The 71643-nt window shown below is 38.0% G+C and overlaps 6 protein-coding genes and 1 long non-coding RNA gene across 7 annotated transcripts in view; all 7 read right to left on the bottom strand.

Annotated features, from left to right (window-relative positions):
• LOC103025437 (C-type mannose receptor 2-like) overlaps window positions 1-6646 on the bottom strand; it is an 8234-nt gene extending 1588 nt beyond the window's left edge. Inside the window, exons 1-4 of the mRNA XM_049482882.1 lie at window positions 6555-6646; window positions 3896-3934; window positions 3595-3809; window positions 897-1059 (exon numbers count right to left, since the gene is read on the bottom strand). Of these exons, the coding sequence (XP_049338839.1) occupies window positions 897-1059; window positions 3595-3809; window positions 3896-3932 (415 nt within the window). The 5' untranslated portion in view covers window positions 3933-3934; window positions 6555-6646. The remainder of the gene's footprint in view (window positions 1-896; window positions 1060-3594; window positions 3810-3895; window positions 3935-6554) is intronic.
• Window positions 6647-22865: 16219 nt separating this feature from the next.
• LOC103025134 (hepatic lectin-like) lies at window positions 22866-25026 on the bottom strand. The gene is made up of 3 exons (XM_049482898.1): window positions 24990-25026; window positions 24689-24903; window positions 22866-23118 (listed from the first exon to the last, which is right to left on the bottom strand). Exons 1-3 carry the CDS (start codon window positions 25024-25026, stop codon window positions 22948-22950), a joined length of 423 nt encoding a protein of 140 aa, XP_049338855.1. The 3' UTR covers window positions 22866-22947.
• Window positions 25027-30766: 5740 nt separating this feature from the next.
• Window positions 30767-36479, bottom strand: LOC111188719 (macrophage mannose receptor 1-like). The gene is made up of 4 exons (XM_022662473.2): window positions 36439-36479; window positions 36138-36352; window positions 33497-33659; window positions 30767-32268 (listed from the first exon to the last, which is right to left on the bottom strand). Exons 1-4 carry the CDS (start codon window positions 36473-36475, stop codon window positions 31907-31909), a joined length of 777 nt encoding a protein of 258 aa, XP_022518194.2. The 5' UTR covers window positions 36476-36479; the 3' UTR covers window positions 30767-31906.
• A 3448-nt stretch (window positions 36480-39927) lies between these two features.
• LOC111188718 (macrophage mannose receptor 1-like) lies at window positions 39928-48338 on the bottom strand. Its single transcript, XM_022662472.2, has 5 exons — window positions 47072-48338; window positions 46690-46728; window positions 46389-46603; window positions 42581-42746; window positions 39928-40542 (listed from the first exon to the last, which is right to left on the bottom strand). The coding sequence occupies exons 2-5, from the start codon at window positions 46724-46726 to the stop codon at window positions 40181-40183; spliced, it is 780 nt and encodes a 259-aa protein (XP_022518193.2). The 5' UTR covers window positions 46727-46728; window positions 47072-48338; the 3' UTR covers window positions 39928-40180.
• Window positions 48339-49452: 1114 nt separating this feature from the next.
• On the bottom strand, window positions 49453-52393 carry LOC107197396 (lithostathine-1-alpha-like). The gene is made up of 3 exons (XM_049482894.1): window positions 52228-52393; window positions 51672-52038; window positions 49453-49688 (listed from the first exon to the last, which is right to left on the bottom strand). Exon 2 carries the CDS (start codon window positions 52028-52030, stop codon window positions 51677-51679), a length of 354 nt encoding a protein of 117 aa, XP_049338851.1. The 5' UTR covers window positions 52031-52038; window positions 52228-52393; the 3' UTR covers window positions 49453-49688; window positions 51672-51676.
• A 15438-nt stretch (window positions 52394-67831) lies between these two features.
• Window positions 67832-68807, bottom strand: LOC125780498 (snaclec agglucetin subunit beta-1-like). Its single transcript, XM_049482769.1, has 2 exons — window positions 68783-68807; window positions 67832-68196 (listed from the first exon to the last, which is right to left on the bottom strand). The coding sequence occupies exons 1-2, from the start codon at window positions 68805-68807 to the stop codon at window positions 67832-67834; spliced, it is 390 nt and encodes a 129-aa protein (XP_049338726.1).
• Window positions 68808-68828: 21 nt separating this feature from the next.
• On the bottom strand, window positions 68829-71439 carry LOC103024815 (uncharacterized). The gene is made up of 3 exons (XR_007440543.1): window positions 70452-71439; window positions 70151-70365; window positions 68829-69102 (listed from the first exon to the last, which is right to left on the bottom strand). It is a non-coding gene; the product is annotated as an uncharacterized LOC103024815 (long non-coding RNA).
• Between the last annotated feature and the right edge of the window lie 204 nt (window positions 71440-71643).

The raw sequence follows: 71643 nt of genomic DNA, 5'->3' as shown, positions 1-71643 counted from the left end.
GAAACAGAACAAAGGAAATGCCACAAAATGGCTTGTACCAACAAAAGACAGCTTTAACTTCAAATAAACCAAACTAAAACACAACCACACTTAGAACTGGCTGAGCACCGCTCAGTCCTTTCTTTATGCTCTCTTTCAAGATATTTTCTTTTCTTTTCTTTTTTTTCTGTGTGGCTTTCTTTTAAGATCCCTTTTTCTTTCTTTTGAGATCACCTTTTATTTTATTCTCTTTTCTTTTCTTTTCTTATACCCTCTAGTACCGGTCACCCCTCAGTGAAGGTGCAACAATGAGGTCTGGTTTGACTAAGGTTTATATAGGGTAGTGCACAGGTGCAGCTGGTTGACACTAATCACCGCCGGGGATTCTGGGAGTTGGAGATTTGGGATCCCACTCTACCAGTCCCCCTGCTGGCAGCCCGCGGTGCAGCACTGCCCATCACATCATCAGGATCAGCTCACCAACCAATCAGCTCACAGTAGCAGTAATGCTAATGCTTTACAGTGTAAAACCTGTTTTCTGTAGATAAACTAAAATATACAGGCTCGCTTTCTTCGCTTTTTTAGTAAAATACATTATTCTACTTTCTAAATTAAAGAAATACTCAGAACAAATAGTTCATTATTATTTTTATTTAAAGGTTTTAGCTTTTAGCTCTATTTACCCCAGACTCACTCAAAGGCTCCCTTTTCAGTTTAACAGTCATTTACTGATACCAGGGTATTACAGGGGAAACAGAAAGTGGTCAGATTAAATTGTGTAGTGTGAACCTGGCATTTGACTGGTTTACATTTACTGTATACCCTGAGTCAGTGTAACTGCTCTAAACAAAAACATCAAAACATAATGAATTGGAGCTTTAACTGATTTACTGCATTTATCATCTCATATTACTCACCTTTATAGCAGACAAATGGACTTGGATATGTACAGCCTGCATCATTCCATCTGTATTCACTTTCACTCCATAATTCCACACAGTTGTCTTTCTCAGGGCTGTTTGGTTCTCCAGTGTTCCAGTCTGTGTATGAGGGGTTACTCTTATCTGACCAGATCCAGCTCTAGAGACACATGAGGAAACTGATCAGCTGATTTCATCACATCACACAAATACCAGTGTTGGGCATGTTACTTTGAAAAAGTAATTAGGTATAGTTACTCGTTACTTCTCCAAAAAAGTAACTACGTTACTAACTGAGTTACTCTACTATAAAAGTAACTAGTTACCAGTAAAAGTAACTATTGTGTTACTTTTGTGATACTTGCCCCCGTAACCCCCACCCCCTTACCCCCCGCCCCCCACCTTCTCAGAGCTTGTTTCATAAGCCAGATGAATAGAGTGCACGACAGCAAAGGCAAAGACTGTATAGAGGTTTTTCATTCTGGGACTCGACCTGCACATTTTTACCTTTGACCTCAGTGAGTTTAAAATAGTGTCGGTATTTCCATCTGGAAAAGTTCTCCTCACTCGCCATTTCTTGCCATGCGCTCTAAACACCCACCCACCTATTTTCTCTGATTGGCTGAATACGTAATCTTACTATACCTTAGCCAATCATTGCTTAGGTGTTTATCTCATCTTCCCCTCCCTTGTGACCCACACACACAACGCTCACACACACACTTGCGCCTTTGTCCGTATGCGCGAAGTAAAAAAAAATAAAGTTAATTGAGCGGCTGAAGTAAGGTGCAGTAACGGGGTGTTGGAAATGGTAACAGCGTTATACTGACAGACAAAGTAATTAAGTCAAGAGTCAAGTCAAGAGGCTTTTATTGTTATTACATCTGAGTACAGGTACACAGTGTGATGAAATTACGTTCCTCCGGAACCATGGTGCAACATAGAACCACAAGCAATAGACAACATAAAGTGCAGGAGTGACGACAGTGCAACATAAAATTATAAAATTATAACACTAAATAACAATAAATACAATAAATACAAAAGACGAGACAATTTAAAGACAGGACAGTGCAGTACCGATACGGTATAATATGTAAGTGTATAGTTGGGATAAGGTGCAGAGATGTGTGACATACTGTAACATATAGAACATATATAATCACAGCAGTTACTGAGGTAGAGTTTATAGTTTTTAAGAGTGCAGCAAATAAAGTCATGTCAGCCTCTGTGTGCTGACTGGGTGTGTGTGGGGGTGAAGTTCAGTTCTTTGTGAGTGTAAAGGGGGGGGGGGGTGTACAGTTTAGTTTTGTGTAAAGGGGGGGGGGGTGTACAGTTTAGTTTTGTGCGAGTGTGTTGGGTGAGTGGTGGGTGGGGTGGGGGTTCAGTTCTGTCTCTGTGCGTTGAGAAGTCTGACTGCCTGGTGGATGAAGCTGTTGCAGAGTCTAGTAGTGGAGGCTCGGATGCTCCTGTATCTTCTGCCGGACGGCATCAGAGCGAAGAGTCCGTGTGAGGGATGGGTGGGGTCGTCCACAATGCTGGTGGCTTTGCGGATGCAGCGTGTGGTGTAGATCTCGGTGATGGAGGGAAGAGAGACTCCGATGATTTTCTCAGCTGTCCGCACTATCCTCTGTAGGGTCTTGCTAATCTAATTAGTTAGATTACTTACTGAAAAAAGTAACAACATTAGTAACGCTGTTTATTTTTTTACCGCCGTTATTCCCATCACTGCCAAATACAGAGAGGAAAGTCCTTAATTGGTAAAGGTCAAAATAAAGATAACCATGGATAAACTGAAAGTCTGTTTACTTTATTTTTAACTATTTATGTTTATATCATAATCAGTTTCCATGTTTATCTTTTTTAGCATGTTTTTCGTGCATTCCTCATGTCTTCTCATGTCTCTTGCTAGGTTTAGTCTAGTCTTGTCCAGCATTTCCTTGTCCAGTTTTATCCAGTCTTGTCATGTCATATTTTGTCCAGCCCTATTTGTCATCTTCTATCGTGTCATATTGAGCCTTGTCTTATCTTGCCCATCCTTGCCTGGTCTTATCCAGCCTTGTCCTACCCAGTTTTATCTTATGTAGTCTTATCCAGTCTTGTCTTGTCTAGTCGTATTAAGCCTTGTCTTTTCCATTTTTATGATGTCTTGTCTTATCCAGTTTTATCTTGTCTAGTCTTATCTACCCTTTTTTATCCAGTCCTATCTTCTCTAGTCTTACTCAGCCTTGTCCTATCCAGTTTTATCTTGTCTAGTCTTGTCCAGACTTATTATGTCTTATTTCCTAAGACATCCAGCCTGGCCTTAATTTGTCTTCTTTTAATGTTGTCTTGTCTTCCCCTTTCCAGCCTGTTTATGTTTAGTCATTTTTGTCCTATTTCTAGCCTTGTCTTGTTCTAAGATTGTCTGTACATACACAGCTTTACTAATTTTTGTCCTGTCCAGTTTTTCTTGGTCCAATCTCATGTAGACTTGTCTTGTCCAGATTTGTCTAGTTTTCTCCTGTTCAGTCTCATTTGTCTTTTAGTCTTTTCCAGATTTGTCTTTTTCTAGATCACCTTTTGGTATTTTGGGATTCTACATTTACATTTGTGGCATTTAGCTGATGCTCTATGCCAGTGATGTTATCCACTACGCCAATTGAAATTTAATAAATAAAAATGTTATGAGCAAAAAAATGTGACATGTACTTACTCCGTCTTGCTGTTCAGGAATCTGTCTCAGTCCAATCCAGAAATGACCTGATGTCCCATTAACAGCAGCTTTTACAGCATCCATTTCCTCCTGGTTCTCAATGGTTGCCAGATCAGTGAAGTTCTCTCTGCAGTATTTCTGAGCTTCAGTCCAGTTCAGTTTGTTGTTCACCACATGAAACTGACGAGTTCCACAGAAGGAGAGAGTCCACAGAGCTGTAGGGGTTAAAATCTCTCATCAGCATGGCAGTACAGTAATGAAGCAGCAGAGAGTTTTACACATGATCATGAACTCCACTGACCTGAGAACAGCAGGAGACAATGCAGTGCTGACCTCATGACTGTGGAGAGAGAGAGAGAGAGAGAGATAGAGAGAGAGAGAGAGAGAGAGAGAGAGAGAGAGAGAGAGAGAGAGAGAGAGAGAGGGAGAGATAGAGATTACACATTTTAAGAACAGTTTTGGTGTTTTGGAATTGACCCAGTCAAAAGTCTGAAAACCCAATTCAGTGTGTTTTCTTTCTTTGTATTATTTTTTACATTGTACATTTAATATTGAAGACTATATTAAAGCTCTACAGGAACACATGCAGAATTATTCTGTAAAAAAGTGTTAAATAGACCAGAATCTGTTTTATACTTTAGATTATTCTAAGTAAGTATCACATTTATCTTTCAGGACAGATCTGCAGACTCTTGGTGAGATTTTAATCTCAGTGTCTTCATGAGGGAGAGTCACCTGGAATAGTTTTCTCAGCGTCTTGAAGGAAGGAGTTCCTGGAGGTGCTGAACAATAGTTGCTGCTTTTTTTTTCAAGCTGTGAAGCTCCAGCTCATCCCAATTAAATCACCTCAAATCACCATCTCAGTTCATCAGGGGTAGATCAGGGGATTATTGTGGAGGAATAACACTTTTTATTCCTGCACAATTTTTTTTTTAAAGTTTACTACGTAATTCTATTTGTGTCCTTTAATTGTTTTTAATTGTTTAGAAAATAAATTAAACAAAGAAATAAGGAAAAACCTTTGACTGGTACTTTATGCTGGAGAAACAGCAGTGTACCAGTCAAAGGTTTGTCCAGCCTATCTTTTTCCTCCCTGAGTGCTTTTAACTGTGTCGACTCATCTTACATCTCTAACATTGTTAGGTCCTCCAAGACTACAACATGTGCCCTTGATCCACTTCCTACCAACCTATCTAAAGCCTGCCTACCCTCACTTCTTCCCCATCTCACCCTTCTTATTAATCAGTCACTCCTCCTTGGACAGGTCCCATCTGTTTACAAAATTGCTGCAGTTAAACCCATACTTAAAAAACCTGGTCTTGAACCTTCGGACCTTAACAATTACCGTCCTATCTCCAATCTCCCCTTTCTGTCTAAGATTCTTGAGAGAACTGTAGCCAGCCAACTGAAAGAGTATCTCGAAACCAACAGTCTCTTTGAACCTTTTCAATCTGGGTTCCGACCATTTCACAGTACTGAAACAGCTTTAGTGGAGGTCGTGAATGATCTGTTGGTAGCTGCTGATGCTGGGTCTCTCAGCATCCTTTTGCTCTTGGACCTAAGTGCAGCATTTGACACAATCAACCATTCCATCCTCTTGTCACAGCTGCATGAACTTGGCATTGTTGGCACTGCGCTGGATTGGTTTTCATCCTACCTAACTAACAGAAAACAGTACATCACACTCTTTGGCTATTCCTCCTCTACCTCTGTGATTACACAAGGGGTTCCTCAAGGATCAGTCCTTGGACCTCTTCTCTTCATCATATATATTCTTCCCCTTGGACGTATATTGCGTCACTTCAACATTAATTTCCACTGCTATGCGGACGATACCCAAATTTACATCAATACCAGTTCAATCAATAATCCACCCACTGCACATATAGAAAGCTGTCTAACTGAGATCAAAAGCTGGATGAAGCAAAACTTCCTCATGCTAAATGACAATAAGACTGAACTCATACTGATTGGCACTAAGTCGGTCCTTAACCACACTCCCCCTCTCTCCCTCAAAATTGGTGACATACAGCTCTCACCATCTGCACTGGTTCGAAATTTGGGTGTCGTCCTCGACTCCACTCTTTCATTTACAGCACATGTAAGCACTGTCGTAAAAACAGCCTTCTTCCATCTGCGTAACATAGCTAAGATTAGACGGTCCCTCTCTCAATCAGCTGCTGAGCTCCTCATTCACGCATTCATCTCCAGCAGGGTAGACTACTGCAACGCCCTATTGGCTGGCATTACCTCTTCTTCTGTCCACAAACTCCAAATGATTCAAAACTCTGCTGCTCGGTTGCTCACCTACACTCGCACTCACGATCACATCACACCTGTTCTTCAAGATCTTCACTGGCTTCCTGTTAAACACCGGATTCACTTTAAGATTCTCCTACTTACCTATAAAGCCTTAAATAACCTGGCACCTCCCTATCTCTCTGACCTTCTTCATCCCTACAAACCTTCCCGTTCTCTCAGATCCTCTACTGCTGGGCTTCTAAATGTCCCGTCATCCAATCGTCGTAGTTTCGGTGATCGGGCTTTCTCCAGGATCGCTCCCCGACTATGGAATTCTCTTCCAACTGCAGTTAAGCTATCTCCCACTCTTCCCATATTTAAATCAAATCTTAAAACTCATCTATTCTCTCTTGCTTATGGTCTCTCTTCTGCTTAACATTATGTTTGATCTCACATACTATAGTACTGCTGAGTTGGAGCTCCACTGTAAATGTTGTACCTGTATTGTCTGTGTATTGTATATCTGTATCTTTGTACCAATAATTGTAAGCGTCTTTGGGTTTTAGAAAAGCGCTATATAAAAATAAAGTATTATTATTATTGTTATGCATTCTAGAGCAACTTTAATATCAACCTTGTCACATTCAACCAGATTTACCACATTTCACATGATTAGAAATAGATTTAAAGGTATAAAAGATCATAAATGAGTTTCTTACCTGTTGTGGAGATGTTGCTGTGCTGCTCTCCTGGAGGAAACTACCTGCTGGACGACTCTGTTTTTGTTTAGATAGATCTCTGTTATTCATTTACATGATGTTCCTGAGAAACTAATGCAAATAATCATACCTCCAGTAACAGAATCAATCAAACAACCCAGTGTGTCTAACCATTAACCCTTCATACACCAGCCTTTACAGCAGTGGTTGACTCAGGCATCTGCAGAATGACACGTGGCCCTGCCACCACATCACATTTAACCCACTGAAGGGGCTTCTACTCAGAAACTTCCCCCATTTATGTATATATATATATATATATATATATATATATATATATATATATATATCACCCTTTACCATTGGCCTAGGAACTGTGGGGGAATAAATATCAGAAATAGGTCGATTTGTTTCCCTCCAAAAATTAAACCGCAGAAAAAGCAAAAATTGTTTTAAAATAAAACTTTATTTTGAAAGCGCGCTGAAATCTGCACCCCCGCCATGAAAAGCGCCCCCTCTCGGGAGCGTGTTTCTAAGTAAAGGTATTTAAAGCAATTATCTCTGCTTTTATCAAGAAGATGGTGCATATATGCTGCCATGAGGGGGTGCTTTTCATGGCGGGGGTGCAGATTTAGGCACTACTATGGGGCTGAATTTAGCACCCCTGCCATTAAAAGCACCCCCTCTCCAAAAAGGCTGCAAGTGACGTTTCTTTTTCTTTATTTCTTATGAATCAATGTAGCTTAGAAGAGTATCCTGGGTATTTCCATTTTCAAGGTAAAGATAAAGCCAAAAAGACGTGGGTGCGTGCTCCTGAGAGGCGGTGCTTTTCCTGGCGGGGGTGCTGAATATGGCACAACACTGGCTTAACACATGAGGTCAGTGATGAGAGCAATGACTTGCAACACTAATTATATACTGCAGTAAATAAAGGGACACCATCCTAAGGAGTGCTTTCAGTAGACAAAATTAAAAACACAGGACACAACGCTGATGAGTTTTTTTAAAAAAGAGTGAAGAAAATGGAAGTATACAACAGAATTGACATGCCAATATACAATAATAATAATAATAATAATAATAATAATAATAATAATAATAATAACCAAATCTGTGGTTATATTAGTTTAAATATTGGGTGATAACTGATCATTTTTTGTCATATGTTTATAATTAAACAGTAAACATAATGTGAAGTAATGTGTAGGTTGTAAAGTCATCTTTGGTTGGATTTAACTAGTAATAAACAGAAATACAGATTTTTTTTGGGGGGGGGGGGGGGGGGGATTAACTGTAATTCCGCAAATGTTGTTCTTTTCTTAATATTTTTTTTATGTAAAATTTTTCCAATTTTCACCCCAATTTACACAGCCAATTACTCAACCCACTTATTAGGACTCCCCCTATCACTAGTGATGCCCCAACACACCAGGAGGGTAAAGATTAACACATGCTTCCTCCGATACATGTGAAGTCAGCTACCGCTTCTTTTCGAGCTGCTGCTGATGCAATATTGCCGAGCAGCATCCCACCGCTAACGCTCGGAGGAAAGCGCAGCAGCTCGGTTCTGATACATCAGCTCACAGACGCCCTGTGCTGCAGACATCACCCTAGGAGTTATGTGGGGAGAGAGCGCCATCTACCCACCCGGAGGGAGCAGGGCCAATTGTGCTCCTTCTAATGCTGGCAGCTTGATGGTAAAGCTGCATGAGCGGGGGTTCGAACCTGCGACCTCTCGCTCATAGTGGCAGCTCTTTAGACCGCTGGACCACCACTATAGGATGGGCTTAGATTCATTTTGTCACTTTCTTTCCAGCTGGCGAATCAAAATGTTGTAATTTAGTCATTAAGTGTCCACTTTTCCTGTTCGAGACTTGCTGTGGGTCTTAGGCCTACCAGGAATCTTTGGGTGCAGGAGAGGAATAGCCTCCTGAAAGGGCACCAGTCCATTTGGGGTCCATTTTAAAAGTGGCTAACATTACATGCAGGGCTGGGGCGACGCGTCGACATAATCAACGTCATCGATTACAAAAATACATCGGTTTGCATAACGTGCGTCGGCGCGTTGTAAACATGGCGGCGCCTGTGGAGAGCATGGACTCTGGAGAGCAATCTCCATCTACAAAAAAAACGCCAGTGGGCATCTAAAGTTTGGGAGCATTTCACGCAAAAGGGCAACAATGTGGTCCTCTGCCATATGTGTAAAATGGAGATGGCCTATCACGTAGCTATGCAGGAGCACTTGAAGCACAAACATCCAGGAGCACTATGTCAACATGGGATCAAGACAACACAGCAAGTACACATCGGTTTACATCGGTAAAAACCAAAGGTTTTAAACCTGCCACAGGCAGAAATTATACATTTTTGGTTTATATTTGTGCATGGCATTTCGCAGTTTCCATAAACAGTAGCATTATTCATAAGTTCAGGTGTTTAGCTAAGCTAGCTGCCTTAAGTTATTTTAGCTAGCGCTGTCGGCGCTGCGGTGTTACACCGTTTTCTGTCACCGTTGGAATTTTGTGACCAGTGCTCACGGTTATGAGCGTTCATTGGCAAAACGGAAGCTTTCTATACCTACACCTTACCCTCAGCCCTAAACTTAACCGTTTTGGCCAGTCGGAGTAAACATTAGAAACGAACACGTTTCGAATCGGCCAGTGCACCGGTCTGCTGAGAACTACTTGCCCGTGGTCACAAAATCTAGCGGTCACAGAAAACAGTGCAACACACGGTTGTGGTGTATGGGAGCTTATCCATTTTTAGCGTTATAGATCTGAACAACGTGCTGTACATGTGGTGACCTTTTTTTGGCCAGGCAGTGTGTTATTCAAAAGTAGAATTCCTCCTCTTTAAAACGTATAATAATAATTATTTTATATATGTTTCTCAATAAATAGATTAGTCGACTAATAAAAAAAAATAATCGTTAGAATAATCGTTTAAAAAAATAATCGTTAGGGACAGCCCTAATTACATGTAACATTGCTTTCCATACATAGTTGCTATTATGCCAAAAAAAACACTTCTACCTACAAACTGGCAACTTTTAGTAAAAGGCAGTGTAAAATTATTTAAGCAATAGAGCATTTTGTTATTGGTCCCTTCATGATGAAATTGTATTTTGATGTAAAGAAAAACTGCCAGGTTGAAACAGTAGTAAAAATATATTATTTATTGCACAAGTAGTATGCAGCAAGGGCTTCTCAAATCCATATCACCCCAATTGTGCAATTATTAGTGCATTAGTGGCAGTTGGAGGGTAACAGTAACTTGGTGGGTTTACTGGCTCAACTAAATTGGGAAATCTGATGATAGTTCATTTAAAGTGTAACCCACAATTATAAAAGCGCATATCTGAACATTGTACATAAAAAAATATGATCTTTATTTTTTTTTTGCTCAGAAAAGCGATTATTTCTAAGAATATATACTATAGTTAGTTGCACATATTGGATCATATAAAGAGCTGAAGGGGATTTACAGGTTTGGAAGAACAGGTACTCTCCCAGCCCTACTGGCACCATGTATCCAGCATGTTCATAATAATGTCCTTTCAGACTCTGCCTGCCTGATTTGCATTGTGTGATATCTGATCAAACATTAACAGTATTGTTTATTTAATTATCAAACCAAACCAGCTAAACAAAATCTAACCAAATGTGTTTCATCCGTATTGAGAGATTAGAATCTCGTGATGCTGCAGGATCAGGTTCAGCAGAATTCAACACACTAACAATATGATCAACCTCCTACCTTTATTATGGAAGATCACCCACTGCTATGGGCTGGGGTGGGTTGGTGGTTGTGTGGCGCAGTGGATAACACCACTACCTGCCCTGCCTGTGAGCTAACTACCCCTGAATGCTGTGCTTTACCAAGGAGAGTCCTTGGGCAAGACTCAAAACACTGCATTGGCCTTCTTCTGTAATAGGATTAACCGTGTTAGTCACTCTAGATAAAAACATCAGATAAATGTCATAAAAATGTAAAATTAATCTGCTGTCATCCAGAGAAATCACACATACACTTATTTTAGTAAATAAGATTTAGGGCCTTATCTTACACCCACCTGTTGCAATGTCATTGCTATCGCCCAATATCAAAAATGATACCTTGAAAAAAAAAGCAGAAAATGTTTTAAAATAAATTTTATTTTGAAAGTGTGCCAAAATCTGCACCTTCGTCATGAAAAACACTTCCTCTCGGGAGTGCATTTGTAATTAAAGTTAGCTAAAGCAATTATCTCTTTTATTATATCGCTTTTATCTGGAAGATGGTGCACACACGCTACTGAGAGAGGGTGCTTTTTATGGCGGGGGTGCAGATTTAGGCACTAATATGGTGCAGAATTCAGCTCCCCCGCCAGGAAAAGCAACCCCTCTCCAGAAAGGCTGCAGGTGACGTCAGCTTAGCTTAGAACAGTATCTTGGGTATTTCCATTTTCTACGCAAAGTCAAAGCTAAGAAGACGTGGGTACATATTCCTGAGAGGGGGGGCTTTTCCTGGCGGGGGTGCTGAATTCGGATGAGAAAAATGAATCGCAACAATAACAATATACTGCAATAAAAACGACTTTTGGGTAATGTCTTGTTCTGCCAACAGACTAGAAGGGTTTGGGTTAACTAACGTTTATATTAAAAATCTCTATGTAAAGTTACATTCATACATAAAAGGACACCATCGTAAGAAGTGCTTTTAGTAGACAAAAACAGGACACAACGCTACTGAGGTTTTTAATAAGAGTGGAGAAAATGCATGCATGCATCATTGTTTCTAATAACAGTAAATGTAATGTGGAGTAACACGTTTAGGTAGTAAAGTGACCTTTGGTTGGAATCACTAAAGGATGGGCTTTAATATATTTTAGCAAGTCGTCTTGTCGTCTTCAAGTTGAGAAATTCGTATTTGTTTATTTAAAGCAGATTCTCTTTGAATATCAAGGCATTTCAAGACATTTAAGGAAATCAGTTCCACCACAGTAAGAAACAAACAAGGAAGATTTCTCAAAGAACCACTTTGTTTATACAGGAGATCTGTGGGTGTGGAGGATGTCTTAAAGGGTTAAAAATGTGAAAAACTGTATTTCTCTTCTTTGTTTAAAGTGAAACAAAGCAGATTTGCATGGCGAACAGTTTTACCCTAAAATACATTAAAATAACTCAGTTTTTACAGTAAAAACTGAAATGACAGAACTCTGTAGTGCAATTTTACTAGTAGAAACTCTCATTTCAGAAATCAAATGTAAAATTCAATTATTATTAGTAATAATATCAGATCTACAGATTTATAAATCTATTCTGACTAGATATATTACCCAGACCACATATCCTTGAAGTAATTCCAACTAATTATATGTTAACAATGATTTACATGGAATTTTATATTACTACTAGTGTAAACTCGTAAACTAGATGCAGATACCTTCGATTATTTTTTATTAGTAAAATTGTACTTTCAGATATTTGCCCTATAATTCATACTAGTAAAAATCCAGGTCCCGACTTCTATAAATTAATTCCGACAAGAACAAATTCTAGTGTAAAATGTAATGTAATGTAAAAAGTGTATAATACAAGATAACTAGGGTTTGGGTTTTGAATAATAATACTAATCAACCAATCAGTCAACCTTGATTTTAATTCAGAAATACATTGAGAGTAATGTTCATTTTCAATGCAGTCGAGCATTTACAACTTAAATGGACCAAAAATAAAATATTTAATCAGGATAAGCTGAAGTAAATTCATAAACAGAACAATACCAATTACATTTCAGAAACATTCAAAAATAAACAAGCGAGCAATTAAAATGTAATCAAAATAAAAGGATAAGTGGAGCGGCTAATATTTAAATCAGTCAAATAAAGAGATAAATAATTAGAATAATAAAAAATAACAGACACAAAGTATAAAGTAAGAAGACAAAAAAGTGACTAAAAATAACATTTAAATAAAATAGTAAAACAGGAAATAAAAGCAATAAAAGGATGAAATAAATAAAATAGGTAAAAGAAAAACTATATATACAATAAAAATATATATATATATATATATATATATAATATATATATATAAATTGTCAGGTGAGGGTGCAGGGAGGACGAGGAGGCGGACGCAAGCGCAAACTATACAAAAATTTATTAACAAAAATAAACACAAAATAAACATGGAATAAACTTAACAAGGAAACCAGGACTGAGCATAACAGAAAACACAATGACCTCTAACAGACGTAAAAACGTACAAGGATCGACACGAGAGAAGGGAACACGGACTATAAATAGTGGTGGACACACACGGGAAACAGGAAACACCTGGGACTAAGGGGCGGAGCTACAAATGAACACAGGTAAGTGGAAAATCACTGGGGAAGAAACACAGAGGAGCACGGGTCACGTGGGAGACACAGACACGAGGAACAGGTAAATATCAGAGAAACATGACAACAGACAAGGACGTGACATAAATCCTAAACTCTGTGGTCATTTTATTTCCTGCAAACCTTTTGTTTCATCACAGTTGTCTATTTATATGTTTATTTTTTATTTAAGAATTTGGGTTTATTCCAGTTACTGATAGTAGAGAGTGAACAGGCAGCTTATCCAGGTTTCCTGTGTGAGTCTTCCCTAAAGCCATGAAAGTTTTCAAAAGGTAAAAAACTTTTTTTACTGCAGAGAAAGGGGGTTTTGTGTAACCTGCACTTGGGCAAAGGCCTGTTAAGGGGTTAATCAATGTAGAAAACCAGGTTAATTCATTGGGTTTCAGGTTTACTAACATACTCATTTTCTCTCAACTCTATAAAGAGTTCTAAAAGGTTATAAACTATTTTCCAGTTTTCTGAAATTAGCAAAATTATGTATTTATAATGTATTTATAAGTCCGTGTTTGTTTAAGTGGGCTCGTCAGACCTTATCTACACAAATAAAATTGAGGGTCTGGGTCTCCAGCAGACTGATCCACTGCTTACTTTTAGACTGAACCGCTCCTGATCTGTCGACCCCACTACAGTCTTCCTCACCTGTTCCGTTCCCTGGAGCCCAGTTCTGGTAGCATATGGAGTTTCCACTCACCCAGAACCAGAAGCTCAGACTGCAGGTGTGACGGAGACCCACCCACACATTATCAGTGGAGGCTACTTTAATTACAGCCTCTACCCGGCGCTGGATCTCCTCAGTGTGAACAGAGACCAGGTCCACATGATTCTCTCTGCAGTAACTCAGAGCTTCTCTCCACGTCTTCTTCGCGGTAATCAGGACGAGTGGAACCAGATCTGAAAGGAGAAGACCAGGATATAACCAGGTATTCTAAGGTTTGCTTTTGTATTTCGATTTAAGTTTGTATTTGATTTAGTTTAAGCCCTGGCAGCTCTTGTCTGCAAAGCTTAAGCCAGTATTTTCTTATTTGAACTGTGTGGGTTTTAGCCTCTGATTCTGTCCTCCGCCTTATGCCCAGTTGCATTTCCACACCCCGGATTGCCAACTATAGAACACAAAAGGACACAAACAGTGTGTTGCAGCCAGGAAAATGGGCAATCTGGCTAATTTTCTCCTGAACAGTTAATCACTGAGCCTCAGTCCAGTTGCTTACCATAGCTGGGTAATTTAATATCGCCACTTGCATAGTGTTGGACATTGCAATTATATATACTCACTGATCAGCTACAGACAGGGTTCCTGCAGGTCCTTAAAAGTCTTAAAAGTTTTCAATTAAAATCTGGGTAATTAAGGTCTTAAATTGTCCTGAATTTAGTGTTAATTTGCTGTAAGTATTGAAATTTCAGACGGTGTGTTTAATGCCAGTGGAAAGTGCACATGCTTACTTTAGCGATAGTGGTGAGCTAGCTAACATACAAACATTAGTGGCAAGCTAGCTAACATAATAACATTAGCGGTAAGTTAGCTATGTTACAGAGGAGATAACTAAGGTTAGCGGAGTGCTAGCTAACATTAGCAGCAAGTTAGCTTCGTTAGGTTTTGATCTCCAATACAGCAAATTATTTTCTACCAGTAACATCATTCTGATATGAAAAAAATATGCTAGCATATGGGCTAACACTCTCAAAGCCTACTGTTGAGTTAAGCTGTTAGCTAGCGTTGAGCCACTAGCTACATTTCTGTGTTCTGAGGTCAATAACTAAAGACTTGAGTGAACTATAGCCATAATCCACATAACATATCAAACCCCAGAACTTATTAATCCAACAAGCACAGTGCCATCTGTCTGTTATTAAACATCAGCCATTAATTCACCTCAGAAAACAGTTAGCATCACCGTTATGGCTAATCTGCCATTACGGGATGCATAATAAAAGTCCCCATGCCAGTCGGAATTGAAGAAAATATGAATACTAAAGTAAGTGTTCCAAAAACAGACAATAAAAGTGAATAAACTAGTGCTATATCTCAATCAATACTAAATTAATCACACTTCACTACTCACCTTTATAGCAGATAAACAGGTTCTGTATACTGCAGTCTGCATTATGCCATTTGTACTCGTCTACACTTCTTAACATCACACATTTTTCACTGTTAAGGCTGTCTGGTTGTCCCGGGGTCCAGTTGTTGTATGAGTCATCAATCCCATCTGACCAGATCCAGCTCTAGAGACACATTAATGCCTGATCAGTAAACTGTAGAATGTGTAGAGTGATGTACTTTCAGTATAAACTACCACACTTGATGTTATAGCTGATCATTGTATGTAAAGAAGGTTATTTTTCAATACATTTAATTTTTATTTATTTTTTAATTTAATTTGTTTTAAGAATACACTAAATGTATACATTTACTTACATCAGTGTTGTCAACCTTCTGCTTCAGTCCGATCCAGAAATTTCCCGCTGCCCCGTTCAAAGCGACTTTCAAATTGTCCATTTCTTCCTGACTGTCAATGGTTGCCAGATCAGTGAATACTGTGCTGCAGTATTGTTGAGCATCATCCCATTCCTTTTTTACATTTACCACATGAAACTGACGAGTTCCACAGAAGGAGAGAGTCCACAGAGCTGTAGGGGTTAAAATCTCTCATCAGCATGGCAGTACAGTAATGAAGCAGCAGAGAGTTTTACACATGATCATGAACTCCACTGACCTGAGAACAGCAGGAGACAATGCAGTGCTGACCTCATGACTGTGGACAACCAGAGAAAGAGAGTTAAATGTATTGAAAACCAGTAGCAGAATAATGTAGTCAGACCCAATGACATATGAATTACATAAGCTGTGTTTGTAAATGTTAGCAATGCAAAAAAAAAAAGGTGTGTCCCAATCCCCCGAAATGCTCCAAAACAACTAACTTTACATGACCCTCCATGCAGTGCAGGTATGTAAAGATATGTAAAGCTGGTGACGTTAATTTTGTTGTGTGTCTAAATAAACACAGACATGTAACAAACACACATTAAACATGTGCACAGTGTTTTAATTCCTAAAATGTATTAATTCAGTTAATGCATATCCTAAAACAGCGCTAAACAAATGAAAACAATTACCCTGGGTTGCCAGGTATAGAACACAACAGCCGGCAAACACAGAATGCTGCAGCCTTAGCCGTTTAAAAAGCTCCATTAGCAGAGATAAAGTAAATCACCAGTAAATACGTATTGCAATATCCAATGCATTTGATAGAAAGAGATGCTTAGATCCCAGAAGGACTACAAGACAGGTGCTGAGCTGTCTAATTTTATTGGGAACAATTAGCACTGAGCTTCACCTATAGGTTAGCTTAACATTAGCAAGGTAAAGTATAATAAACACTAGTAGGAATAATGTGAATTACAGCAGTAAATGTAATTAAAAGAGGAAAAAAAATATTATATGTCTTTAGTAACTGAAGTTGCAACACTTGTGTATTTATATTAGTGGTATTGCTGTTAGCCATTTAAAGTAATTACCTTGCTGATACATGGGTTATTAATGTGTAATTACATAGTTATTAGTGACACTTGCTATAATTGGACCAAACTGTAGCCTTTCCTGCTATGACTAGGAGTATTTTTGTATTGTAGCTTATTAAATGTATTTTTCACATGTAAAATATCATTAAAAAGAATTTTAATCGAAATTTAATCGTAACAGGATACATAAGTAATTTCTCAATAATTATTTGATATATAATTTTATATTACATACATATTAAATTATTTTACTTTAATATTTGTAATTGTATTTTCTTATGAAAGCGTTTATCAATTAGGTATTATCCACAGCAGTGGAAATATGTGGGAAAATTCACAGTGTAGGAGCAAATTAAAGTGAATCATTTTACAATGATTCACAAAACATCTTAAAGTACTTTCATTGAATGCAATATAAAATAATATTAATTAAAACAGTATTAATTAAACAGTACAAAACAGTTAAATAATAAAATGTATTAAAATATGTTTGTGTAAATATTTAGAACAAATATACTCAAATACTCTAATTAAGAGATTAAATTAAAAGTGCATAAAAGTAATTTCTTACCTGTTATTTTTTTAGAAACGTCTCTGTTTGTCCGTGTCTTCTGCAGTGTGTGTTGGGTGTAATAACAGAAGAAACTCCACAACTCTTTAGCTGTTTTGTATGTCTTTGTGTGTTTTTTGATAATCATTTGCATGTTGAGCGATGCAAATGCACAAACACAGAGAAACACAACAGCTGCACAAAGAAAACATTTAGTATTTTTATAATTACAGTATAAAGGGTGAGAAAACCCTATTTAACAAAACTGTTTTCCCACAATGGTTCACTTAACCGTAGAAAAGATCACACAGCTGTTAAACACACAATAGCTTAGCTTTATTAAAGCAGCACTAGGTAGGATTTCCTTGATTTTTTCTCTTTTTAAAGAAGTAAAATTACAGCTTGAAACTCACTGCAGCACTGCATTAAGGTGTAATAGGAGGAATAGCGGTGCTCTCGTGTCTGTACTGGAGCTCCTCTGAGCTCAAACCAGACTCTGTAAGTTTTCCGTGGCGGCCGCGACCAACGCTCACGAGAACTGCGACCTGCTTTCCGACCTTTAGTTCTAACAGTTCTACAAGAACCACTGGTTCATTCTTTACAAACTAACATACAGACACTCTGGCAGAAGCTGGAAAGAGACCGAATATGTCTGTGAAAGCCAGAAAACGAGAAAGAGAAACTAATCGGCCTGAAACATTTATTACACTCTACAACTGTAGGGGGAGCCCACGAGTACAAAATCTCAATCCTACCTAGTGGAGCATTAAAGGAGCATTCAGTAGGATATGAGTGTGAGCGTGTGAAATAGCTACACATTCCAGTGCAATAACTTCTATCTAAAATCACAAATGTTAATATAACACTTTCTCCAAGACTAATGGTTTTAGGTGACACCTCTGTATGTAAACTTGGCAAAGTAGAAGCTAAAATAATTTTATCCTCTGCATTAATAGACAAGAAAACAATTTTACTTTCATAGAAAGGGCCATAGCCGCCCTCTTTAGCTGTATGGAAAAACAAGTCCCCTATTCTTTTAACCCAGAATATAAATTCTTCTATTAAAATATTTGGGACAAGGCAGTATAATATTTAAATCTTGCTGACTTATAGCTGTGTAATATTTCTTATACTTCTGTTTTTACTGCTTTATTTATTTTATAGAGTCTTTGTGCTTACAACACTGATGCTTATTATCTTTTGTGTGCTACCAACACGTTTTTTTTGTTTGTTTGTTTGTTGAGATTGATTAATGTGCTATTTTCCTGTATATTGCAATTACTTTAAAACCAATAAAACATTAAATAAAAAAAAAAGATCAGTAACTCCTACCATGGCAAGCAACGACGAGTCATACTCTGTAAGTTAATCAGTCAATGATTACTTTTGGAGAGATTTTGATGTTTGCTGTATTGGCAACCTTGTGGGTGGAGTTAGTGTAAAGGAATGAGCAGTAGGTGATGCACCTGTGATGCACTACGTACATAGCCCTAATAAGAAAATACTGGCTGAAGCCGTGCTGACAAGAGCTTCCAGTGCTGTAACTCAACCTTATCTCTTAATATCTGATGATACATCCTGATCATTTTATCATTTACTACTGAAAATATAGTCCTTAATGGTCCTTTAAAAAAGATTAGAAAGAAAATCAATTTAAGAGAATATGGCACACATCATCTGGCAGGATCTACTAAAAACTACTGTACGTGCCTTAAATAATCAGTGCTCTAAAAAAAACATCTGTAAAACAGGTGTTTTCTCAAAAGCATGTAAAAAAAGATGAAAGTAAAGACCAAAAGCAACACAAAGGACAAATATGTATTTACCTGGAGAGAGGAACCGTGGAGGAACAAAGCAAAATGGGCTTTCCAACAAAATAACAAATAAACTGAAAAGGAGAAATAGAAAACGAGAAGAGGAAGGCTATAAGTAACTTTTATTTTCTTCACTTTTCTTCAATTTTTTTCCAAAATGAGAAAAGGAAAGGAACCTCAAGAAACCCAAGAAACCCAATAACTAAATAAAGAATATAATAAAGAAAATGATAGATAACAGACACTGGCTGATCTCAGACACACACAAAATCAAAGACACAGTAAATACTGGTCGGTGGGCAAGTTTGGACTACCATACTCAGTCAAAACGGTAAGATTGACTTGCTATTGCATACTTCTGAGGACAGGAGGGCGCAGGACTTTTATTCTGTAATTGGAACAGCTGCATACTTGATGATGCCACCTTCTCTATTTTTACATAACCACTTCCTTAACAAATAAACCACATGTCTGAAGTGTAAACCCCTACATTATCCCCTAAAAATAACTTTAAACCTTTTTTAAACACACAGCAATACCATTTTCAAAACATATAACTTACAGTTAGGTACTTTCTCCTCTGCCGATACTCCTGCAAGGTGCATTCTGGGATATCGGACTCTAAGAAGTCTACACAAGTCACCGTCCATGCATCCTCAATAATGGGGAAGGAGCTAGAACTCATCCATTATTAATGGAACAGAACTAGGGCTGCATCTGATGATGTTTTCCCAGAGTCCACGAGAATACAAGGACAGACAAGAAGGCAGATTGCGAAATGGCTTGTTTTTCTCCCTCATGTAAAGCCAGGGCACAGGTGCTGCTAGTTAGAAGGCTTGATTGCTTCCAGAAGCCTCCACTCATTGCCTCCCTCCGGTGGCTGGAGGCTGAATAGCTCTGGAGTCAGCTCTTACACTGAGTTTCACTGATGAAGTTTGGGATCATGTGTTGAAAATCAGTATTCAGATCAGTAGTGGATCCATCAGTGTTTCTACTGTTGCTGATGCACTTGGTGGAGGCAGAGTCCATTTATATTAATTTGCATGAATGACTACAACAAGAATTTTAAGAATAAGAATTATTTAGTGATGAAGAGGACTTAGTACTGAATTTATTTACTCTCTCTTTTTTACTCAAAAAGTCAGCAAGCAAACTATATAAGGATAAGAAATTTCCAAGATATAAAATAAAATATGCAAACTTTAAGGATCTGCTGAAATGTGTGTGAGATCCCCACAATTTCTCGCAGATATTTGGGCAAAATATGAACTATACAACAAATGTGAACAATAAAAAAGGACACTGCACTGCACTGAAACAAGATGAAGCAATTACTGGCCAAGGATCTGATGTATTTTATTGATTTACGGGACAAAAACCTGCCAATATTTTCAGAAAAGGCTGACTGACCACAGGCATTACTTTATCAATGGTCATAGATGTATTTTTCCCACCCTGAATAAAGTAAGGATGTTACCTAATATAAATTTTACTGTCTTCAGATTTTATGTGTTGATAATAGCTTATATGATAAAGTGTTGGTCAAGACATGAAAGATTAAACCAACCTTTAACCTTATTAATATTTGTAGCATTAATACAATATAATATGGTGTATTTACATGTTAAATTATGTGTAAAAAGCAGGGTAATGAAATAATGGCTATAAAACATCAGTAGCAATTATAAAAAGTATATAATATTTATTAGTATTTTTTTAAGTTTACCAATGTACTAGTACATAATCCTCAGACCGGCTCTAGTTGGTGGTACAGATGAAGTTGAGGGTCTGGTTCTCCAGCAGACTGATCCACTGCTTACTTCCAGACTGAACCGCTCCTGATCTTTCAACTTCACTACAGTCCTCCTCCCCCGTCCCGTTCCCTGGAGCCCAGTTCTGGTAGCAGATGGAGTTTCCACTCACCCAGAACCAGAAGCTCAGAGTGCAGGTGTGACGCAGACCCACCCACACATTATCAGTGGAGGCAGTTTTAGCAAGGATTTTCACCCAGCGCTGAATTGTTTCATTCTCAACAGAGACCAGGTCCACATGATTCTCTCTGCAGTATCTCAGAGCTTCTCTCCACGTCTTCTCCTCTTCAATCAGGATGAGCGGGGTGTCTGCAGAGGGGTAAGAACAAAGATTACAAAACCTACAACTTAAAGTTAGTGGAGTTTTTAGTGTGTAGTGTGTAGTGTGTGATGCTCGTTGCTATCTTACACGCCGTCAACAGTCCATTTCACACTTTGTGCCCGCATCATTAAAATAGCTTCAGAGCTTAGGAATAAATCTACACTGATGGTTTGGTGTGGTGGTCTGGAAGTGAGGTGTTTTTTAGTTAAATTTCTGGTGTGTTTCTATTTTGGCAGCGGGAAATACAGGTGCGCCACTGACTGATTAAAACCCTGACAACAGTCAACAGTCAGCCATCCAATCCTATCGTAGCCATGCAGGAGTGCTGTATGCGCTGCATTTTCTCAGCATGCTTACACCTCTCGCTCGTTAAACACACACAAAGCTCCAGCTGTTCATCAACAATCAACAGAATAAAGAATAAAATAACATTGCTATTCCTTTTAATGAGCTGCAAGTGTATCTTCACAGTGTGAACGCACAGCAGGGTTCGAATTACGGGGGTATTGGTGGATCAGACCCCCCCCAATTAAGACTTCAAAACATCAAAACATTTAAATATATTCCTTACATATAATGTTAAATACTACAAAAACAACGCAGTATCTTTGTCTGGAAGAATATTGTGATACAATTTCAAGCACCCCTAAAGTGGATCATACCATAAATAAGCATTTCTCTTGTTTACCTGCTGGCTCATTATTCGTCAGGTGGTTTGCGTCTAAGTTAATGTATGCACGCTGCACAAGCTACAGCATTACATGTAAGTAGCTTTCTATCTACCTAGCTTTTTTAAATATGTACTTTAAACACACTTTTCCTTACACAAATAACTCACATGAATTTGCTGTCCCACGTTAAATGCAGATAAATTATCATTCCGCCTTAAATGCTGCTGTTGTGGCACAGAGGCTTAGTGTTTTTAAGATGGAACAGAACATTGAAATGGGAATCACGTTCTGTTTTAAATGGACTGTGTGTGATTTCTGCACAGCCTACGCAAAACTGTGTAAAACACTTAAAACTCTATAAAAAAAGGGACCTGTGTTTTACTAAAAAAAGCAGAGCAATATTTTTGCAATCTTATCACTAAGTAATGTCAGTTTAAGATTTTTTGTAAAAATGACCAAAAATGATGGGCAAATTTTATTAAAAAATATAGTAAACCATTTTTGAAACCTTCTTACTATTTTGGCGTGAGGAGGAGGGGGAGTTGTGGGTCCGCCCCACGCCGGAGCACACAGCCATGTCTGTCCCAGCTGGTCCGTATGAGGACTGATTGAACAGCCAGCTGGGACAGGCATATAAACTAAGCCTCAGTCCTCACTCAAGGGAGCACTTCACCGGTGAGCTGAGGGCTGAGGCCGAACGGACCTTTAAATATGACTAAAAAAGTTCTTACAGACTCTAGAGCCCCATTGGGCCGAGTTATGTTCTTTTAAGTTCCTTTTGGGTGTGGTGGAGGGTTTTAAAACCAAATAAAGGTATGTTTTGAGTTCATTTAATCCACGTGTCTGTGTATCTCTGCATGCTTCCTCCTTCCGGGTCACAGTGGTCCCGCCCCTAACCCCAGGGGCCTATCACACTATGTAATGTCAGTGTACAGTTTGTAGTAAAAATGAACAAAAAGGTTTTTGTAGGTTATACTTAAAAAATAAGGTTGCCCTACATTTTAAATTAAAACATAAAATAGTACATAATCTTTTAGAGGGCTGCATTTCTCAAGGATGTTCCAAACTGAAAAAGCATATGAGTTCAGCCTCTCAGAATAATCCTGTAACGTTTGTGTGTGATGTCTACACAACTCTTCATTAGACTGTTCCATGTGTGTGACCACCAGGCTACTGAGCAGGAGTATTTATAGGACCGTCCTACAACATACTGATTGTTTCATCACATGTATTTTTGCATTGAACAGCGTTATTACCACAAATAAAAATATGAAAATTGAATTAACTAAAGATGTAACAGATTGTGCTGCATTTATTTCCTCATATTACTCACCTTCATAGCAGATGAATGGACCTGGCCAACAGCATTGTACATCATTCCACTGGAATAACAAATCACTCCATAACTGCACACAGTTATCACCCACAGAGTTGTCCGGTTGTCCGTTGTCCCAGAACTCATATGAGGAGTAGCTTCCATCTGACCAGATCCAGCTCTAGAGACACATTAATACCTGATCACTGAACTGTTAAAAACACTGCATTCATTTAGACTTAGAAAATTAGGCTCAGAAATTAGTTAACTGATCAGTTGCAATAGAAAAAAATATATATATATTTTAGAAAAACATCTTTTTCTGAAGAAATGTACAATAGATCCCAGGATTTCCTAGATAAGTGGAGGTTAAAGATGTTTCACACCGTTTTTACCCTTTGTTTGAGCAGTAATCTCACAATGTGGACCATTAAAGAAGGTTGTCTCGGTCTGGTCCCAAACAAACTTTGCTTTGTGATAGATGGATGGATGGATGGATGGATGGATGGATGGATGGATGGATGGATGGATTGTTTTTTGGATACAATCCGGGTTAGCACCCAAACATCCCTTTCAGACAGCTTCCTCTTACAGCATCCACAGTTAATCCTGTTGGATGTGGTTGGTCCTTCTTGGTGGTATGCTGACATTGCCCTGGATACCGTGGCTCTTGATGCATCACAAAGACTTGCTGTCTTGGTCACAGATGCTCCAGCAAGACGTGCACCAACAATTTGTCCTCTTTTGAACTCTGGTATGTCACCCATAATGTTGTGTGCATTGCAATATTTAGAGCAGAACTGTGCTCTTACCCTGCTAATTGAACCAACCTACACACTCCTACAATGTGCAATTAATGAAGATTGAACACCAGGCTGCTCCAATTTAGCCATGAAACCTCCCACACTAAAATGATGACAGGTGTTTCAGTTTCATTGTCCAAACCCTGCATATAATATGTGAGTTTCACATTTTGAACTGAGCTACTGAAATAAAGTTATATGATATTCTAATTTTTTGATAATGCACTAGTACATCCATAAACCAACAGACTTCAATCAGACCCTGCGGCACAAACAGCTTTTCCTTCCTGTCAAGTCAAAAGTATTTTTCTTTGAAGTAGACAGTGCTGCTTAAGAGGAAATATCCAAATTTTCCCTCTTCCAGGTGGGAGATGTTTCTGGGATCTTTATGGATTAGGGTCGAGTTACTCCTGCAACACTGATGCTGTGAAGTTTGTTAAACAGACATAGTTTTTTACATGATTTCACAAAGGTTTTATCTTGTGTTAGATCCATACATTCAAAGTAGGAAGATTAGAGAAGATGTTGAATAAGCTGTATGCAAAAAAAAAAAAAAAATTATGCAAGAAGCATACTATGGCAAATGAATCAGAATGGGCCAGTGCGTGCATGCATTACTTTAGTTGTATTGGTTTTATGAACCACTTGTTAATTAACATATGACAAATAGTTTATGATTTAAGTGTTAAGTATTATGTAGATTTTGAGAAACTCAGACCTATGAATTTCATGTGTAATTTTTACGTCTTAACTGTCACGCTAATACAGGGATAGGTCATATAAGAGAAAATACATTAAATTAAGTTATTTCTCTACCTATTATCTAATGAAAAGACCTATTAGCTACATAAAGTATAGATAACATAAAGCAACACCAACAGACAACCTTACTAACTCCATATTCTTAATAAAAATAATTATTAAATCCAATAAATATAGACTGCCTACTGTGGTGTTCTCTTCTGATTTCTGTTTCAGTCCGATCCAGAAATGACCCATTTCCCCGGCAAGAGCAGCTGCTATATAATCCATTTTCTTTTCACTTTCAATGGTGAGCAGATCGGTGTATTTCTCTCTGCAGTGTTCCTGAGCTTCAGTCCAGTTCATCGCTTCATTCACCACATATATCAGAGAAGTCCCACAGAAGGAGAGAGTCCACAGAGCTGTAGGGGTTAAAATCTCTCATCAGCATGGCAGTACAGTAATGAAGCAGCAGAGAGTTTTACACATGATCATGAACTCCACTGACCTGAGAACAGCAGGAGACAATGCAGTGCTGACCTCATGACTGTGGAGAGAGATAGAGAGAGAGAGAGAGAGAAAGATTGATCCAAGACACTTTGTAACATACAACACAATTATTTGTGGTTTAAAGGAGAACTCTGGTGTAAAATGTACTTTTGTTGTAGTAAAACATGATAAAAAGTTCTTACCTTTGATGAATAGCACACCTCCGTTCTCCCACAGCGTTCAGAGATCCAGACATTTTATCAGTTTGTCCAAACACCCTTCAGACTGGGTGACACGGGGCATAATTAATAATTTATATATACTGTAAACTCCTCATAGCGTAGTGGCCTGCGCCAAGAGTAATGGCGGCACTCAGAGCTGAAGCTAGTGTTATATGTTGTAAACAGTGTTTTTTAATAAGCTTCTTGTGCACTTTTTAAGTTATTAATGCCTCGTTTTAAATGTCAGAGCTCTCCGGATCCTAGCAAGGAGGTGTGGAGCTACTTTATGCTGGATAACGGTGGAAAAAGGGCAAATTATGCCCCATGTCACCCAGTCTGAAGGGTGTTTGGACAAACTGTTAAGATTTCTGGATCTCTGAACGCTGTGGGAGAATGGAGGTGTGCTTTTTATCAAATATAAGAACTTTTTTTCATGTTTTACTACAAAAAAAGTCAAACAATTTTACACCAGCGTTCTCCTTTAATAGCCCTCTCACAGATGAGATAGGGGAGGAGCAAAAGCAAGGCAAAGATATGTTAAAACATTGGTGAAACGATTGTAATCATTGAATCATTGAAAGGCATGGAAAGGAATGAGGATGTTGCTGTATTCCTGCTTGAATCTTAGTGTGCTAGACAGTGTTGAGCACGTAACTTTGAAAAAGTAATTAGTTATACTTACTAGTTACTTCTCCAATAAAGTAACTGAGTTACTAACTGAGTTACTTTACTATAAAAGTAACTAGTTACCAGGAAAAGTAACTATTGCGTTACTTTTGTTATTCGCCCCATAAACAAAAATGAACAAAAGAAAATAAATGATGTTATTACTATTATTATTAGAAAAATAACAAACAAAAATAAACCCAAAATGTTGACAATTTAAAAAAAAAGGAAACGAAAAACTCCACAAGACCAGAGAAAATTATTAAGACTTGTAATACTGAAAAAAAAAAACCCGGAAAAAACAACTACGCGTCTGGGGATGAAATTAAACAAACCAAACCACACTTAAAAAAGAAAAATGTATATATAAACAAAACAAAAGAATGGACAAAAACAACAATCTAATGACCGTTAAAATGGTATTAATATAACAGTAAGAAAACTGTCCACGTCTGAAAAGAATATAACAATTCTCTCATTAACCTCAACAAATTCTACAAATATTTAATAATAATAAAAAAACATGTAATGGGCATTCCTATATTCCTATATTCCTATATGCTAAAATATTCCTACCTGGAGAAAAGCCTTGAAACAGCGAAATGGCGATGATAGGAAGAGACAAAGTAACAGAGATGCGCAGCAGAAACCGAATGAAGGCCTCAGATCCCGGCACAACACTACCACACCAATCACTGAACTGATTAGAGCACGTCCCTTGTGACTCACACACACACTTGCGCCTTTGTCTGTATGCGCAAAGTTTAAAAAAAAGTTTATTGAGCGACTAAAGTAACGTGCAGTAACGGGGTGTCGGAAATGGTGACAGCGTTATAGTTACAGTCAGAGTAATTAGTTAGATTACTCCTTACTGAAAAAAGTAATGGCCATTTATTTCAACGCCGTTACTCCCATCACTGGTGCTAGACATGTAAATGTGTCCAGCTCTATAATCCTGTTTCATGTGGTGGTAGTATTAATGTATTATTACTAAAGCTATGGTGGTCATTTACACATTAGCATTAGCATGGTTAGCACATTTTAATGTAATCTTTCTGTGTTGAGGGGATCAGGAATTAGCACTGGATTAGTAAATGATTTCATCCACATGTGGATGTTTTAAACTTTCTAATTAAGTTAAAAAAAGACAAGGTTACTTTTCCCCAACAAAGAAAAATGAATCAAGGTTTTTATTCATCAATCTCTTTTTAAATAGGACTTGCAAAAGCAAAAATCGCTAAGTCACTCTACTTGATGTATACAAATATATTCACATAAACATGTGTGTATGTTGTAGCCTTGTTTGCTTGTATACTCACATGCTTATTTAAATACATTTGCAACTCAGAAGGAATTTACCTCTTTTTACACAAGTTAAAATAAGTCTGTGGGCTATTCAAAACATGTTCATGAAGTCCTTTGCAGAAATTTACTCTCACCAACTCTATTCTTACCAGTTTTAGTCCCTTTCAGAAAGAGCCGTTTAAGAGCTCTGACACTTTTATGCAAATAAGCTGTTCCTGGCCACAAAGAAATTTGCCATTCCACCTTAAATGTTTCAGAAAATCTATATTTTATTATTATGCATAATTCATTGTTTTCTCATTATTTTTCTCATAAAAATGCTCTGCATCGTAGATTAATACTAATCATACAAACTATGAAGGTAGAGTCACCTGGAATTCAGGCTTTTAGTTAACAGCTGTGCTGAACTCATCAAGAGTTAATTACTTGAATTTCTTGTCTCTTAATAATGTGTTTGAGAGCATCAGTTAAAGTAAAGTAGTGAAGAGGTAGAGTTACAGGTATACAGTGAATAGTAAATATTTGAGTAATGAACTAATCCAGATTATGAAACTCAACTATATGCATAAAGAAATTAATATATATATATATATATATATATATATATATATATATATATATATATATATATATATATATATAATTTATATATAATATATATATTCAATGTAGGTCAGTGAATTTGAAATTATCCTCAAGTGCAGTCACAAAGATACCATCAAAAACGTTATGATGATGAAACTGGCACTCATCAGGATCACCCCAGGAAAGGAAGAGTGAGAGTTTCCTCTGTTGTACAGGATAAGTTCAACAGAGTTATCAGCTTTAGAAACCACAAGTTAACAGCTCCCCAGATAAGAGCACCTAAATACTTTTGGTTTGTTTCTACATGATTCCTTATGTGTTCCTTCATAGTGTGGATCACTTCAGTATTCATTTAAAGTGTAGGAATACAAATAGATGGGTAACAGTAATGCAGTAATTTCATATTTTACAATCAGCCACTGCACTGATCAAGAATATAGCTGACTTCTCTTAACCTGGGCATTATTTTTTTCCTCTTGTCAGTGCAGAATATTGATAATGATTGATAAAATTGACCTCATTAACTGAACAAATGCTAAATAAGAAGACACAGGTGAACATTACAATATTTGTAAGTGTGTAAGTGGCTTTTAAGAAGATTTCTTTCTTGTTAAGAATGGTGGTTATATACTTTATCTCCCATGGTTATGAGTTATGACTCACAGCAGTGGTTATAAATAGTAAAATAAACACTGAACATAGAGCCTGAATAAAAAAGCAATAAGTGCAGTTAAAAGTAAATAAATGTATTAGTATAACTTTTTTAAAGCAAACTATTGCACCAAATATTGTTAATTTAAAAATGTTGATTTAAAGGTGAAGAACACAAACAAGAACAGGGTGTGGAAATATATTACATAATACATTTAAGATAATAGAGCAATGCCAGCAGTCTTAAAAAAAAAATCTTTAGTGTAAATTGTCTTAAAGTAAAGTTTCTTACCTCACCTCGTCCGTTTCGTCTGTGCGGTGTGTGTGTGTGGTGTGTGTGTGAGTGTGCTGCATGGCTTTTCATGACATGTGTGTTTTGATAATGATCATTTGCATGCTGTAAATGCAAATTAACCAACACACAGAAACTCACCAGCTGCACACACAACGCACAAGACACCACAAACATGGTATAGTTTTAAATCATGTCTGAAAGCGTTACATGAAAACCACCATGGCATTGAAGAAGGTCTTGAGGAGCGTCCCCTGCATGCCAAAGGACCTGAGTGTCCTCAGGACGTAGTAGTCAGTATCCAGTGCAGCTGTGATATTAGTCCAGTCCAGCTTGTTGTTTAGGTGAACACCAAGGGATTTTAGGATCTTTTTTCCTTATCTCCCTCTAAAAATCATTAATCTGCTCTTTGTCACCTGATCTAAAAATCGTCTTTTTATCATTCAAGTGAAAGCAATCAGTGTCAGGTATAGAAAGACTCTACCCATGTAGGTTAGGAACATAGAACATATGAATTGAATGCCATTGAAAAGTTACTTTATTTCAGTAATTCAGTTCAAAATGTGAAACAATTATATTATATAGATGTATCACACACAGAGTGACCTATTTTAAGCTGAATTATGTAATAATGAAAACCCAAAAATCAGTGTCTCAAAAAATGTGAATATTATATATAAGACCAGTTGGTACTTTTGGCAGTGTGGGCAGTGTGCCAAGTCCTGCTGGAAAATGAAATCCTCATCTCCATAAAAGTTGTCAGTATCAGAGGGAAGCATGAAGTGCTGTAAGATTTTGTGGGAAAACAAAACTGCACTGACTTTATACTTGATAATAAAACACAGTGGATCAACACCAGCAGATGACATGTCTCTCCAAACCATCACTGATTGGTGGAAACTTCACACTAGACCTCAAGCAGTTTGGACTGTGTGTTTCTCCACTCGTCCCCCAGACTCTGGTCTCTTGATTTTCAAATAAAATACAAAATTTACTGATGATCAGTGATGGAATGAAAAAGAAGTATGAGCTGGGGTACATGTTCAGACTTTCAGCTGTGAAAAAAGCCAAATTTTGATTTTGATCCACTGCACTGCTTGATATATTGGCTCTATCGTCGTTTTCTTTAGTCTGTACTGCTTCTCTGTTTCTGATTTTCCTACTGCTTTGCTTGTCCTTCACCTATTTGATCTGGCGTTGCTCTGTCCTTACTTCTGTATGTTGTATATAGTGTTGTATGCAACAATTCAAATTGAGTAATTTCTTTAATGATATGTTGAACTAAGTTAAGTATTTTATTTCTAACTTTATTCACCTTACATTTCAGGCATGAAACTTATTTAGTTTAACATTTATATACAGTGAATTCAGAACCTTTTCAGATCTTTGATTCAAGAAGCCTCTTTGTTAGAAACTGGTCTTTAAAGAGCCACTCCAGTGCTGTTTTGGCTGTATGCTTTGGGTTATTGTCATGGTTAAAGGTACACTTTCCCTCCAGTCACTCAGAGTTTGTGTGCTGTAGAGTAAATTTTCTTCCAGGATTTGACTGCAATTTTCCACCAATTAGCTGTTCGCAGTTTTCCTATCCCTGATGCTGAGAAACATCACTGTAGCATGAAGCTACCACCCCCATGTTTTACTGTAAGAATTATTAGTATAGTATTAGCCACATGATCTACAGCTCTTTATCTTTTGTCAGACATCATCCTCCTAAAGAACTAAATATCACCTGCTCACTTCATTAATACCACCTTATTGTTTCTGCACTCATTGTCCATATTATCAGCTCCATTGATTATATAGGATACTTTGTAGTTCTATAATAATTACAGACTGTAGTCTTTGTTTCTCTGTATACTTTATTATTTTCTTCCTTTTACCCTGTTCTTTGATACTCAGAACCCCACAGGATTATTATTATTATTATTATTATTATTATTATTATTATTATTATTCTCAGCACTGCACTAATTAGCATGGTGGGGGTGTATTACACAATTCTTCCCAAAGGTTACACCTAATTTTTTCACAACAAATAAAAAAAACAATATTACAAATGCTGAGACTTCACAACAGTTTATTTAATTGAGTTATAATGGTAAATTAACTGTGACTTACAGTCTATGCAACATACCAAAACAATCACCCTGTATATATGTTGTGGTGTGTTATCTAGTGAGTGAGGTTGAACACTGGCCAGAGTACTCATGTCAAGGCGATGTGCATTTGAATTATGAGAGTTACATCATAGAATACATTACCACCCAGAGTGGGCAGTGGAGTGGGTGGTAATGATCATGATCATGTCTGGCTAGAATTGTCCATGTAAATGGAAAGGAACTGTAGGGCACAACTGGGACCAGTTTATTAGCATGGTAAGCTAACTTGGCCTCAGAACTGGTCAATGATAGAGCTTAAAAACAGGGGGACCTGTCTATTGGCTAGCGTCTGAACTGTAATTGCTATGGTCTAACTTAACCTCTAAATAACTATTACCATAACCATTACCAAAAACTTAAACACTGAATTCTAGTAAAGCAAAGGAAATCCAATTTATTGTAGGTAGGCACAAGGCTGACAACTATTACTAAGGCTTTTCTTTTGGGAAGACAGAAAGACATTTCTGAGAAAACACACAGAATGTATCTCTATTCTGTCGCTAGCAATACTTCCACAATATTACTCTGTTTCTTGCTCAAATAGAAATAGGAACTGCAACTGGGCTAATGGGTCCACAACGACACAGCATGACCTTAGTACTGAAGTAACATTTGTCTCTGTTGTGGAAAAGCAGATAATTATTACTAGAACAGTCCTATAATCCCATATAGTTGAGGTAATGCCTTCCATGTGTAAAGTAAAGAAATAGACCAAAAGAGGTTGCCGCTATGAGATAGACTGCTTGTAAAGTGGTCAAAAACTGGAAATAATAAAACAGCCTTAGTCAGTAAGAAATAGCTATGAAAAATCAGTGTGATTCTTAAATATAGATTCATTTGAATGCCCTGCATTCTCTTCCAGATCTCTAAAATTCAAACAAATTATAGTTATCAGTATTTTTGTTGACTATGACTATTTGTAAGATGTATATGTTCCAAAATACAATATATACAGTTGCAAGAAAAAGTATGCGAACCCTTTGGGATTACTTGGATCCAAGTATAATCCCAAATAGTTCACATACTTTTTCTTCCAACTGTAATTCTTAGACCTGCTCTAGACGGTGCTGCAGATGAAGTTGAGGGTCTGGGTCTCCGGCAGACTGATCCACTGCTTACTTCCAGACTGAACCGCTCCTGATCTTTCGACTTCACTACAGTCTTCCTCCCCCGTCCCGTTCCCTGGAGCCCAGTTCTGGTAGCAGACTGACTCTCCAATCACCCAGAACCAGAAGCTCAGAGTGCAGGTGTGACGCAGGCCGATCCATAGATTTTCAGTGGAGGCGTAGTTAAGAGCTATTTGTACCCATTCCTGAATTCCCTCAGTGTGAACAGAGACCAGGTCCACATGATTCTCTCTGCAGTATCTCAGAGCTTCTCTCCACGTCTTCTCCTCTTTAATCAGGACAAGGGGAATCTCTGCAGAAGGGTAAAGATATAGATTTAGCAACTTGGTCACACACACCATTTCATTGGACAGCCTTTATCTTTGATTGTGTCATGCATCCACTGTGGCATTGTATCAATAAGCTTCTGCAACATCACAAGATTTACTTAAATCCAGTGTTGCATTCGTTCATTTTTCACCAAGATCTTGCAGCAGCATTGATGATGGTAGAGTCTGACCACTGCACAAAGCAGCTCTTCTCCATCCAGCACATCCCAAAGATTCTCAGTGAGGTTAAGGTCAGGACTCTGTGTGAACTCTCTCTCAATCCATGTGTGAAAATTATGATCTCATGCTCCCTGAACCCTGAACCCTTTCACAATTCCAGCTCCATGAATCCTGACATTGTCATCTTGGACTATACCTGGTCTATATTCAGTATGTTCAGGTAGTCAGCTGACCTCAGTCTTTCAGCACATACTGTTGCTGAACCTAAACCTGTAGACCAACTGCAGCATCAACCCCACATCATTTACTTACTTAAATTCAGGTGAAGACTTTTTTTTGGCCATGTATAATTACTGCAAATACAACCCCAATTCTGAAAACATTGGGACTAAATGTAAAATGTTTATACATTTAAAAAGAATTAAAAATAAAATGTAGGTTCATTAAACAAATATGAGATGTTTGACAATTTTTTATGTATTCAGAACTTGATGAACTTAAACATTTGGTACAGGGTCATGTCTATAATTGTGTAGCATCATTATATTTTGGTTACAGTCCTCATACATTCCTATAAAACATCTAATATTTATTAAGTAAATAATGAGTATTTAATTTTTCTTTAATATTTGGCAAGACACTTCCCACAGAAGTGCAAAGGAAAGAAAAATAGCTGCCGCTGTTCAAGATTCATCCTGTCTCTCAGGTAAGTGATTAACTTGAGTAACCTTTCTTCAGGTTAGAGCAACTGCCCTTCAAGATTCCTGTGCACGTCACTGGTCCTGAACACACTGCCTCTAAACGTTCCTTATTAGTTCAAATGCTGCCAAACAAGAGAGCTGCCCTTGAAGGCAATTACTTCCTAGGCAGCTGCTGTCTTTAGATTGGACCACAACTAGATTGAAAAAATAAACATCTCATTTTTATAATCTGGTATGTGCTCTATGTCCAGTTGTGAATAAAATACACAGAACCCCAATATCTTTAAAATTGGGATTGTATGTGCTGCATTTATCACCACATATTACTCACCTTTATAGCAGACGAAGTTTTTTGTCCAATAGCAGCGTAAATCATTCCAACTGAACCCAAAATCACTCTTTGCTGTCACACAATTGTCACCCACATTGTTGTCTGGCTGTCCAGAGCTCCAACTTGTGTATGAGAAAATACTCCCATCTGACCACATCCAGCTCTAGAGACAAATGAATATACGATCAGTAAACTGTGAGTGAGGAAAAGAGAGGAAGTGTAAGTACAGGCTCTAATAGGAGAATTGAAAACAGGTGTAAGTGACTACAATTCCCACTAGAAGCTTCCTAAGAAGCTATAAAAAGACTACCATAGCAAGGCCCCTAAGAGCCTGTCATCAACGTAGCTCGTAGATCATTTTCTCCCCAATTTACACTGCCAATTACCCAACCCACTCATTAGGACTCCCCATATGAAGAGCTCTGTCTTCAGGAGTTTATTAAAGATAGTGAAAGACACTCCTGATCTGGTAGTGGAAGGTAGTTAGTTAGAGGTATTAGGAGAGTAAGTGCTCTTTGAAGAGCTCTGTCTTCAGGAGTTTATTAAAGATAGCGAGAGATTCTCCTGATCTGGTAGTAGAAGGTAGTTAGTTAGAGGTGTTAGGAGAGTAAGTGCTCTTTGAAGAGCTCTGTCTTCAGGAGTTTATTAAAGATAGTGAGAGATTCTCCTGATCTGGTAGTAGAGCAACTGAGGCCACATGGTGCTTGAAGGAGAGCTGGTCATCAACCAAACCAGAACACCCAGGTTCCTTTAGCAACCTTTGTCTGGGAGAGTGAGAGAGAGTCAATGGTTATGGAGAAGTTGTGTTAGATAGATGATTTTGCTTGTATAAAATCAGGTCTCTGGCTTCCTCTCCCAGAATGACCTTCTGGACCAGAACCAATCTGGGTTCAAAAAAGGACACTCCACCGAGACGGCTCTGTTGTCTGTGACTGAAGCGTTGAAAACTGCCAGAGCTGCAGGTCAGTCCTCAGTGCTCATTCTGCTGGACCTCTCGGCCGCATTTGACACAGTCAACCATGACTTCCTCCTAACTATACTCTCAAACATGGGGATCGCAGACAATGTGCGGTCATGGTTCAGATCGTACCTCACTGGGCGCTCGTTCAAGGTGTCGTGGCAAGGACAGCTGTCCTCAGCCCGCTCCTTATCCACTGGGGTTCCCCAAGGTTCGGTACTGGGACCCCTTCTCTTCTCCATATACACCACCTCTCTTGGTCAGGTTGTCCGCTCACACGGATTTTCCTACCATTGCTTTGCTGATGACACCCAGCTATACCTGTCGTTCTCACCTGAAGATCACTCAATCTCTGCACGGATATCGCAGTGTCTCTCTGACATATCCTCATGGATGAAGGAGCATCACCTTCAATTAAATCTCTCAAAGACTGAACTTCTGGTTATACCAGCAAAACCATCTTTTCAACACAACTTCTCTATAAGTATCGACTCTCTCTCTCTCACCGACAAAGGTTGCTAGGAACCTGGGTGTTCTGGTTGATGACCAACTCTCCTTCACGCACCATGTGGCCTCAGTTGCTCGGTCCTGCCGCTTTGCGCTCTATAACATCCGAAAAATTAGACCATTCTTGACGCAACAGGCCACCCAACTCCTGGTGCAAGCGGTCGTCAACTCACGCCTCGACTACTGCAATGCCCTGCTAACTGGCCTCCCGTCCTGTGTAGTAAAACCACTCCAGATGATCCAGAATGCAGCAGCACGTCTGATCTTCAACCAGCCAAAACGGGCACATGTCACCCCGCTGCTCATTGAGCTCCATTGGCTACCAGTTGATGCTCGCATCAAATTCAAAGCTCTTATAATCGCCTACAAGGTGATGACAGAACAGGCTCCTTCCTACCTGCACTCGCTCCTGAAGGCTTACGCTACCTCCCGGCCGCTGCGCTCCTCCAATGAACGTCGCCTCGCTTTGCCAAACATTCACACAAAGCAATCCAGACTGTTCTCATACAGAGTTCCCCAATGGTGTAACAAACTACCCTCCACTACCAGATCAGGAGAATCTCTCGCTATCTTTAAGAAACTCCTGAAGACACAACTCTTCAAAGAGCACTTACTCTCTTAACACCTCTAACACACTAACTACTTCTAACCTCATTTCCTTCTTCCCCTCCTTCACTCCTCTATCCTATTTTTCCCCTTTGACCTCCTTTTATCCCTATCCAAAGTTGTTTTTACCTTTAAACTTATTTTACATTGTACTTGACTATTGTAAGTCGCTTTGGACAAAAGTGTCTGCCAAATGTAATGTAATAACCAGAAGTTCAGTCTTTGAGAGGTTTAGTTGGAGGTGATGCTCCTTCATCCCTGCGGATATGTCTGAGAGACACTGTGATATTCGTACAGAGATTAAATGATCTTCAGATGAGAATGACAGATAGAACTGGGAGTACTCAGTAATTAGGATAAGGTGAACTCTGGTGGAAAGGTTGGGTATTGCACGTTACAACCTACATATTTTAGTCTTATTTAATCTTGTGTCCAAGTCACGTGACTCAAGCCCACACATCCTGTAACCAGAGAAACTAAAGAGTTTTTACATCTCAGATTATATCATAAACAATACATTTTTAGCAATCAATTCTTAATCAATCAAATTAAAACAACACAACTGCTTACTCTGGGGACCTGTCCAGGTATCTCTTTCAGTCCGATCCAGAAATCACCTGTCATTCCCTTAAGAGCAGCTTTTACAATGTTCATTTCCTCTTGACTATCAATGGTTGCCAGATCAGTGAAATTCTCTCTGCAGTATTTCTGAGCATCAACCCAGTTTTTGTCTGTATTCACCACATGAAACTGACGAGTCCCACAGAAGGAGAGAGTCCACAGAGCTGTAGGGGTTAAAATCTCTCATCAGCATGGCAGTACAGTAATGAAGCAGCAGAGAGTTTTACACATGATCATGAACTCCACTGACCTGAGAACAGCAGGAGACAATGCAGTGCTGACCTCATGACTGTGGAGAGAGAGAGAGAGAGAGAGAGAGAGAGAGTTTGGATAATATGAATACAGGTTTCACAAATAAAACAGTAATTAATTCTATTCCTATTTGATATTAGCTGTTGCATAATAACTTACTTTGGTCAATTTCTTAATCCATTTTGTTTATGAGTTTCACCTGTGTTACCCACCTCCACTATTGCATTTTTGCCAAAAGATGTCAGTATTTTTCTTGCAGTGGAATGCAAACATGCTGAGGCACCAGAATAACTCTTAAGTCTCATCTCTTTCAAGTCAACCCTAAACTAAAACTGCCTTGCGTATCTAATTTGGGCTTTTTGAATTTAATCGCATGCCGTCTGGCTTATGCAACACTCCCACAACATTCTAGCATTTGATGGAATGCCTCTAACATACTGTAAGCGAATGGTAACCAAAGTCATCATTCAAGATTCAAGTTTCACATGGAGGATGCAATTGTTTATCTCTTTTTCTTTTACCACGAGCATTATTTGTTGAATTTGGAAGTGTTCTCTAGGTTACCGTAGCAAGGGGGTAAAGGCAAAGCTTTTTAAGTGGAAGTTCTGTAAAAGACAAAAGTTTTGGTTGCATACGATTCTAATTCATATAATCTCTAATAATATTAGATCATTTAGAATGCCATGTGTTTAAAATCATCTCTAAGCATACACTTTATACACAGAGCTACTTCACAAATGCAGATATATACCTTTAATACAATAAGATGCTTTAAACTATTTAAACGAATTTGTAAATTTTATGGAAAATGCTGCTTCAATGGGTCTTTGACCGCTGTAATTGAAAAAAGCTTGAAAAAGAGGGTTGTGATTGTGGGAAAAAATGTTAAATTGGATAATTGGAATGGATTAAAGGATATTAAAATTAAAAGACATACATTAGCTTTATTTTTGGGATAATATCAACATTTTGGTCACAACTTTTAAACTTTAAACCTTGTAAATGTCTATAGCAGATCAAAACACTTTTGATAAAGTGAATGTATGAAAAATAATACAATACCATATTTAGATTTCTGTAGATTTGTAGAATTGTCCTTTGTTGGTGGCAACAAGAAAAGACTCTGAGATCATTCTGATAAACAAAGCATGCGTACCTGCTGTTGTGATTACATTTGCATACATTTGCACAAGGGCTGTGTATTGGCAAGAACTTGGTGATACAATATGTATCATGACTTAGGGCTTTAGATTTAATATATTGCTATATATTGCAAAAATGTAAGCAAGGCTACATATCTCAGTTGTTTAAATATATACTTTTAGGAAACTGTTATGTTATAAAAACACACTGTCACTTTACAAAGTCTGAATAAAGCATAAAGAGAATTAATATTCTCGTAAATGAACAAAGAAGCAGATTTCTGTTTTTATGCACCAAAGATTGCCAATAGACATTTGTTCATTAAAATCTTTTTTTTTTACATTAACTTTTTTATATGAATCAACACTTTATAAATATTATGTTTTCTGTTATTTGTTTTTGTATGATTTTAATACTAATCTGTACTTATTAATTTTATTTTATTTTATGAAAATAAAAAAATATTTTTATTTTATTTAAACAATGTCTCCAGCAAATTTAAAGGCTAAAAGTTATGGTAAAGTTCAACACAGCACACACAGAGAGGTAAGATTATTTGAAGGTGAATAAATCTACAAATACAAAACCTTAAAAACATAATTATGGTATTTAAATTGCAATATTAAATCATGTTAATTGAAGAACATGAAGAACGTGAGGATATGAGCTATAGTTTACAGTGCTTAAAATAAATTTCTTACTTGCTGTTGCTTGAGAAGATGATGTGCTATCTTGTCTCTTCTTCAGGGTGTGTAATGACAAGATACTGCATGGCTCTTTATCCAATTTGCACATCTTTTTGATGTTCATTTGCATGGTCTGGATGCAAATGAAAAAACACCAGAAGTTGCAGAAGTACACAAGTATCTAAAATACTTCTGTTGAAGTATGATTTACATTTTACCTTTAAGTATAAAGAGTATAAAAGGACACAATCAACAATGTAAGCATAAAGGTCAAATGTATTTCTTTAAAAATGGGCTAATTTTAATTTATTTTTTTTCTAATTGTTTTTTGAGTTACATAGGAACACAACCCTGATACTGACTGCAAATAATGATTTATACTATAACTGCAGCATCATCTGCAAAATTATACACACATTTTACCCGGTTTTGTAGTGCAAAAAATAAAATGAACATATTTAAAAAATACTGAGATCATAGGAGTGTTAATATACTGTGTTCCTTTTATTGTGTTGTACTGTTTCTGATTTTCCTACTGCTTTGCCTGTCCTTCACTTTTTTAATCTTGTCTTTACACCAGGTTACTCCCCTCCTATCCTGTGTCTGTGGATCCTCTCTCTTACCTAGTCCTATGTTTTGCATTCTTATTAATTTAACTTAATTCAAAATTTGTTCAAAACTTTCTACACAGGTTTTTACACAGGTATTTACAGGGGTTGAAGTCTGAAGTCTGACACACGCACCTCAGCGAGTTTACACGCTCACACGCCACACATGGTATTTCTCACGCTTGCCAATCCATTGGCTGCATATTATAATGTACTCTCGTTAAGCCAATCAGAATACTGATCGCTCTGTTGTTAGGCAGACCTAGTCAAAGAGGGTGGAGTTTCAGCCAGAGTGTCAGGCGCGAAGAACTGTCCGATTCGAAAGCTCTGAAACACGTCGGTGAACAACTGAAAAAGAACTGCGGACTCCAACCCCCCCCCCCCCCCCTTTGTTCAACAAAGTGCACCCCACCACAAACCCCACCCCCCCAATCTCACACACACCAAACTTCAAAACTTGAGAGCCCTGTACACTTTGCTCACAAAACATTCTATCAGTACTATCAAATCCTCAAATTTTTAAAAGAACAATGCAGAAGAAGACCATTCTTAAAGTTCCGCAACATCAGAATAACCTACTAGATACTTTATCGTATCTATTTAGGACTCAGATATAGTCTTATTCTTTACAATTAGATTGAACTGATTACTCACCACAACTGCTTTCAATTTAGTACAGTAACTCAATTTGGTACATTAATATGAAGGCTAAATAGTTGAGTCAAGGTTTAAAGTATTAGAAAGAATTAGTAAACAGGCCTTACAAGTGTTGAGATTTCATAACAGTTTATTCTTTCAGCTATTGCAATAAAAGAACAGTGACAGGAAATCCCTGAATTACAAGATAAAATAATTAACCTGCCTAGATTTTGCACCAGTAAAATCTAATGTCAGCTTACCACCAAGAAGAACCAACCACATCCAACAGGATTAACTGTGGACGCTGAAAGAGGAAGCTGTCTGAAAGGGATGTTCGGGTGCTAACCCGGATTGTATCCAAAAAACATAACGGCTGATCAAATCACGGCAGAATTCAATGTGCACCTCAACTCTCCTGTTTCCACCAGAACTGTCCATTGCCACAATAAATTATCGTGCTCTAAAACCAGGTGTTTCAGTTTTATTGTCCAACCCCTGTACAAGACTTGTACATCAGATATGGATTCTTATCAAATAGTTTAAGTAGTTAAGGTTAAGGGTTTACTGGTAGAATTGTAATTTTTCATGTAAAGTTTTGAACAATGTTCGTCTATGACTCTAACTCTGCATAGCTGTTGACACAAATGTAAACATTAGATCTGTTCTAGTTGGTGGAACAGATGAAGTTGAGGTTCTTGTACTCAAGCAGACTGATCCACTTCATACTTCCAGTCTGAACACCTCCTGTTCTTTCTCCTTTACTGCAGTCCTCCACTCCTGTTCCATTTCCTGGAGCCCAGTTCTGGTAGCAGATGGAGTTTCCACTCACCCAGAACCAGAACCCCATGGTGCAGGTGTGACGCAGACCCACCCACACATTATCAGTGGAGGCATTTTTAGCAATAATCTCCACCCAGTTCTGAACTGTTTCATTCTCAACAGAGACCAGGTCCACATGATTCTTTCTGCAGTATCTCAGAGCTTCTCTCCACGTCTTGTTCTGTTTAATCAGGACGAGTGGAATCTCTGCAGGAGAACATTGATCAAATATTAAAAGTGACTAAATCAAAGATGTACCTGATGTACTGAATTTACCACATACAGGGGTTGGACAATGAAACTGAAACACCTGGTTTTAGACCACAATAATTGATTGTGGTGACGGACACCACCATCGTCCCCGTGCCGAAGAAGTCCACAGTGTCCTGCCTCAATGACTACCCGTTGCACTTACACCCATCATCATGAAGTGGTTCGAGAGGCTAGTCATGAGGAACATCAAGACACAACTGCCCTCTTCACTGGACCCCCTGCAGTTTGCGTATCGTCCCAATCGCTCCACGGACGATGCCATCACCACCACCCTTCATCTCTCCCTCACCCACCTGGAGAAGAAGGACACTTACGTCAGAATGCTGTTCATAGAATTCAGTTCAGCATTCAACACCATCATCCCACAGAACCTCATCAGGAAGCTAAGCTCGCTCGGCCTCAACACCCCCCTCTGCAACTGGATCCTGGACTTTCTGACGGGGAGACCCCAGTCAGTCCGGTTCGGGGGCAGCACCTCCAGCACCATCACACTGAACACGGGGGCCCCCCAGGGCAGTTTGTTAAGAGCACCAAGTTCCTTGGTGTCCACTTAGCAGATAACCTCACCTGGACCCTGAACACCAGCTCTACAGCCAAGAAGGCCCAGCAGCGTCTCTACTTCCTCCGGAAGCTGAGAAAGGCCCGTCTCCCTCCACCCATCCTCACACTCTTCTATAGAGGGACCATTGAGAGCATCCTGAGCAGCTGCATCACTGCCTGGTTTGGGACCTGCACCGTCTCTGACCGCAAGACCCTCCAGCGTATTGTGAGGACAGCTGAAAGGATCATCAGCATCTCTCTCCCCTCCATCACGGACATTTACACCACTCGCAGCATCCGCAAAGCAACCAGCATTGTGAATGACCCCACCCATCCCTCACACGAACTGTTCTCCCTCCTGCCTTCGGGAAGAAGGTACCGCAGCATCCGGTCCAGCACGACCAGATTCTGCAACAGCTTCTACCCCCAAGCCATCAGACTCCTCAACTGCAGAGACTGAATTGATTTCTTTTCTGTACTGTCACTCTACCCTACTTACCCCAGAAAATGAAAGCACTAAAAAACCCTACTACCTCACTGGACTCTATTGCACACTGCGTAATAGAGGTAATTACTACCTCACTGGTCTTTTTTTGCACACTGCATAATTTGCACACTGTTTTGATATTTATTTTTCTTTGTCTGTATTGTGTTGTTTTGTTTGTCTGCACTTTTTGTACTGTTGCACTTTTTGTTCTGTCTACACTGTGTTTATGTGCACCATGGTCCCTGGAGGAACGTTGTTTCGTTTCACTGTGTACTCTGTATATAGCTGAAATGACAATAAAAACCACTTTGACTTTGACAGTTCTGGTGGAAACAGGAGAGTTGAGGTGCTGATTGAATTCTGCCGTAATTTAGGCAGCCGTGGTTTTATGTTTTTTGGATACAATCCGGGTTAGCACCCGAACATCCCTTTCAGACAGCTTCCTCTTACAGCATCCACAGTTAATCCTTTTGAATGTGGTTGGTCCTTCTTGGTGGTATGCTGACATTACCCTGGATACCGAACATCCCTTTCAGACAGCTTCCTCTTACAGCATCCACAGTTAATCCTTTTGAATGTGGTTGGTCCTTCTTGGTGGTATGCTGACATTACCCTGGATACCGTGGCTCTTGATGCATCACAAAGACTTGCTGTCTTGGTCACAGATGCTCCAGCAAGACGTGCACCAACAATTTGTCCTCTTTTGAACTCTGTTATGTCACCCATAATGTTGTGTGCATTGCAATATTTTGAGCAAAACTAAATATTTTGTGCTCTTACCCTGCTAATTAAACCTTCACACTCTGCTCTTACTGGTGCAATGTGCAATTAATGAAGATTGGCCATCAGGCTGCTCCAATTTAGCCATGAAACCTCCCACACTAAAATGATGACAGGTGTTTCAGTTTCATTGTCCAACCCCTGTATTTATCTCATGTTACTCACCATCATAGCAGACAAATGCATCTGGCCAATGGCAGGACACATCATTCCACTGGAATCCATATTCACTCCATAACTGCACGCAGCTATCACCCACAGGGTTGCTTGGTTGTCCAGGGTACCAGTTTCTGTATGAAGAGTTCCCCCTCCCATCTGACCAGATCCAGTTCTGTAGACACATTAATACCAGATCAGATCACTGACCTCAATTTAGAGGCTTGTCAGAGATATCAGAGTATAGTTACAGGTGCGAAAATGTCTACCACTCAAGAGATGTAAAGCAGGTGTCAGTATTACTAAAGGTTTACTGATTTCTAAATTGTATTTCTGAGTAAAATGAAGATTAACACAAGTATTTTACATTTTCACTACAGTATAAAAAGGCAGTGCCATGCAAGTGTGAGGGATTCATATGCAGGTCTTTATTAAACACAGAAAATGAGCAGCTATGGGGAAAAGTTGATTCTATTTGTGGTCCATTGATCAACAGTTTTATTTAGTTGAATTTTTACCAAGAGCACCACGAGTATAAAAGAGTCAGGCTTTTTTTAGACGTTTTCTAAATTTGTCTCTTACAGTGCTTCCAGAATCTGGTCCTGGAGCCTCCTGCCCTGCATTTTTATTGCTTTCCCTCTTCCCAACACACCTGATTCAACTAATGATTTTCTTAATAAGCCTTAATAAGATTAAGTGTATGGTGGTGCCCCATTTTAGGATTCATCCAGAGCCATCCTTATGAAATACACAATCAGAAGTGTTGTCACCCTGAGAGAGGAAAGGGAGGAGCTAAGAGCATGGTAGAGAAGGGGGCTCAAGCTGCAGTGTATGGTGGTGCTCCATTTTAGGATTCATCCAGAGCCATCCTTATGAAATATAAGGTAAAAATTTTCTAAATTTGTCTCTTACAGTGCTTCCAGAATCTGGTCCTGGAGCCTCCTGCCCTGCATTTTTATTGCTTTCCCTCTTCCCAACACACCTGATTCAACTAATGATTTTCTTAATAAGCCATTTCAGTGCTCTTTATTTCTTTAATACTTTTAACTATTTACTTATTCTATTTATTGTTTATTGTACCTTCTTTCGTAATGTAGTGTTTGTCAATAGTCTGTGAAATACAAAATAAAAGTGATTCTGATTTAAGAGCTTCTGGCAGTGTCCTAAAAGCAGAGAAACCACTATAATGTGCAGGTCAGTGGACTCCAGGACCAGGTTTGGGAAACACTATTCTTGTGTATTGTTAGCATATATATAGACACTATTAAGGGTATTGCAAACTGGTGTGAGGGGTAATGGGTAATAATCAGGGAAAGGTGTTGGTGTTGGTGAGGTTGGGTGTTAAAGGTCACAAATTTCTTCCTAGAACAATGATCTTTAATCCTGGTCCTGGTGAATTATAAAGACTCAACTGCCAAACTGGGCTTGATGATGAGCCGATTAGTTAAATCAAGCCATGAATTTGCAGGGCAGGGGGTTCCAGGGCCAAAATTTAGGAACCTTGTCCTAGAGGCTTCCCCAGAAGTCAAAATACCCCAACAACAAGGCCAGCCCATAAGCCTAGGGGTCAGCCAATTGGGATAAGCACATTGGAAGTCAGTGATGTGTCAGGGATATGCAGGCAGGAAGACGTGGAGGCAGACAACAGGGGTTAGTGCAAAGACTGACAAAACTTAGACTGAAACTCTAGGGCTATATATACACAGGAAACATACACATGAACGTAAATACACCTGGGGAAACAGGTAACGAGGGGGCGGAGCTACAAATTAGTAACACATGAATGGAAAATTACTGGGGAACACACAAAGAGAAGAGAACACAGGCAAAACATACCGAGAAACATGAGAACAGACAGGAAACAGGGCAAGGACACGACATGATGATTAATGAGTCAAGATTTTTTGCCACCCATCCCTCCCATACCACTATATACAGTACTGTGCATAGGTTTTAGGCACCAAAGTAAAACATACTAATTTATTTATCTCAGTAATATGAGTGTTTTTGCCTGAAAAAAGCACCACATATGATTTATACAGGTGCAAATAAACATAAATACAGTAAAACGTAAGAAGGAATTCTAGTTTTTAACTATAAGTATGTTTTATATCCTGTGAGCCTGAAGCTGAAGAACAAAGTGTAGAGATTCCAGATTTCTCCTGGATGTTCCTCAGCCAGCATGTGTATATTATTATGTTCAGTTCCGTCAGCAGCTCACCTGATTTACCACATTTACCAGTAATTTACCGAACCAGGTGTTGATTAATATGATTAGAACTAAAAATAACTCAGATGAGGAGAGATTAGGAGATGTTGTTCTAAGTCACCAAATATGCTTTTTGTAAAATTGCTGTTTGTATTTATTGAAATGCTGATTTCATGTGTTTTACTGAGATAATAAACACTTACTGCACAGATAAGAAGCTTTTTTTTGCTGAAAAAAATCCCACAGGTGCTTAAAACATTTGCACAATACTGTACATCAGGCAAACATGCAGCTTCCAGGAGCCTCACAATGACCTGACACTATACACATAGTCACAACCAATAGAAGAAATGGATCTGCAGGAAACTGGGGAACAAAATCGGGAGAAACGACAGATTTTAGCTAGGAAACATAAAATGTGTGAGAATTTTTGTGAACTGAGCTTATTTGAAGGAAGATGTAAGTGGGAATCTTGAGTGTCTTGAGTCTATACCATTATAAATGTAGCCAGGTGGTGAATTGAGTACACACCTTTAAAATGTGTGTCTGTAACTTTAAGAAACACAATCAGAAGTGTTGTCACCCTGAGAGAGGAAAGGGAGGAGCTAAGAGCATGGTAGAGAAGGGGACTCAAGCTGCAGTGTATGGTGGTGCTCCATTTTAGGATTCATCCAGAGCCATCCTTATGAAATATAAGGTAAAAATCAGGAAATACTGAACAATATAAGGTTTAGTTGGCCTATAACAGTAGTAGATGCCTATATTGCCTTTCTAAACATGTATTTTGGATGAATCACAACCAGATGCGGGCAGATGGCATTGTTTCTGTAGGGTAGTGTGCTCCTCGTGGTCAAGCCTTGTATTTTTCTGGGTTACAGTCTTGTTGAGTAAAGCTGAGTAAATCGAGGTGAGCTTAAAAACAAATATAAAAAGAGCTCTGTTAATGGTATTAATGTGATTTATCTATTTTCTGTAATTAGTGCCACTACCAAATACTGTACTGTGTTCTAAGCTAGGGTTTTACAGTGTATTCATTTTATTTTTGTTATTTTGAGTACAATTGAGTACAAGCTCTGATAAAAGTCTATAAATCTGTACACTGCAGTTGCAGTAAGTCAAAGATAGGTGGTGCAGTGTTGTTGTGCATTGAGACTAATATTTCTGCTCAGCAAGTGCTGATTGTCTTTATTTTGCTTTTATTTCATATTTGAGGCTCATTGTCTGTAAGAAGCCAGTGATTTATTGTTGTTTGTTTATTTCCTATTGTTTTATAATTCATATACATTTTATATTCAATATTTCATAAAAATCCCTAGAGTGGGATCTATCAGAATAAAACACCCGAAAAAGTATTTTGTCATTTGGTGTGCGTCCTTTCCCCGGTGACATAAAGTACCCTCTAGCCTTTGGAAAATGGAGGGGTGGATGTAAGACAGTGCTAACACCTTGTGAACAGAGACATTTCTGACTCTTTTAGGTTTATTTTAGGTGCCATTGTGCCAGATAGAAGAAGCTTTACATTTACCAAACACACCTGATCAGATCTTCTATACAGGAGGATTAGACACTTGCATGTTTGTATCTGTGTTTGTATATATAACTGCTTACAATGATGCTCAGTCCAGGTTGCTGTCTCACTCCGATCCAGAAATGGCCTGTTTTACCGTTGAGAGCAGCTTTTACAGCATCCATTTCCTCCTGGTTCTCAGTGGTTGCCAAGTCAGTGAAGCTCTCTCTGCAGTATTTCTGAGCTTCAGTCCAGTTCAATTTGTAGTTCACCACATAAAACTGAGGAGTTCCACAGAAGGAGAGAGTCCACAGAGCTGTAGGGGTTAAAATCTCTCATCAGCATGGCAGTACAGTAATGAAGCAGCAGAGAGTTTTACACATGATCATGAACTCCACTGACCTGAGAACAGCAGGAGACAATGCAGTGCTGACCTCATGACTGTGGAGAGAGAGAGAAATAGACAGTGGGAGAACGGAGGTGTGCTATTCTTCAAAGGTAAGAACTTTTTATCATGTTTTACTACAACAAAAGTCCATTTTACACCAGAATTCTCCATTAATTTTGTGTTGTGTTTAAACCCCATCCACTAGATAGCAATGTTGTTGTCAGATGCTAAAATAAAAAAAAATTATGTTCACAATCAATTGCCTTGCTTACAGTTTTGTAGTAGTATTAAATCATATCATCAATATCTTACCAACACACAGCCTTACACTACAGAATGTTCAAATTCCTGTAAAAGCACTGTAAACAGCAGTAGAATTGATTTAGAGTTTCTTACCTCACCTAGTGCGTCTCTTCTGATAGGTTGTGTGCGGCAAGATAAGATACTGTACATCTCTGCGGTCATTGAGTCAATGATGATCATTTGCATGGCGTGAATAAATGCAAATGAACAAACACACAGGAACACAACAGCTGCACACATGGCATAGAGGACACATTGTTTTAAATCATGGGGAAAAATCAATATCTATTAAATACATTCATTGTTCTGAAACATTGACATAAATATACTAACTATTCTCCAACTTTAACTATAAAGTTCTTTTATTCTTATTATTTTTTACTTTAAAAGACGTTGTCTTGGCTTGGATTAATCTCAATCTTAATTGGGTTTGTTTTTTAGGATGTTTAGGATTTTTGTATTAATTGCAGGAAGTCAAAGCATTCTATTGTCATCCATTAAACAATTAAAATAAAGAAAAAGAAGCATGGCAAAAAGGAAAAATTGAGGTGCAGTGGATACATGGTTAGGTACATGGTCCGGACTTTTAGTTTCAATTGCTTAAATGCTATTCTTATCTTTTTCTTTATTCCATCTTTTTTTTATTCTGTTTTTCTTTTTGTTTCTCATTTTCCTACTGATTTGTTTTTCCGTCACCTTTTTGATCTTCAAGCCTTCCATTCAAGTTCCTCCCATCTTATTCTGAGCCTCCTGATCCTCCCTCTTATCCAGTTTTATGTGTTTGTTTCTAATCAATTCCAATTTTAAAAGTTTAACTTGCATTTAAAATGATATTCAACTTATTTTTATTCAATTTTAGATACAAAGCTTAGTTAATATATATTTAAAAAACAGTAGATTCAGTAACGTATCAGAGTTTTAATTTAAATACTTTGTAGAGAGCTTTTTGCCATTATATCTGCTGGACTTGTTGGACTTTCAGACCAGAAAAAGGGAAGTTTAACCCATTATTTGGGGCAGATCCTCTCAGGATCAGTCAAATCAGTTGGCAATTATCTGTGCACTGCCATCTTCAGGTTTCTTCACTGATGGGGTTTAAGTATGAGCTTTGTTGTCCATGTAAATATATTCACTGGAGAGTCTCTAAGAGCCTCTCCAGTGCTGTTTTGGCTGTAAGCTTTGGGTCATTGCCATGTTTAACCCTTTCTAATTCGCAACATGGGTCAAAAATGCAACTTCGTGTATAGCTGAGAGTTTCTATAGTATATTTAAGCAACAAATGAATTCAGACATTCAGAATTTAGGATATTTCTCAATTAACATGTTTTTGATCATCATACATCCTTATTTTATTTTAACCTTACCTACTTTTTGAATAAATGCCCTTATTTGTGTCTCTAATGCACACAAGGGTCAAAATTGACCCGCATTCATTTTATATGTAACTTTATGTATGGCTGAGTGTTTCTATGATATATCTTAGCAATAAATTAATTCAGTCTTTCAGTATACGATGTATTCCTCAATTAACTTATTTTTGATCATCATACACCCTTATTATACTTGTACCTTACCTACTTTTTGAATAAATGCCCTTTTTTGTGTCCCACCCTCTCTAATGCACACATGGGCCAAAATTGACCCGCATTCATTTACTATATACCTTTTTGTGTAGCTGAGAGTTTCTATGATCCATCTTAGCAATAAATTAATTCAATCTATCAGTATACAATGTATTCCTAAGTGAACTTGTCACGGATGACCCAGGCAGGGAGACAAGGAAAGCGGACACAAGTGCAGGTAAGAACAAAAGGAAATATTTAATAAATAAATAACAAAGATAAACAAAGAAACAAGTAAACACGTAACAAAGATAATAAACCAAAATAAACGAGGGAGACTAGAGAACATAAACAAACTAGAGATAATAATAATGATAAACAAACAGGGAATATATATATAAGGAGCAAAACTAGAAAATAAACACAAAGCAGGGTATATACAAGAGAATAACAAGGGAAACTAGAAATAAACAGGACTAGGAAGACTAAACTGAGCAGGGCAATAAACAGGGAAAATAACAAGGAACAGAGGCTATGAAAAACGGAGAAACTACGAAGCACAGAAACACAAAACAACAGGGGAGGGTGCAAAGACCGACGGAGGACAAGGTGGCAGAGGAGGGCTATTTATAGTAACACAAACACACTAGAATTGGAAACACCTGGGGAAGGGGCGGAGCTACAAATGAGACACAGGTGGAAAAGTACTGAGACACAGGGGAGCACAGGTCACGTGGGGAAGACACACAGACACGAGACGAGACCAGGATGTGACAGAACTAGGTTTGATCATCATGCATCATTTTTTTATTTTTACGTTACCTACTTTTAAAAATGAGCCCTTTTTGTACCACTTATTCAAAAAATTAACAATGATAAAATAAAATAAGGATGTACTATAATAAAAAAAAAACAAATTAATTGAGGAATACATTAAATATTGAATGATTAAATTAATTTATTGCAAAGATATAGAAAATTAAAACTCATCTGGGTCATTTTTGAGGTGAAGCGTCCCTCCAGTCACTCTGAGAAGATTTTCTTCAGGGATTTGTCTGTAATCCGTCATTCCTTGATTGTTCTCAGTCTGCTTGTCCCTGATGCTGAGAAGTACCCATATAGCATGATACTACCACCAACATGTTTTACTGTAGGGATGATATTAGGATTAGCAACCAACAGACTTAATTTTTAATGCATCCATATTTTTAACTGATGATTGGCAACTCTAGATGCATTAACCAACTGAATTAGGATGGTAAATTAAATCTTAATAGTCACTTCAGTCACTTAAGTACAGCAATACAATAAAGCTCCAGCAGGGGACACTTTTAATCTTTGGACAGATGATGGATCAGATGTGTTATCTGAAATCTCACCATGCAAAGCAGCTAGGCTGACTGCAGACTGTTTCTATATTAGTAAAAGAATGGGTCTCTCTCAGGAGCTCAGTGAACTCCAGCACTGTGGTACAGTGATTGGATGCAGCTCCTGTGCAACAACAAGTCCAGTGGTGAAATTTCACTACTCACTACTAAATATTCCACAGCCAACTGTCAGTGATATTATAACTCAGTGGAAGAGACTGAGAACAACAGCGACTCTGTGCTCTATCAGTGTAAAATAACAGAGCGGGGTCAGCGGATGCTGAGGAGCATAGTGCACCGAGTTCACCAACTTTCTGCAGTCACTACACCAATCACTACACACCTCCAAACTTCATGTAGCTTCAGAGTTCATCATCACTACACACCTCCAAACTTCATGTAGCTTCAGAGTTCATCACTACACACCTTCAAACTTCATGTAGCTTCAGAGTTCATCACTACACACCTCCAAACTTCATGTAGCATCAGAGTTCATCACTACACACCTCCAAACTTCATGTAGCTTCAGAGTTCATCACTACACACCTCCAAACTTCATGTAGCTTCAGAGTTCATCACTACACACCTCCAAACTTCAAGTAGCTTCAGAGTTCATCACTACACACCTCCAAACTTCAAGTAGCTTCAGAGTTCATCACTACACACCTCCAAACTTCAAGTAGCTTCAGAGTTCATCACTACACACCTTCAAACTTCATGTAGCTTCAAAGTTCATCACTACACACCTCCAAACTTCATGTAGCTTCAGAGTTCATCACTACACACCTCCAAACTTCATGTAGCTTCAGATTATATCACATGCAGGAATACTTTTGGTAATATATCACATTATGATACATTATTATCAAGGGGAAATACTTTAGATAAATGAGACATTAAGATGATTTAATATGCAGAACAATAGAATAATATTAAGTGTTAAGATTTTACACCAGTTTTGAGTAATTACAGCAAACAAACAGTAATCTACTGTCTATCAATCACAAATGTATATGATTAATCACACCAGCTAAGCAATTAATGTGCAAGAAGTCAAGAGAAGAAATCTTAAGATTAATAAAAGTTTAAAGATTAAAAAGTTTTAGGCTATTCACATTCACTATAGACACAGTCTCTCTAGACTGTAAGAGTTTTAGAGCAGTAAAATTGACTGTGGGAGGGAAGGCAGGTAGGCGTTCTCTACTGCAGTGCTGTTAGCCAATCAGAGGCGATATGTTTGCATGTATGAATATTCATGAGCAAGAGCCAAATCCTGTCTTTCTTTGAAGACCAGTGATTCACTGATCTAAAGCAGGGCTAAAGAGAAACACCTGGGTTTTTTTCCCACAAAAAACCTCTCACATGACATTCATTCATACTAGTGTCCATAACTAGACATTTTAAAATTAAAGAAAAAAATGATGGAATGAGACCTTTTTAAAGGTTTGAAGGATAGAATCTTCTCGCATGGACTCTCACTATACAGGCTACGGTACCACTTTAAAATAAGACTACCTTTATAAAGGGTTTATAAATGGTTTGCAATTAGTTTATTAATGGTTACTAATTAGGTTGTAAATGCCTTAAAAATAATTAATGATCAGTTATGTGGCTGTGCGTTCACTATTTGGCAAACAACAGGTCTACATACATTTCTACGTATGTGTTATAACTGATTATTAATTAAACCCTTTATGAAGGTAGTCTTATTTTAAAGTGGTACCCAGGCTACTATAGCTGTTGACTAATATTTAAACTGCAGACCTGCTCTAGACGGTGCTGCAGATGAAGTTGAGGGTCTGGGTTTGTGGAAGACTGACCCACTTCCCACTTCCAGACTGAACCGCTCCTGATCTTTCTCCATTACTGCAGTCCTCCACTCCCGTCCCGTTCCCTGGAGCCCAGTTCTGGTAGCAGACGGACTCTCCACTCACCCAGAACCAGAAGCTCAGAGTGCAGGTGTGACGCAGACCCACCCACACATTATCAGTGGAGGCAGGTTTAATAACAAACTCCACCCAGTCCTGAAGTTGCTTTGTTTCGACTGAGACCAGGTCCTCATGATTCTCTCTGCAGTATCTCAGAGCTTCTTTCCACGTCTTCTTCTCTTTAATCAGGATCATCGGGATCTCTGTAAAAAGTTGGGTTTGAAGATGTAACAATCAAACTCATGCTCTGAAGATCTTTTAATGATGTGTTTACCTCTTCATTTCATTACTGCTTATACTGAGCAGGGTAACTGCTCCAAACACAAATATTAAAAAGGTGATAAATTTGAGATCTATCAGATATACTGGATTTATAATCCCATATTACTCACCTTTATAGCAGACAAATGGAATTCGGCAATCGCAGCCTGCATCAGTCCATTCGTAATCATGTTCATTCCATAAATGCACACAGTTATCACCACCCGCACCATTGTCAGGCTGTCCATGTTTCCAGTTACTGTATGAGGAGTTACTCCCATCTGACCAGATCCAGCTCTAGAGACACATTAATACACTGATCAGTGACCTGTTTGACACTGATTCTGATCTGTGATCTATATTCTACTGTGAATACATTTAATAATACATTTTTATTTACATTTTAAATAGGGTCCCATTTTTGGAATTTCATTTACTCAACATTATCTACAATAAAAAAACAATTAGATATGTATTAAATGTTCACATGCTTACTCTTGTGTTCTTCTGTTTAGGGTCCTGTCTCATTCCAATCCAGAATGTGCCAGTTGCCATGTTTACAACAGCTTTTACAGCAGTCATTTCCTCCTGGTTCTCAATGGTTGCCAGATCAGTGTATTTCTCTCTGCAGTATTTCTGAGCTTCAGTCCAGTTCAATTTGTAGTTCTCCACATGAAACTGATGAGTTCCACAGAAGGAGAGAGTCCACAGAGCTGTAGGGGTTAAAATCTCTCATCAGCATGGCAGTACAGTAATGAAGCAGCAGAGAGTTTTACACATGATCATGAACTCCACTGACCTGAGAACAGCAGGAGACAATGCAGTGCTGACCTCATGACTGTGGAGAGAGAGAGAGAGAGAGAGAGAGAGAGAGAGAGTTCTGAAACATTTGATATTTTTCTGTGTTGAAGACATAAGCCAACATTTCAGTATAAAAATGAGAAAAAGATTTATAAACTCTGATTTTACTCAGTTGTTTCATTTGGGGCTCACTTCAAGTGCGTATTCCCCTCTCTAGAGATGCACTGGCATGGTATCGCTAGTTCTCATGTGTGTTTAGTTCTGATGTGTTCTTGTGATAAACATGTTTTGGAGAGCTGTGAGGTGAGTTGGCGATTTCCCACAATGAAAAATTGTGTAATTCGTGATCTTGTGTCTCTGGTCAGTCATGTATATGTAATCTGAAACATCTGAAGGACTAGCAATTACAGCATAATCAGACACATAAGTTTCTACAACAATATATCAACACATGGAAAAAATAGCCTTCTTTTTTTTTTTACTTTATTGAAGTAGAAGTATGAGCCCGGGATTTCTGTAATTCGTGCTCACGGTTTCTGTAATTCGAGTGAACGATTTCTGTAATTCAAGTTAACGATTTCTTTAATTCGTGCTCACGATTTCTGTAATTCGAGTGAACGATTTCTTTAATTCAAGTTAACGATTTCTTTAATTCGTACTCACAATTTCTTTAATTCGTTCGTGCTCACGATTTCTGTAATTCGAGTGAACGATTTCTTTAATTCAAGTTAACGAGTTCTTTAATTCATGCTCACGATTTCTGTAATTCGAGTGAACGATTTCTGTAATTCGAGTGAACCATTTCTTTAATTCAAGTTAATGATTTCTGTAATTCGAACGAACGTTTTTATGCTCACTAATAAGCTCAGAGGGAAAGGATAATTTTTCTCTTTTGATCTGTTACAGGGTGCGGTGAAGATAATCAGTTATCTACATTTATAACCTGCTGATTATTAATGCACTAGTGTTACAGTTAGATGTACAGTACAGTGTGCAGATTGTGCTGTGGTTGTGCAGTCTCCACAGAGCGGGGTTGAGAGTTGACCGCGGCATCGGTTACAAAATATAGACAAATGCAGTCAATTCCTGTCATTTTACTGATGCAGGATAAATGTGTGTAATTAAAACCAGATCAAAACAAAGTTATGATGCAATGTGAAACTGTTTTTTTATTTCTTATTTTCAACAACAATATAACATAAATAAGTATAATTTTATAAATATACAGCTATAAGAATTAGGTCCAAATGTACACTGTAAAAGGAAATAAAGATAATACAAAATTAATGCAATGTGTGACAGTTGTCTGGCTCATAAAAGAGCTGCTTTAAATATTTAACACTATATAAAATCTAAATAGCTGGTCTAAAATACTATAAATACAATGTTTTACGATATTTAGTAAATGGGCATTTCATATAATCATTTGGATCAATTTGATCATTTATTCCAATATGTTTCCTAAAATTATTCTGTTTCTATGTCTGATAAAATGTCCTGAATATCTGCATATTGTCAAATCGCAGTGTCCTGCCCAGAAACATACTACAAGCTTCAAATAAAAAAATATATAATAATTATAAACTTGTTGAAGGTATATTTTCTAAATTATTTTTATACAAATTATTCAAATATAGATTAAATATATCATAAAAGTAATAATGATGACTAGATTTAAGAAGATGTGCATTTCCTTGGAGGCTGGCTGAATGTTATTGAGAAATTAATAAACAGTTCCACATTGCATTATAACTTTGTTTTGATCTGGTTTTAATAACACACATTTATCCTGCATTAGTAAAATATTTGTTTCCTTTATTCATGACTGGAATGGACTTTATTTGTCTATATTGTTGGTAAATAAGCTCCGCGAAGGAGGACTGCGCGCGCGGCAGGTGTCTCGCGGCGGGGGAACTGATGCCGCGGTCAACTCTCCCCCACGCGCTGTGGAGACTCCGCCACCACAGCACAATCTGCACACTGTACTGTACATCTAACTGTAACACTAGTGCATTAATATCAGCAGTTTATAAATGTAGATAACTGATTATCTTCACCACACCCCTGTAACAGATCAAGAGAAAAAAATTATCCTTTCCCTCTGAGCTTATTAGTGCGCATAAAAACGTTCGCGCGAATTACAGAAATCTTTTATTCGAATTAAAGAAAACGTGAGCACTAACTGCTATATCGTTCACTCGATTTTTTTTTATCCACGGCCCCTCCCGGGCTCCGTATAGAATGTCCCTTGAGATAAAAATTATTTAAAATATATATATAAAATAAACCCACACAATATTTTTAATAAAGCAAAGTTTAAAGGGTATAAATTTAGGTACCATCTTCTCATTATAATAAGCAAAGATTACTGGGCTCAAGTTTCAAAGTTTCAAGTTGCAATGTTTCTACAAAATTCTAAACAAAATAAACACACACAATATTGGGCTGTACTTGCTGTTTAAATTAAGTTCAAAAAATGATAATTTTAAGTAGAATCTTCTAATTTTAATGAGCAAAATTTACAGGGCTCACAAATTGTTTTTTACACCAAAGTTTTACACTTATTCAAGGAAGCCAATTAAATTCATTAAGCTGTAATTTGTGTTGAAGGTTATTATAAGGACCATGATGCAGAATAGGAGAAAGCTTTTCTTTCCAGTTCTAAACTAATCTTAATTAATTGGTAATTGGTAGAGCAGAATTCTGTAAGAGCAAGAATCATAGAAACTCTTAAGACGTGAGAGAAAGAAAATGACACAAATAGAATAGGAGTTTACCCAACAGAGCTTTACAAATAAAAATGTACCAGTGTTGCTGTCTCCTCAGGCTTAACCCTTGTGTGGTGTTCGGGTCTGTGGGACCCGTTTTCATTTTTCATCAAATGATACTAAAAAAATATTTTTTCTAACTCAAACTCATTGGCATTGGCTCATTTTTTGTGAGAAACATATATCAAAACACATTTTCGATAAACACACACTGTACACCCCCCCCCCCACCCCCCACCCCCCTCACCACACACACACACACACAAACACACACATTTATATTACATACAGTATGTTTGGCCAAGGGCTAATAAACATTGCTTCATTTGTAAATTTGAAACTAAACAAATTTTCTACTCATATCTTGAGTTTAATTCATTTTCTTTTACATTTTATTAAAAAACTAATAAAAAAAGAGTAGCACTTTTTAAAAGAAATGTAACATAAGAATGGTAAAGGGCAAATATTAACCATGTAAGCTGTTTATATCGCTTGCAATTTAGGTGAAGCAAGCATGTGTAAAGCATTTTAATGTAAAATTGCTTAATTTTGCTGAATTACATACAAGTAACAAAGTAAACGAGTAACAAAAATATGAACACCACACAAGGGTTAACAAAGGCAGAGAGACCAAATCATAAAGAACACAATGATATATGCAAAACTATTTATTGCATATAGCAATCTATATATTCTATATATTCTTCAACAACTGCACCGCAGCCACAGCCCATCTTCCTCAAAACCAATGACTAGATCTTTCAGTTTCGTTCTGACTGGTCCTTAATGGTTTCCCTTTAGAGGCACACAGCCGCTAAACCCACACTCGACCAACAAAGACATCCTAACACCCAACATCTCCACTGGTCTAACTAGTTCAGCATGATCCTGAGGGCAGGCTTTAGCAGAATGTAATAAAACACAATATTTAAATACGAGAAGCATATACTGTACAGCTCGGAAAAAAATTAAGAGACCACTTCAGTTTCTGAATCAGTTTCTCTGTTTTTGCTATTTCTACTTTATTTTTGAGTTTTATTCCATAAACTATAGTTAACATTCATCCCAAATTCCAAATATAAATATTGTAATTTAGAGCATTTATTTGCAGAAAATGAGAAATAGCTGAAAAAACAAAAACGATGCAGAGCTTTCAGACCTCAAATAATACAATATTCATAAAGTTTTAATAGTTCAGAAATCAATATTGTGTTTTAATCACAGTTTTCAGCCATCTTGGCATCATGTTCTCCTCCACCAGTCTTCCACACTGCTTTTGGATAACTTTGGATAACTATGCCTTTACTCCTGGTGCAAAAATTCAAGCAGTTCAGTTTGCAGAGGTTTTTCATTTGGTAAAATGAAAGAAACTCGTCATTTTTAAGTAGTTTCTTATTTTCCAGAGCTGTACTTATTCTGAAGTGAAAATAAACAGCCTTAATTTTCTCAAACGCTTTAAGTACAGTATTTCAGCTTAAAATAATGTTTAAAATAGTTTACTTACCGGTTCCTGATGGAGATGAGTCGAGACGTGTCCTCTGCCGTGCTTGTTCTGGATTTTTAATGAGGAAACTAACACTGCAGCTTTGTGTCCTTATCTGTTTTTCTCATCTATTTTGATCATTTACATGATGTTGCAGAGAACACCATGCAAATAAATTAACAAAAACAAACACACGGGCAGTGTGGGCGTGAAACAAGAGGCACATTGAGCCCCAATCACCATTATTTTAATAAATAAAACATTTGTTGATAGAACAATGGATGAAGGGTTCATCACTACACACCTCCAAACTTCATGTAGCTTCAAAGTTCATCACTACACACCTCCAAACTTCATGTAGCTTCAAAGTTCATCACTACACACCTCCAAACTTCATGTAGCTTCAAAGTTCATCACTACACACCTCCAAACTTCATGTAGCTTCAGAGTTCATCAACACTACACACCTCCAAACTTCATGTAGCTTCAGAGTTCATCACTACACACCTCCAAACATCATGTAGCTTCAAAGTTCATCACTACACACCTCCAAACTTCATGTAGCTTCAGCAGAGTTCATCACTACACACCTCCAAACTTCAAGTAGCTTCAGAGTTCATCACTACACACCTCCAAACTTCACGTAGCTTCAGAGTTCATCACTACACACCTCCAAACATCATGTAGCTTCAAAGTTCATCACTACACACCTCCAAACTTCATGTAGCTTCAGAGTTCATCACTACACACCTCCAAACTTCACGTAGCTTCAGAGTTCATCACTACACACCTCCAAACATCATGTAGCTTCAAAGTTCATCACTACACACCTCCAAACTTCATGTAGCTTCAGCAGAGTTCATCACTACACACCTCCAAACTTCAAGTAGCTTCAGAGTTCATCACTACACACCTCCAAACTTCACGTAGCTTCAGAGTTCATCACTACACACCTCCAAACATCATGTAGCTTCAAAGTTCATCACTACACACCTCCAAACTTCATGTAGCTTCAGCAGAGTTCATCACTACACACCTCCAAACTTCAAGTAGCTTCAGAGTTCATCACTACACACCTCCAAACTTCACGTAGCTTCAGAGTTCATCACTACACACCTCCAAACATCATGTAGCTTCAAAGTTCATCACTACACACCTCCAAACTTCATGTAGCTTCAGAGTTCATCACTACACACCTCCAAACTTCACGTAGCTTCAGAGTTCATCACTACACACCTCCAAACATCATGTAGCTTCAAAGTTCATCACTACACACCTCCAAACTTCATGTAGCTTCAGCAGAGTTCATCACTACACACCTCCAAACTTCAAGTAGCTTCAGAGTTCATCACTACACACCTCCAAACTTCACGTAGCTTCAGAGTTCATCACTACACACCTCCAAACATCATGTAGCTTCAAAGTTCATCACTACACACCTCCAAACTTCATGTAGCTTCAGCAGAGTTCATCACTACACACCTCCAAACTTCAAGTAGCTTCAGAGTTCATCACTACACACCTCCAAACTTCAAGTAGCTTCAGAGTTCATCACTACACACCTCCAAACATCATGTAGCTTCAAAGTTCATCACTACACACCTCCAAACTTCATGTAGCTTCAAAGTTCATCACTACACACCTCCAAACTTCATGTAGCTTCAGAGTTCATCACTACACACCTCCAAACTTCATATAGCTTCAGCAGAGTTCATCACTACACACCTCCAAACTTCATGTAGCTTCAGCAGAGTTCATCACTACACACCTCCAAACTTCATGTAGCTTCAGAGTTCATCATCACTACACACCCCCAAACTTCATGTAGCTTCAGATTAGTTCATCATTACACACCTCCAAACTTTATGTAGCTTCAGTAGAGTTCATAATGTTTGTGATGATAATAAAACACGGGACAAAGTTTTTAGGCAAATAAATATGCTTATATTAGGTTTTTCTTCATTTTTTTTTCCATTTTTTCCACAATTTATCACAGCCAATACACCCAACCCACTAACTAGGACTCCCCCTATCACTAGTGATGCCCCAACACACCAGGAGGGTGAAGACTAACACATGCTTCCTCCGATACATTTGAAGTCAGCCACCGCTTCTTTTCGAGCTGCTGCTGATGCAGTATTGCCGAGCAGCATCACAGCACACTCGGAGGAAAGCGCAGCGACTCGGTTCTGATATATCAGCTCACAGACGCCCTGTGCTGCGTTCATAACCCTAGGAGTGATGTGGGGAGAGAGCGCCATCTACCCACCCGGAGCAGGGCCAATGTGCTCCCTCTGAGCGCCGGCAGCATAATGGCCAACAAAGCTGCATGAGCGGGGGTTCGAACTGGCGACCTCCTGCTCATAGTGGCAGCACTCAGCACTAGGGGTGTGACGTGATCTCGTGGCACGTGGGATCAAACCCGTGTTGTCAGGGTCGCGGTCCCGCTGCTCTGGCTGTTGAATTGGGACGCGGCCGTAAAAAACGCCTTTATAAGGAGATAGGGAGCCCGAAAACGGGCGGAAAAACGAGAATGGGCAAAAACTAAAGTCACACCGAGCGCGCTGGGCGTGCCTAATCATAACACAAGTTAACAATCGGTCCGGACCTTCTCTAACTGGACCATACTGAATTCTAATTAAATACCCCTGATATAGAAGATGCTTCTGCTACGTTTAAGTTGTATGTCTGGCTGCATTTTGGCTCCAGTGGAAACAATAAACGGTAACAGAGTGACCAACAAGACACAAACCATATATAAATACTGTAAGTAAATCCTACACGTAACTGTTTCATAGGCAGCTGTACTAATTCCTTAGCTCTGTACTGTATTTAAAAACATGTTCTGTCTCTGTTTGCACTTCAAGCATAATCTTAATATGACTGGTTATGCTTATGCATAGTTAAATTACAAGAGATTTAGGATAAAAAACACAAACCATAGTCTTAATATGACTGGTTGTGGTTTGCACTTATTGTTTGCACCATATAAGACCTGGAAAAGTTTTATTTTTATTCTTATTTCTATTTCTTATAGAATCAATGTGTGAGAGAAACCAGTCTGTGAATTTCGCATTATATGGTTTTGTCAAATAAAACTCTAATTTTCAATTTTTCATTTTTGACGTTTTCTTTAAAATTTTATTTTTAAATCTCGTCTTGTCTCGTGAACCCAGTATCGTGTCTCGTCTCGTGATATTAGTGTCTTGTCACACCCCTACTCAGCACCCGATGTTAGGTAACTCTTTACACTTTAAATTTAAATTTCCCTTTTGGGGTGGTAATCTGCATTTGCAATTACAAGCTTACAATATTTTTTTTTTCCTAACGTTCCTTTGACAGTTACCATAAAATATTTATTCAGCCATATTCATTTTTCAGGTTTAAGGCATAGCTATATGTTTTTTGTAGGTAGCATATCTATTTTTAAGTTCCCGTGAAATAAATAATTGAGTCTGCTAAAATACTGTGATGACCAATTATACTGAAAAGTGGAGGGGCTAATTGAGCGTGAGGGAAGTCAGAGAGGAGCAGTGTGAGTGAGTGGATTTGTACCGAAGAGATACTGAAACTTAAGAAGAAGAAGAATCTATCTCATTACACAAGTATTGATCAATACCCAATACCAACGTTAGTATCAATACTATCGATATTTTAAATCGATCTGCCCACCTATAGATACTGTATCTCTTCTTCCAAGGAGGGTCTTCAGCTTCACACACTTTCCTGCAAAGCTGCTCCAAACTCCTGCCTAAATCCTCTGAGTTCACCCGCCCCTCCCTTTTTCATTCCAGTCCAAATGCATCCTAATACTAGTAAATATGTTTGCAGTAACAAATTACACAATTACAAAAAAATAACACCTAAACCCTTAATCACGGTATCATGGGATCCTCAGTGGAATGTGTTGCAGGCCTGAAATGCAGGTATTGATATAGAGTGTATTAATAAATTAACTGAAGTTGACTAGATATAACTTCTTGTGAAATAAATCGGGTTTTATCTGTAGTAAAATAAAAGGAAACAAATTGTAAGAAACACTGTAGTTCCTTTATTAGACTTTTTTCTGATTTGGAGTTACATATTAGGTGTATTTACCTGGAAGGTGTTTTTACAGAAGTGAAACTCTTCAGGAACACAGCAGAACCAGCTTGGAACCTGTTTGTTTAAAAGATCATTATCCAGACAGCACACTTTGCACTGTGTCATATGGAAATTATTAGCATCAGTATCACTTATCAGGTGCAATCTTTTATCATGTACTCATTCGTTATCTGTAGACAGCGGTCTACTCTATATCTACTGCCCTGGTGCTTTTTGCTGTTTAATTAACTTTATGAAAATGACTTGTGTACTGTGTGTCATATTTATAAGACTTTATAAGACTGAAGTTAGCAATTTAGTGGCACAATATTTAAAAGATATTGGTAATTTCATTAGTGATTTTGTTTATTTTGTCATAGAGCAAGTTGTAGTTAAAGAAAATTTGTAACCTTTTCTATGAATGGTATGTCTATTACACTTTATAAACATATGCATAACATTATAATGCATTCATAAGGCATTATAAACATGGTTATACATATTTAACATAAACTGTGTTTGCCATACAGTATGTTACACATCTGGGTTAAAAATATATATATTTCTGTCATTATTAATACAGTATATTATTATGATGGATATCTTTCACTTTACTTAGAGTGTACAACAACACATTATAATACATTATAAATGAATGAAAACCATTATAAAAGTAACTGTAATATAATTAATGAGTGATTAAAAGTAATTTAATGACCTTTGTCAAGGCAGCTTAACAGGGTTAGGGTTGGGGTTGGGCACAGAGAGTAGTCAAAACAAGCAAGGTGAAGCAACACAGGTAAACAGCAGCAAGAGGGAGTAAACATACCCGCCACAGCAAGGCGATATCAGAGGGCAGGCAAAAATCTGGGTTGGTAAAGACCAAAATAAGGTCAAAACACAGGCAATGGGAAAACATGTCAAATGAGGATAAACCATCAATACTCGGCAGAGAGTAAATGAAGTGATGGTGTATATATAGTGTGTGTAACAGTTGAAATCAATATTCAGGTGATTGACTTATGGTTAGTGCTGTGTGCAGTGTCAAACTGTGATCATGAATGGGAGTGATGTCATTGTGTGGTGCATTCTGGGTATTGTAGTCAGTCCAATCTAGGGCCAGTTTGCAGTGTGAAACCCATATGGGCTATGTCGAATCCCTCCTGCTCCCATCAGTGACCCTGGTGGGAGTCCATGCCAAATAAAATTCTTTAGCATGTGCCATCTCCTTGTTTGGTGAGTATAATATATTGTATTTTTTGCACTATAAGGCGAACTATCAATAAACATCTATTTTCTGGTTTATTTTCAGACAAAAGGCACACTGGATTATAAGGTGCATTTTATGGCAATGCAATGTTTTCCTTCTAATTTAGCAGGTCTCACTGCTGGGTGGCGAGACCTGTAAAGATAACTCTTAAAAAAAAAATCAGAAAAGTTATATGAGCGCTGGCTGTTAATTTACACAGATTTCTCTACTGAAAACTGAGGTGAGTAAAGCACCTCTGATTATTTACAGTAAGCTTACATTTCCAGATTTCCACTAAAGCTGGAACACTGGCATTGGCAGCTAACCACTAGCGGGTAATGCTAATGCTGCTCCAGCAGTGCTAGCCGGGGTAAGCACCAGGCTACAGGCTGATAATACTCACCTCCGGACAGCCTTACCCTGCGTTCACACTGGAACACGACGAGTCGCTTGTGTCGCCCAGCGTTTGTCGCTTGTGGGCGTGTCAAGCTCAACGCCCGCGTTTATCATGGTCCAGCCTCCGACAAGAAAAAAGGCACAAAAAAGGAATCACTTGGCCACTTTATTCTCCAGCTATAACTCCCAAACTTGCTGGACTCTTGTGCGTTTCTGTGATTTAACTGCGCTGGAAACGCAGCCGTTCCCACAGACTGATGTGGGTCCACCCCGTTCAACAGAAAGAACCGGGAAAGAAACTAGAAATTCAGAGAGCAGGAGCTTGAGGACGTCGAACCGCCTTGTTTGTGATTGGTCCAAAGAAAAGCTAGGAGCCAATCGGGTTAGAATGTCGCTTCACCGCGTCATAACTCATTTGCATAAAGTTGAGAAAAATTCATCTCCGTGTCGCTTGTCGCTCTGTCGCTTTGTCGCTTGTCGCCTCTCGCGTGTCGCGGCGACAAATCGCGCCCTGCCATAGGAAATGAATGGTCGCCTGTCGCTTTGTCGCTTTCCAGTGTGAACGCAGGGTAAGAGCTAGTGTTTAGCGCAGTTAGCGGCTAATGCTAATGCTCCTGGAAAACAAAACTGAAACTCCTGTATAACACTGTACTTTAGCTGAGTAGTTTTACTGCTCCTTAATACCTGACTGGATTATAAAACACTGACGATTTGGGAAAAATAAAAGAATTTGCATGTCAGGATGTATCATGGCAGGCTACTTTGAATTTTAAAGGCTGTGCTGTTTATTTGTAAATTAGATATTAGAGAGCAACAGTCTATATCAGTCCAAACCCCAGACAAAATATCAGCAATGAAATTCAAGTAATTTACTATAGATTTAGTGTTTTAAATGGCAGAGTAAAAGAGCTTTTAGTTTAAAGTAAAGAAAGAGCAAATTTAACTTAACCCATAAGTGTGTGAAACTCAGTGAAGAGAAAATACAGAAAAAAGAACTTATCTTTTTTTGCAAATTAACTCATTCATTCCTTTATTGATTTAAAAAAACACAGTAAAAGTGATTTAGAGTCTATACCTATATATTAAAACATATGCTCACTGTAATCACCGTAAATCTAGCCAGGAGACCCAATCATTTCCAGAGACACCAGGAAGTGCAGCATAATATATATAGGAATTTGAGTAATGTCTTACATGTTGGTATATGCTATTATCCTTATTTTAGTCATATATCATATAGACAAAAGTATTGGGACACCTACAGAAGATTTTATGGCATCCCATTCTAAACCTATAGTCATTAGTTTGTAGTCGATCCCCCTTTGCAGTTCTGTCAGCAGGTGTAAAGTGTTGAATAATTTTGAACACTTAAAGTTAGTGCTCCTCGGCACTAACTTTATATCGTCTGACACGTTGTGTCTGTGTTGCTGTGGTTCCAAAACTCTTCAATTATCAATAAAAAACACTTTAAATCTAGAAGATAGAAAGAAATTTCAGTTCAGAGTTCAGTCAGCTCTTTAGCTCCACACACTGTTTTGTCTGTGAATACAAATTGCAAGACTAGGGGCTTCATCATATACAACTGTGGCAATGGAATTGAACGAAACACCTGAATTAAACGATTTAATGACTAAATAGTGTCCCGTTAATTTTGTCTACATGATGTAGAATCTAGCAAACTGACTAAGAAAAACTTAAACTTTTAAGCAAAGAAACAATTCTACTAAATGATTAAATGTTTCTACTAGGCATACTGCAAAGTTTACCTCTCACTGTGAGGGACATTTTGCCAGGCTATGGTAAGAGTAGAAGGATACATTACAGTGACTTGCAAAAGTAATCATACCCCTTGAACTTTTCCACATTTTCTCACTTTATAACCACAAACGTAAATGTATTTTATTGAGACTTTAAGTGATTGACCACCACAAAGTATTGTATAAGTGTGAAGTTATTCCATTCCATGCACCATTCGCTGCAATTACAACTGCAAGTGCTTTGGGGTTTGTCTGTGGATTTCTGCAGCTCCTCCAGAGTGACCATGGGCCTCTTGGTTGTTTCTCTGACCAGTGCTCTCCTTGAGCGATCTGTCAGTTTGGGTGGACAGCCATGTCCGTGCAGTTGTATAACCTAACCCTGCTTTAAACTTCTTCTCCACAACTTCACTAATGTTCACAAATAAACCACTAAGGTCATCACAGAACAGCTGTATCTATACTGAGACTAAAATACACACAGCTGCAGGACTATTAACTATTTAATTTACTTCTGAAGGCAGATGACTGCACTGGATTTTATTTAGGGGGTTCAGAGTAAAGGGGGCTGAAAACTTTTGCACATCACACCTTTCAGATTTTTATATTAATTTTGTTTTTGTAACATTTTCATTTCACTTCACAATGATGTGCTACTTTATGTTGGTTTGTCACTTTAAAAAAGCTCTATGAAATACATTTAAGTTTGTGATTGTAAGGGGACAAAATGTTTAGAAAGGTTCAAGGGGATGAATACTTTTGCAAGCCACTGTAAGTATTGCAGTGGGACTGAATGAAACACCTAAATTAAATGACTAAATGGTGTCCTAAGTAAAAGTTTTAACTAAGCACATTGAAAAGTGTGTGCTAGACTATGGTAGGAGTATAAGAGTGAAATAATGTGTAACACAAATAACAATTTCTGTTCAATTACTGGATAATTATCGTTTTTTCTGAATATTAGCAGTTGAGGTCTTCCTTTGCCTACCAGTCCTTTTGTGATTCATGAGGCTTCCAGTGTGTTTTTCTTCTTACTGTTATTACAGTGTTATTTCAAGCGATTCCAGTCTCAAAATAGCTTCTTTCACTTTCGTTTTTTGTGGAAAATGTGGAACATTTATCAGTTTCCTGATCTTATATCTGCACTAATAAAGAAATTAAACACACCTGAGGAATCATAAACACCTGTGTAAATATTGGGAATGTGTCAAATACAGTCATATGAAAAAGTTTGGGCACCCCTATTAATCTTAATCATTTTTAGTTCTAAATATTTGGGTGTTTGCAACAGCCATTTCAGTTTGATATATCTAATAACTGACGGACACAGTAATATTTAGGATTGATGAGGTTGAATGAGGTTGAATGAGGTTTATTGTACTAACAGAAAATGTGCAATATGCATTAAACTAAAAACCTAATATGGGGTTACATATTAGGTGTATTAACCTGGAAGGTGTTTTTACAGAAGTGAAACTCTTCAGGAACACAGCAGAACCAGCTTGGAACCTGTTTGTTTAAAAGATCATTATCCAGACAGCACACTTTGCACTGTGTCATATGGAAATTATTAGCATCAGTATCACTTATCAGGTGCAATCTTTTATCATGTACTCATTTGTTATCTGTAGACAGCGGTCTACTCTATATCTACTGCCCTGGTGCTTTTTGCTGTTTAACTAACTTTATGAAAATGACTTGTGTACTGTGTGTCATATTTATAAGACTTTATAAGACTGAAGTTAGCAATTTAGTGGCACAATATTTAAAAGGTATTGGTAATTTCATTAGCGATTTTGTTTATTTTGACATAGAGCAAGTTGTGGTTAAAGAAAAACTTGTAACCTTTTCTATGAATGGTATGTCTATTACACTTTATAAACATATGCATAACATTATAATGCATTCATAAGGCATTATAAACATGGTTATACATATTTAACATAAACTGTGTTTGCCATACAGTATGTTACACATCTGGGTTATTTTTTTTTTATTTCTGTCATTATTAATACAGTATATTCGTATGATTGACATCTTTTACTTTACTTGGAGTGTACAACAACACATTATAATACATTATAAATGAATGAAAACCATTATAAAAGTAACTGTAATATAATTAATGAGTTTAAATGAAGTGATGGTGTATATATAGTGTCAGCAATGTCCGTACAGTTGTATAACCTAACCCTGCTTTAAACTTCTTCTCCACAACTTCACTAATGTTCACAAATAAACCACTAAGGTCATCACAGAACAGCTGTATCTATACTGAGACTAAAATACACACAGCTGCAGGACTATTAACTATTTAATTTACTTCTGAAGGCAGATGACTGCACTGGATTTTATTTAGGGGGTTCAGAGTAAAGTATTTCAGGACTGAAATGATCATCATCTTGCTGCAGATGGTGTCACTGTGCATCGGTCAACAATACAGCGCACTTTGCACTGTAGCTGCAGCTCTTTGGAGGTGGTCTGTGGATTGTCCTTGACTGTTCTCACCATTCTTCTTCTCTGCCTTTCTGATATTTTTCTTGGCCTGCCACTTCTGGGCTTAACAAGAACTGTCCCTGTGCTCTTCCATTTCCTTACTATGTTCCTCACAGTGGAAACTGACAGGTTAAATCTCTGAGACAACTTTTTGTATCCTTCCCCTGAACAACTATGTTGAACAATCTTTGTTTTTTAGATCATTTGAGAGTTGTTTTGATGAGCCCATGATGCCACTCTTCAGAGGAGATTCAAATAGGAGAACAACTTGCTATTGGCCACCTTAAATACCTTTTCTCATGATTGGATACACCTGGCTATGAAGTTCAAAGCTCAATGAGGTTACCAAACCAATTTTGTGCTTCAGTAAGTCAGTAAAAAGTAGTTAGGAGTATTCAAATCAATAAAATGATAAGGGTGCCCATACTTTTGCACCGGTCAAATTTTGGTTTAATGCATATTGCACATTTTCTGTTAGTACAATAAACCTCATTTCAATCCTGAAATATTACTGTGTCCATCAGTTATTAGATATATCAAACTGAAATGGCTGTTGCAAACACCCAAATATTTAGAACTAAAAATGATTAAGATTAATAGGGGTGGCCAAACTTTTTCATTTGACTGTATATGGTGAAATCGAAATGTATCCAAATATCTTTAAATTAAGTGCTGGAATGTGTAATTTAATCAGTTTTGATTGCTCTAGATGATGCTGCAGATGAAGTTGAGGGTCTGGGTCTCAGGCAGACTGATCCACTTCTTACTTCCAGACTGAACCGCTCCTGATCTTTCAATTACGCTACAGTCTTCTTCCCCCGTCCCGTTCCCTGCAGCCCAGTTCTGGTAGCAGATGGAGTTTCCACTCACCCAGAACCAGAAGCTCAGAGAGCAGGTGTGACGCAGACCCACCCACACATTATCAGTGGTGGAGGCACTTCCTGCTACAGTCTCCACCCAGCGTTGAATTTCCTCAGTGTGAACAGAGACCAGGTCCACATGATTCTCTCTGCAGTATCTCAGAGCTTCTCTCCACGTCTTCTTCTCTTTAATCAGGATCAGAGGGATGTCTGAGAAAAGTTAAACATCATGTCAGACAATCAGGTTAGATAACTGCATATGTCACATGTCTATATAGTAAACATAATTGAAAAGTTTATCACACACAGAGTGATCTGTTTTAGGCATTTATTTATTTAATTGTTGATGATTATGGCTTTCAGCCAATGAAAACCCAAAAATCAGTGTCTCAGAAAATTAGAATATTTTATAATATCAATTGGTACTTTGGGCAGTGTGCCAAATCCTGCTGGAAAATGAAATCCTCATCTCCATAAAAGTTGTCAGTAGCAGAGGGAAGCATGAAGTGCTGTAAGATTTTGTGGGAAAACAAAACTGCACTGACTCTAGACTTGATAATAAAACACAGTGGATCAACACCAGCAGATGACAGACATGTCTCTCCTCTAAACCATCACTGATTGGTGGAAACTTCACACTAGACCTCAGGCAGTTTGGACTGTGTGTCTCTCCACTCTTCCTCCAGACTCTGCTCCCTTGATTTACTTTAAATGAAATGTAAAATTTACTGAAGATCAGTGATGGTTTAGAGGAGAGACATGTCATCTGCTGGTGTTGATCCACTGTGTTGTATACATATCTGCCTCAGGTATAACTGCATGCCATCAGGGATGCATTTTTTTTTTTGTCAAAGAGTTTAGTTGTGGTTTAAATTGGTGTATTTCTGTGTATTTTCCTGTAAGTTCTCTGGAATTCAGATCAGTATCAGGTGTGTTGCTCTCATATTACTCACCATCATGGCAAATAGAATAAGCCTGATACCAACACCCTGCATCATTCCATCTGTATCCATATGCTCCTATGGTCTGCACACAGTTATTGGTCCCATGGTTGTTTGGCTCTCCGGGGTACCAGTCACTGTATGAGGAGTCACTCCCATCTGACCAGATCCAGCTCTAGAGACACATTAACACCTGATCAATAAACTGATTAAACACCTGGGCCAGTTTATGTGCTTCTGTGTATGGAGATGCTCATAGATGTATATATATATATATATATATATATATATATATATATATATATATATATATATATATATATATATATATATGAGTACACAGTCTCTAGCCACACCCAAGCCTGATTATTGCCACACCTGTGCTCAATCAAGACATCACTTAAATAAGACCTGCCTGACAGGTAAAAGCTACACATCATGCCCAGATCCAAAGAGTCAAAAAGTCAGGAGCTATTGACAAAAGAAGGTAATTGAGATCTATCAGCCTGGAAAGGGCCATTTCCAAAGCTTTGGGAATCCAGCAAACCACAGTGAGAGCCATTGTCCACAAATGGCGACCTTCCCAGAAGTGGCCGGCCGCCCAAAATTACCACAAGAACGGTAAGGTGTGTGTGTGTGTCTGTGTGTCCATATAAATATAAAAATTATTCATTTACACAATTATTAATATGTCATACCATATGTCTGTCTCTGTTAAAGAGCATAATACAAAGTAATTCAGTGAAAGTGAAAGCAGGTATTTGTAATGTGGGACAGCGTCCTGTATCATTACTACATCTCTGCTGTTTGTAAGAAACCAATCCGTGTGAAAATTGGGGATAAATTGGTAGAGTGGTGATTATTATAGGTGTATTAAGCACCTTTCTATTTTTTTTTTTTGTTAATTTAAGTTACCAATTGGAAACTGGGAATTTATGACTATTACAGTCATATAAGCTTAAACGTTGATATTTTGTCTCATATTCATCTTTTAATATCAAACCCAAATTTTTTCAGTCTACAGCAGAAATAAAGGGATCTGATTCACTGTTCCAATGCTTTTGAAGAGGACTGTGTATTCATCAGTTTGTTATGAAATATTGACACAGTGTAAAACTACAAATAAAAAGCACCATTTTGTCAAGCACTGAACACAAAACACAAAAATTAAGTAGCAAAAACATATAATTCAGTCTTTCCTTTAAATTAAAACATCTGCTTACTTTTCCGTTTGTTTCAGGGTTCATTTTCAGTCCTATCCAGTAGTTGCTATATCTCCAGTTAACAATAGCTTTTACAGTGTCCATTTCCTCCTCGTTTTGAATGGTTGCCAGATCAGTGAATTTCTCTCTGCAGTATTTCTGAGCTTCAGTCCAGGTCTTTCCTTCGTTCACCACATAAAACTGACGAGTTCCACAGAAGGAGAGAGTCCACAGAGCTGTAGGGGTTAAAATCTCTCATCAGCATGGCAGTACAGTAATGAAGCAGCAGAGAGTTTTACACATGATCATGAACTCCACTGACCTGAGAACAGCAGGAGACAATGCAGTGCTGACCTCATGACTGTGAACGAGATTAGATAGATAGATAGATAGATAGATAGATAGATAGATAGATAGTTAGATAGATAGATAGATAGATAGATAGATAGATAGATAGATAGATAGATAGATAGATAGATAGATAGATAGATAGATAGATAGATAGATAGATAGTAATCAGGCTGATTCATGTACATAAACTCATAGAATATGACTTGATGCAAACATCATGTTTTCTTCCTCGGTTTTGTTTGGTGCCCCAACAAACCATGTGATCACATTGTCTCCTCCACAGACTGTATATAAAGATGGACTCTGTGTCGCCGTTCCCATTCATTCAATGAAAATGAAGCCAAAATCTTCCGCCATTTTGGCGATTCAGAGACCAGAGTCTGCGCAGTAGAGACCAGAGGAGGGAGAAAGGCTGTGGAGAGACCGCCTACTCATTTAAATAACCCCGCCCCTGAGGGCTGCCTCGCGGTCACAGACTGCAGAGCGGGGCGGAGCGGAGCTGACGGTCTGTTATTGGTCCCGCCCATAAGCAGCCCTTTTACAATAACCACACCTTTTTTGAATAGAGCCGAATAAAGTTTTAAAAACCGAATTCTGTGGGGATATAAAAATTTGACAATATAAGCAGAGGTTACACTAGCTGCTGCATTTAAATAATGGAGGTAGAATTACAGTATATTAGAAAAAAACGTGATTGAAAGTTGTTCTGTTTTGCCATTGAAACCTATGGGGATGGGTGGAGTTACACAGCTTTCTGCAGCCGAACAGCAGGGGGCGCCCGACCTGTGGTGGCTTCACTTTTAAGAGACGATGCTCTGTCCAGCTATACACAGTCTATGGTCTCCTCTGATTGGTCAGAGCTGTCTATTGTAAGCCAGAAAACTGCAGCTTGAGGGCGCTGTACGCCTGACCCCTACTGCATTCAATTGTTTCTCCAGTGGCAGAGAAGTTTGGCGCTGTTTTACATTTTAAATTTACTTTTAAGTGTATTTGAGTCATAGATATACAGTAAGATAAAATTTTAACAAAACCCAAAATTGAACTGAATTGTTATAAATGATCAATCTGTAAAAGGTAATAAACTTCCTGTAAAATAATCATTATTACAATATTATAGTACTAAAATATTACAATCAACATGAAAAGGCAATAAAACCCAAAAA

This window comes from Astyanax mexicanus, chromosome 8 (assembly GCF_023375975.1).
Source record: "Astyanax mexicanus isolate ESR-SI-001 chromosome 8, AstMex3_surface, whole genome shotgun sequence".
NCBI lineage: Eukaryota > Metazoa > Chordata > Actinopteri > Characiformes > Acestrorhamphidae > Astyanax > Astyanax mexicanus.
Note: the sequence above shows the minus strand (reverse complement) of the source record. Positions and strands in the feature narration are given on the sequence as shown.

Excerpts from the sequence above, each read along its gene's own strand:
- LOC107197396 (XM_049482894.1), bottom strand. The coding sequence starts at position 52,030 with ATGATCCTGATTAAAGAGAAGAAGACGTGGAAAGAAGCTCTGAGATAC.
- LOC111188718 (XM_022662472.2), bottom strand. The coding sequence starts at position 46,726 with ATGAGGTCAGCACTGCATTGTCTCCTGCTGTTCTCAG. Across the intron at positions 46,604-46,689 it reads TTGTCTCCTGCTGTTCTCAG|CTCTGTGGACTCTCTCCTTC; the intron begins GTCAGTGGAGTT and ends TAACCCCTACAG. Across the intron at positions 40,543-42,580 it reads TGCATTTGTCTGCTATGATG|AGATTCCACTCGTCCTGATT; the intron begins GTGAGTAACATG and ends GTTCTCCTGCAG.
- LOC103025134 (XM_049482898.1), bottom strand. The coding sequence starts at position 25,026 with ATGAGGTCAGCACTGCATTGTCTCCTGCTGTTCTCAG. Across the intron at positions 24,904-24,989 it reads TTGTCTCCTGCTGTTCTCAG|CTCTGTGGACTCTCTCCTTC; the intron begins GTCAGTGGAGTT and ends TAACCCCTACAG. Across the intron at positions 23,119-24,688 it reads AATCAGAAGAGAACACCACA|AGCTGGATCTGGTCAGATGG; the intron begins GTAGGCAGTCTA and ends ATGTGTCTCTAG.
- LOC125780498 (XM_049482769.1), bottom strand. The coding sequence starts at position 68,807 with ATGCAGTTATACCTGAGGCAGATAT. Across the intron at positions 68,197-68,782 it reads GTTATACCTGAGGCAGATAT|ACATCCCTCTGATCCTGATT; the intron begins GTATACAACACA and ends AACTTTTCTCAG.
- LOC111188719 (XM_022662473.2), bottom strand. The coding sequence starts at position 36,475 with ATGAGGTCAGCACTGCATTGTCTCCTGCTGTTCTCAG. Across the intron at positions 36,353-36,438 it reads TTGTCTCCTGCTGTTCTCAG|CTCTGTGGACTCTCTCCTTC; the intron begins GTCAGTGGAGTT and ends TAACCCCTACAG. Across the intron at positions 33,660-36,137 it reads TACCTGGACAGGTCCCCAGA|AGCTGGATGTGGTCAGATGG; the intron begins GTAAGCAGTTGT and ends ATTTGTCTCTAG.